Here is a 72,089-nt window from a genome sequence, read left to right as displayed (position 1 = left end):
GGTGAGGACTAAGGAGTATCGTTCGTAACCCGGAATAAAGCGAAATGCGTATGAGCGAAAATGCGGGGCGAAACGGACACATTGAACAATTCTACGAGAACGCGCAATTTTCCACGCACTTGTGCGCAATTCCATCCGGTAAATTGCCAGGATGCTTATCTCGCTGACAACGACGTTCATAAAAGTAAGATCGCCCGTGTCAAAGGTAAGGTACGCGCTTTCGTTCAATGCTTTTACCGTGAAAGAAATGCTTTCCCTTCTGCCTTATGCGCTCTAAGAGCATTTGCTCCGCTTTTATTCATACAAACCATCCGAAATGGGCGCGGTGCCGACTTAACCAAGCGCCACCGAGCACTTAATTCACCGTCGCATCAATTTTTTCGTAACGCTCGATGAGCGAGACGGGAGCGACGTTGCGCGCTCCTTTCACTTTGTCGCGAACGACTCCGTGCGCAAAGCTGACTGCGAGTTTCATTCGCGAGCACACGCGGCTGAATAGAAAACGTGAAAGGACAAAAAGCGAGACGAGCAGCGGGGGGAGGGGAGGAGGGGGCTCTTAGCTACCACGTAAAATTCGTGTGTATGCCGGCGGATCCGCTGATGCGGCCTGAAACAAGTAGCTTACATCTCCCGCGTCCTCACCACCTACGCCTCCGCGCTGCTGTTACTCCGCGAACCCACCCTTCACCTTCGATACGAAGAATCGACGATGGGAAATAACCTGAAATCGTTCCATGAGACAACGCCGGAAGCGGAATCGATTCCGCCGGCAAGATTCAATCTCGATCCCGCGTCGACTGCTACCTACTCGCTGCCGCTCAACGCTGGGATCTAAGATTGCAGGTATGTCGACGCGCATTCCCCGGTTGCATGCGTGCATCGAACTCACGGCATGCGCTCGAGACACCTGCGAGAAGAGGCCGAGGAACTCGCCCGGCGCGATAGGAGAGGCGCGCGTCGCGCGATTCACTGTGCAAAGTTTGACGTTGTCACATAAATGCTGATACCGCCGAGGGAAGAGTGATATTTCAGCACGACGATATCTTGTTTTATTACAAAGTTTAAGAATACGGAGAGAAAGAGAGAGACAGAGAGAGAGAGAGAGAGAGAGAGAGAGAGAGAGAGAGAGAGAGAGAGAGAGAGAGGCTCGCACACGAGATAGTTTCGGATAATATATAATTTTCCTCGTAGAATAAATTAATTTTTTGTCCAACACAAGATTCTTATTTTTAGGTACGTAACGCGGGAATATTTTGCGATCAGAGTTTTCGCCCGATAGAAAATCCCACAATCCTTCGCTTGGAACCGAATGATAATCTCAAAAAGCTGTTACTCAAAATTACCTCGCGTTCGAAAGCATCGCCTCTTCAATCCTACGCTCCCCTACGTAATAAGTTTGCAGAAGGTACACGTAGGTAGGCATAATTTCCGGGCGAACAGAATGAGATCGAGATATTTGCATGCAATTCCGAAGAAAGGAAGTTTCCGCGCTCCGAGAACTCCCTCATCGCTGACAGTTATAGGACGTCTCGTTTGTAACTGTCGACGCGACGGAATCGGGCTTAAAGCCGAGATGCATCCTCCGAAAATCGACGAGAAATAGGTACCGCGGCATACGCCGAGGAAATATTGGATTCGATGCGTCTCTGCGCAGGGAGGGTGGAGAAGAGGATGGGTGTCGGCGGGCATGGTCGAAAATATAAATAAAACGGGCAAATCGAGGCTCTTCGCGTACGCGCGGGCGCACGAAAGAGCTAACCTCGCCCGAAAACGGCCGATTCGCGCCGACGATATCTCTTCTTACGGCAGCACGTATGTGCTTGCGTCCGACGAAAGCTCGTCAATCCCGACCGGTGAAAAGATTGAAGTGCCTGGTGGACACGTATTACGCATCTCGGTGACCACGTAAAAACCACGTAATCTTACTTACGTAACACGAAGGAGAGAACATCGTTATATCGCCGGCGTAATAGCACGCGAGTCGCGCGATTCTGCTCGTTACAATCGCAAAACCCCGCTAATGAAAAGCCGATCGAAGAGCAAAAGTCGCAACGAGTTTCTCGCGATGAATCAATAATAAGCTGTCCTCCGCGGGCTCGCCGCGTTTTCTGGAATCTTTCCGAGATGCAGAATTACACCCGCATCGATCGCGCGAAAATTTGGCCGTGACGTACTACAAATATGTCAACGTCGAGTGCACAGTCGAGTGAACGGTCAAAGGTCGGAGGTCCGTGTAAACGAAGAAGATTGTAGAAAGAACCGATAACACGCGAGATGATTCACGCTGTATACGTTTTCGTCGCACCTCGCTCTCTGCACATGTCTACCCCACCGTTCGCGTATCTCGACGAAACTTTCACATCGCCATCATCAACCACTTAACAGTCGTGCCCAAACTCAGCTCGGACACAAGAAAGTTACCTGAAACGTTTAGCATCGAGTTTGGCACGAGCAGCTTAGCGTTGCGACAGCAACAATTTTTTCTCGATGCGGGTATTATCGTTAAAATAGAGACAAGCTCTTTGTACCGATCACCGATTAAATCTGAGAGACGAAAAGCGAGATGAAGAGAGAGAATTCGATATTTTCGGTGAAACAAAATATCAGGGAAAGATTCTGCTAAAAATATATGTAAGCGATCGCTGGCACGACATGCGATGATAGAAACCGATAGAAGGGAACGGCGCGTGATTGTAACGAGAGTTAAAATTTACACGAAATATTAAGTGAGAAGTATCGCGCACAAATCGCGACGCTGACATCGAAATGAAAATCTCTCGTTTCGCCCCCTCCCCCCTCCCCCGCATCCCCTCGCCTCATTATGATGCAAATGAAAATTCGATGTGTCGATTACGGCGACAGCGAGCGACAAGCTGGACATTAACTTCGTTGACGGAGAGTATACTCTGTACATCACTGACGGCTTAAACGCAAAGCCCACCAAACAAATATACGTCCCAATAATATTAACAACAAATACGATAAATCGAGTGGAGAAACGCGAAGCGGGCCGAGTGAATTATGTTTCGGCCAAACAACAGCGCAGTGTGAAAAATGCTCGAACGATAATCCGCTTTTTCCCGTTATTAACGTCCGCGCGATCGATTTATTTTTCGCGGAAAATCGCCCGAGCGCGGATCGAATGGTCCTAATAAGATCTCCTTTCTAGCGCGACGCACCAGCTCTTTCTCCCCTCCCTCCCCTCCCGCCAGCCCTGCTTTCCTTTGACTGGGAAAGTCGACAAATTTCCATTCCTTTATATGAAAGTTCGCGTCGGGCAACGGCCGAGCGCCGATGAAAATTTCATCGGGAAAATTAACCGGTCGCTCGCGATTAAACGAAAGGAATCACTTTTCGATTAGAGTTACGCGAGGAATTATCGTGCCGACGATGTCACAGCGTGAAATAAATTGCCGCAGGACGGAGCATGAAGTTTCTGAAAAGAGCGCCGGGGAAAAACGAAATCGGCGAGATTCTCCCTCGCGCTCGCCTCCCCATTTTTTGCGATCCCCATCGACCGGTATCACAAAGGAAGTGAGGGCAGCCAATGAATCGTGAAGTTACGGGATAAAAATTACGCGGCAATAAAGCATGACATTAACACAAGTTGCATGCGGCGCTCCTTGCGAGATTTCGCGGCGAGTCACGTAGAGTCGCGCAAAATGAAGACCTCGCCCCGCTGAGAGACGACCGCGCGCGCGCGCGCGATAATCTTGCACCCGGGAATAAAAGAATCTTTCTCAGACGTACGTGTTAAGTGCCGGAAACTTCGAGCGAACTTGAAATACACACTCTGCAAATGGATGCAAAGGTCGTAAAACGGTACTACAGTGATGCGAGAGCTTTAAGAAATATATTGATTACCGCCCTTTCTTTCTAGATCTCTCTTTCGTTCTTTTGCATTTGAATAGCCGCGTTTAAATCGCGATGTAAAATTGAGCGGACATTTTAAAGGGTCGTACTTTTCAATATAAACTCAAAGTACAATTTTCAAGAAGAAGAAAATTCTACAGTTTTCTCTCTCTCTCTCTCTCTCTCTCTCTCTCTCTCTCTCCTTTTCGCCCTCACACTCTTCCTCTCTCATCAATCTGCTAACAAAATCGCCACGTGAGGCACGCTCTTTAATTCCCACTTCAGTCACATCATGTAGGTCAACTATGTCAGCTATGTCGGCTGTATCAACGCGGTATTACCATCAGTCAAGCGATCGCAATGAAGCACTCGGGCCTCAATCTTTGCCACGCACGCCCCGTAACTCCGTAGGCCGTGAAATGCACGTAACCCTGCCTAAATGAATTTAATTCTTACGCCCTCTAATAAAAACGCTCCCATCATCTCACCTTCCCTCCTCGGGAAAGCCTATTTCATCGAGAAAGGAAGCGAGAGAGGGAGAGCAGGAGAGTGAGAAAATCCTCAGCCGCGTCCGTCGACGAGCTTTCTCTCCCTCCGTCTTTCACCCTCGCTCGCTCGCTCGCTCGCTCTCTCTCTCTCTCTCTCTCTCTCTCTCTCTCTCTCTCTTTCTCACCCTTGCCGCAATCGGCCGTGCGGGCACTTGGTCGCTCCGCTACGAAATTGGAAAAAATATCGCGGGCGTCGTACGTGTCGCGACGAGGAAATTAAGAAATGAGATTACCAGAATGGAGTGAACGCGCGAGCGCGGGCGCCAAGGCGAGGGCGAGGGTGAACGGAGCTCGGCGCCGGCAGAGATGCGGAGGACATGCGACAAAAGGGTGCATTACGTGGTTGTCGAGAGGGTGGGAAACGGAAGTGGAAGAGGATAGGGACGCGCGGTCAGAGTGCCGAAGGGGGCCGGGGGGATAAAGAAGAAAGTCGGGAAAACTGCGGGAAGGAAACTGCGGCGGATCGGTTCGTTAAACCACCTCGGAGAAAGAAAACTCGGCGTGCGCCCGATAATACGACCCCTCGCGTCCGCGCCTCGTCTCGTCTCGTCCTCGTCTTGCCTTTGCTAGGTGGGTAGGTAGGTAGGTAGGTAGGTAGGTAGGTATGTAGCTCAACAGAGCAGCAATAGCAGCAGAAGCAGCAGCAGCAGCAGCAGCAGCAGCAGCAGCAGCACGTGCTGAGGTCCATTCGCGTATCGCACGCGTGTGTATACGTACGTGAAGCTTACGTGTGAACGTCAGACGAGGATGCCGCAACGAGCGGACGGGCGCATGCGAACTCTAGTCTTTTCTTTGATCGCGAATAAATCCATTTTCTCTATTTTTAAAGACGCGCTCGTGTCCCTCGTATTTGCTATTTATCGACCACCTCGCTCGTGCCTGCTTGCCTACCTAGCCTGCCTAGTTCGCCCGACTCTGTTTGCACTTGGAAGAAGTGGAGCAACCTGCGTCCGCGCGCGAACGCTTTAATCTCTTCTTTATCCGTCCGTGCGCTCTACCCGGCGTCCTATGCGCCACGATATTGCAAACTGAGTTTTCTCACGAAACCAGCTACCGGCATCTTGAGATATTTACGGTTAACTGGAATCTAACGCACACGCCACGTTCGATCTCTTCGCGCTTGAGCTTCGCACCGACGTCGTAATTTAACGCCGCAAAGAAGACATTGCTTTGCGTGCGTTATTTCTGCTTCTCTTCTCGTATCAGATTAATTTCAGCTCGATTTCAGCCGATCATACACCGACTCTTTATTATCCTGCGTTTCAATAGGTTTACGTTCTCTAACCTTATCGTTCGCGATCAATGTAATTCACCGTCAAGTTTACAGAGATATGCGATTCACTTGAAATTGTTCATATTAATAGATTACTTTCGAATCCCGATTGACGTTTTGACTCGCACAATTTGACAGCACAAATGTCATCGCGATATTGAGCGAAGTACAACGTAAAACAGCGCGCGTGAGTGACACTCGACGCGTACCGCGAATGCCGTTAGTGATTGTTGGCTTTTGCAGATATATTTATCGTCGTGAGTGGCAGATGAAGATATATAAATAAAAAAAGAGAGAAAAAGAACGGTACGGAGGGATTCGGCGTGCTCCACGGCGTGTACATATTTCCCCCATTCTCGACGGTGCCTCATTAGTACAGTGAGGTTAGAGGAAACTCGGGTTATCGATCGCGACATCGATGATAATTAATATCGATTTCCATCCTATTCCGGCGACCTCTCAACAATGCAAATATGTCGCGACATTTGCTGGCGTTGCAAGTTCGGCGTTCGGCCGACTCCGCCGTAAGAATTATCGATCATCCCCCTCGTTAAAGCATACACGAGTGTGCAGAAATCACGGTGAAGGTATGGCGAAAAATCTAGGGCGTCTCGAGCAAAAGACCATGTCATAACTATGAATCTTACAGGCCGGCAGACATTTCTGTAAAGCTACCTCCGACAAGAAGTAAGTAAAATTGATTTTACCCAGACCTCGTGCGCGCTTAAAATCTCTGTACGGTCGTAACGCTCCTTACATTGTTGAATTAACTACAAGACATCGCGGCGTTTAATAGCTTCGGTAGCCGGCTTTGTTAAATTTTTTATTTATTTCCATTCCATTCTCTTTCTCCCCTCCCGGCTACTCTCCCGAAATATGGTAGCGCGCGACTCGCGCGCTTTCAACAGCGATAGATTTTTCATTGTGATATTTCCGCGCGTGCAAATGACACTCGACAAAAGGCGGCCTCTGCAACACGCAACGTCGCAACGTCGATAATTGTTACATGTCAAGCATGTTTTTGTTATTACGACACGCGCAGCTCACCGCTCACTCGCATTTTCAAACGGACTTAATTGCGTAGAATTGTGAGCGCCGTCGGGCCGATAAGCGGCGAGGAAATGCGCCGTAGGCGCAAAAAGGGTGCCACGTAGAATTCTACGTTTAAATCGCGGAACATTCGGTCGCCCTCTGCGAGACGGCGGGAGGGATAGAGATAAATACACAACTCGTCGTCTTTAATTCTGCCATTCTATAGTTTCCGAGTAGGTTCTAGCCTTCAATTTATATGCCCGCGGCTAAGAGAGAATACATTTGCGTTCGCCGCGCGAATTTCAAAGATTCACGATAGTCGGCAACTTATTCCCGCGATATTCCCAGCGTTTACGAAGTTCTGCAAACCCGGCGGATTTTATCGTTGATACCGACAAGCATCGCCGGAGATATCACTCGCCGCGCTCCGTCCGAGACCCCGGAGGTATCGAGAACTCTTTAGTCGGCAGCTTACCGGGCCCGCTCTTAATCTTTAACGCGCGCGCGCGCCAAAAGAAGACGATTTAATCTCGTCGTGAGACACGGAGCGCGGATTAATAAACGAGCTGAAAGCGTCCGTTTGCAGCACCGACACGGAAGCATGAAAACCTGAGAAGAGACCGCGATGTCTTTCCGAGCCTTAAACCCCTAAAGACCAAGGAGACTCCCTGAAAGTGTCGGCGCCACGCCGCCGAGCCCCCCGCCCCCCCCCTTCCATCTCGCTTCGCGTCTCGCCAAGCCTCGCCTCACCGTCCCGTATCCAGAAACGACGTAGCTCAAGTACTTGCGGGATCGCAGGACGTGTCCGAGAACTTCCCCGTCCTCGTCCCGGTTCGTCGCCCGACCCTTTAAGTTCCTAAACTTGCTGGCGGAGCCTGGGCTATTATATAGCGGCCAAGTTCCAGTCTGCGCGCGCGGACCTGTCCTCGCGCACACCAGCGCGATGCCCTTTAATATCGCGTGCAACGTGTCGCCGGTTCGGTTTTGTGTCCGTACGCGTGTACCAGCCCTGCCTGCTGTCCTTCGGACACGAGGTCTGCGCTCTTGTCATAAGACGAGGCGGCATTACAGGCCGACGCTGTCCGAAAGACGATACGGGAGTGGACACCAACCAACGGCACAACGGAACGGGAGAATTCCTTTGGTGACGCGGATCATTCGATACGGTTGCGCCAACGCTGCGTGCGAACACCGTCGATGCGGTGCATTGTTAAAGCTACTGTTAACGGCGCGCATTATCGTTCTCTCCATTCCTTCTAATGCTGCTCTCCCATTCTGGCACCTTTTTACATTGAATTATTCCAACAACAGCAAAGGAGATGCGAGAGGCGGCGAGATAAATTCATTAGACCACGGAAGATATCGGGTGTCGGCTATTTGTTCTCCTCTCAAAGCCCTGTGAGGACAATCTAAAGAGGTATCGTCATCGTGACAACACGCGTTTCCGACGCGAGGCAAGAGCGAGCGAGCGAACGAGCTAGAATTCAATCGAATCTCTTGCTGCTTCCACCGGAAATACGGATAAGCGACCGAGTCGTGTCGTCGATCTCTTGTGATCACCCGAACGGAATCCCTAGACTTCCCTGCCTGATTGACGGCGTAGAATATCTTTGCGCCTGAATCGCAGCGCCTTAATCGAATTCCTGGCGGTGCTCGGTGAACTTGTTTAGCATCGGGAACTACGTGGGAGACAATTGGCCAGAGTAAATGCCCGAGGTGCGAGACGCGTTAGCGTCTGCCGCTGAACAGAGAGAGCGCGCGTGCGTACATAGAAGGAACACGGCAAGAGAAGTAGCAGAGAGAGAGAGAGAGAGAGAGAGGGAAAGATATGAGAAGATTTCAATTGACGGGCCGTTATTAAAAAATTCCTTCGTCCCCTTACCACCTCTCCGTTCTGGCACTCCCACTCGCCTCTCTCTTCCGTCGTCGCAAGCACACAAAATATTATTTTTCCTTAAATTGGAAATTCATTCCCGCCCGGACCGATATTGCGATGATAACGCAAATTTATGAGCGTAATGGAGCAACAGCCAGCCAAACTGCGAAATTTAAGCGAGGACTTAGCCCACTTTCCGCGCAAGCGAGAGGGCTCCGTCTTGGTTAACGACATCGGCAGTCATCGTCGCTACGTATCGAAAGCGGACGCGGTAAAATCAATATCGTAAAAAATCAAAGGGAAATCTTTCGCGCGAAACCTGATTGCGAATTCGCGCGCTCCCAAGCCCTACCGCGCCAGAGCTGGCGCCAGGTATAAATGGTAATCGTGAAAAATGCAGTTGAAGCGCGTTGCGCTATGCAATGACTTTGAGATAGTTTGAACTAGTTTGTAGCGGCCGTCGTGACAACGTCGACAGAGTTTCCAGCGGTTAAACGAACGAATGTCATTGGACTACTTGAGAAGAGATGTATGATTAAATCAATAGACCCGGCCGAGAGGTGCGTCAAAGGGCACCCGAGGTTTGTTCTTTAAATAACGCGAGGTGTTATCGGAGAACTGTCAGCGTAAATCCACCTTCAACGTTGGGACTTTATCCCATTACCGAGTGTACTGCTCATGTAAGTCTATTTTTTACAATTACGACTGATTTTTTTGATCCTCGCGCGAGGGTGCGCGGTCGTGGCTCGCTTATACACGCCGTTAAAAAATTAAAACTAGCGCCTCATGAAATCCTAGTTTGATTACTGCCGAAGAGAGAGAGAAGGAATTCTCCACGTTCCCAACACACACACACACACACACACACACACAGACACACATACGTATATATATATATATATATCAAGTGAGCTTACACTCGGCATTTAACATTTCCTTTTCCTTTTTGCCGCGCCAAGGAGCGCCTGCAATTGTACCCATGTGTCCGAGAGCAGTTGGAGCACGAACGATATAATAAGGTCGCAGGTTTCCGCCGCGTTACTTATGTCGTCCGAACACAAACGTGGGCAACCGCCTAAAAGTTTTATAAAAATAACTGGACATTCGACGTAACGCGGGAAGACGTTCAAAGAAATGGCGCAACGAGTTTAACTGACGTAACTTCTGATACGTTTCCGCAATATTCTGTATCAATAAAGTGATAACTCCATAACACTGACCGAGCGGAGAGAGCCGCGGATGTCTCTCGATAATTTCTTATTCCGCCTGTGATCATCTATCGCGAATTTTCGGGAATATCGGTCACGAATGTGTTAATCGTGCGTGTGTGTTGGCCGCGATTTAAAAAATCATGAATTTTACCGCGGCGCCGCGCAACCAATTGTATAATTTCAACGTTACGTACAATGTTGTTTTATGATTTCGACTCGTTACACACTCAATTAATACTCCTGAGCGAAATAAAAGTTAAACTGGGACATTTAACCATGCTGTATCGCAAAACTATGAGAACGGAGCAAACGTTAATACGGAGGACTGTTTATAATCGCCAGCACTTTTATTGTTTATTGGATTTAAAATCGCGCGAAGTAATCATCTAATAATAGCTATACCCCAACTGTGCAATTCCATAGTAATGCCGATGCAGCTGCGTGTACATATAAATTAACCAATTTTTTTATACGGAACAGTAGGGAGATTGGATCCGATTCTCGCTAGACAGAGTTAACGATATCGTTCGCGAAAAAAAAACAAAAAAAAAAAGAGGAAAGAAAAACCGGATAGGCATCATCGATGCCGGCAAGCGATCGTCCGCTTGTTTTTCATTGATTGGTCCTGGGAAAAATATATTTCGCCTCTGGTTCTCTCTCGTTGCGACGTACTATCATGAGAGCCAGACGAAAATAAAATTGAAGTCTGTCGATGTACCGGTAGAAAGTTCGGATCTATCTGATATTCTATAGAATAGGGCGAATGTACAGTATAGGAAATAGGCAAAAGTAATTTCGGTTTATATGAACTTTATAGAAATACGCAAAAATAGCTTATGAAAATATCAAACGGATCGACGGTGTTCTCGCGCGCGTTGGAAACTGTAATTCGCGAAATGGTCGCTCTCTCGCAGATTTGTTTCTAAATATAATTTTATAGTTGTGGAAAGTATTGAAATTCGGCAGTCGGTGATGTTTGACTGATATTAGGAGGGCGCGAGTGAAACGGGTGTTGTTTTTGTGAAATCGCAGTCGAATAATTTGGCGCGCAGTGTCGAAGCACATTGACGGCGAGGGAGGGGGAGGGTCAAATGCGCATTGATCGACATCGACAAAATTGCTACAATTTGTTACGGCGATAATTTATATCTCACTTCCGTCGTATGCATACACGCGTATGCATACACATGCGCGCTGAAAATTCGCACGGAGTTATCGGGTCCATCACTCTGGATGGACTCGGGACGGACGAGCAAAAGGTCCAACGAAAGCACGGGAAATACAAGGGAGAATTCTAGCAACAACAACGAACGCGCGCAACCGTGATCCTGTCGTTCAAACATAGCAAACTGCATCTCAACGGAATGCAAGAGGGGGGCAAACACCAACCAACGTACCCGATTTCTCGTCGACGGTGGTACCGCTCCCAGCGACGTACGAGGCAGCCTTCGTTAGTCCGAGCAACAACACTACACTCCACATGTTCTCTCGTTATTCCACGCAAATCCTCGTCACGAAAAATTACGCACAACACGCGTGTCGCGGACACACCACTTTTCTACCTTCAGCGTTTCCTCGCCCTCCACACGACCGATCTACGGTCTCGTCCGCGAGACCCGTGGTTAAGTCATCGTGTCACCACCGAATACCACTGAGTCACTCGCGAGGTTACGCCACCACGAGCATCAGCTGAGCCGGCCCCGACTCCCTTGCGTCCAACTTTGAAGCATAAGAAGCTACCCGTACCCTGCTCGTTGTACCACCAGCGATTCTCACCACCACGTTGATTCTCCCGCGATAATCCAAACGACGTCGTCAACCAACGTCGCGCGTGTCTACTTCCCCTTTCGACGGGCGAGGAGCGCGCGCGCGGGATACGAAAAATGCATCCACCGACGCGACACGCGTTACTTTCCTTTTTCTTTTTTTTTTTCGAGACACCTCACAGCTTAATCACCAGCCATCGAGCCGTCGCTCCCGCGACCGCATCATCCTCCGTCGCGCGTCCGCTGAATCTCCGCCGGCTGCAACGTCCGCCAGTCTACTGGCAATAAACGTTTCAGTACCTACAGGCGAGCCCCTGTTTTTCGTCTCTAATTAAACACTAATTAAAGCACTCGCGGTACCGCGTATTCTCCCGCAGCGCGCGCGTACCGCACCCTGCCGTTGTTTCTTTTTCCCGTCCTTCCTTTCCTCCCTCTGTCCTTCCTCCCCCCGCCCGCCCGCTCGCTCGCCCCCCCCCGTCCTTTCACCACCGTTCGTCCGTTATTAAAGCGTGGTACGAGCACGGTAATCTCCGAGGCGGTAGAAAATCTCTCTCACTTCCGGTCTATCCAAGCGCCACCACCGCCGATAAGCCACAACGTTCACCATGGTAGTCGCAGTCCCTAGTGACCATGGTGCGATCGGTGGGACGGTTCTCCACTTCGTTGTTGAAAGAACGAGGAAATGGAGAAAGAGAGGACTGGAGAACGTTCTCCACAGCGCGCGCTTGAGACTCGCCCGAGGCGTTCGATTCTTTCAGTTGCGGCGAGCACCGAGGATTCTGCACGTCGCAGACTCGCAGCCGGTCAGATACGAGCGTGTATGTGTGAGTATATGTTTATGTACGCGCGCGCGCGTGTGTGTGTGTGTGTGTGTGTGTGTATGTGTGTGTGTGTGTGTGTGTAGTTTCGAGCATACGGGCGCCTCGAATTTTTATCGAGGTGAAATTGCGCCGCGGGGAGTTATCGGTTGTATAAATATTATCACATTTACAGAGCGGAGCTTTACTTGAGCGCGTCGCACGCGAGGCCGCTCGCACGATTGTCCGCTCGTGATGAACGATCGACTCGTAAACGGCTCGTTCACCCAGCTAATTGCGAGATCGACAGAATCTGCCGCTATACCGCGCACGATCACTGTTAAGAGTACGCGAGGTGCATCGGACAAGAGTTGATCTCCTTGGTGGTTTATGGACTTGATCAATGAGAACGTTAACGCTCGCGAGACTCGACGAGATTAAAGACATCGAGGTACACCTGGAAATTCCGGATCACCGTTCCGGACACGAGTTTGCCCCGATGGCGAGCTATCGCAATATGTGTAAAAAGCGAAGGGCCACGGAAATGTTCAATCACGCCGGGCCACCACAGATTTCGGGTTTTCCTGGAACCGGTCCAAGTAACGACCGAGGGGACGCGAAGGCCTGCAATCACGTTGGGACAGCAATGGTCGCGAACCACCTGGAATCGATTCGAGGGGGGAAGATTGAGAGAACCGATGAATTCGATCACGCAGTCATCGTAGGTTTTTCTTTTCTCTTCCCTGTTCTTCTTATCGACCGGAGATCATCAGAGACGGAGAGCGGCGAGTCAAGGGATTCTCCGCTGATTTTTATTCATGTCTTCGAGACTCGCCGCCGTTCCATCGCTCGCGTCCCGGTGCAAGCGTCAAAGGGTTACGCGCACATTATACACGCCGCATCCCCGCTGACGGTGAGACGAGATCTCGCGACGTGTGATTCCCGACGATGAAACTGACGAGAAAGTCGCACAACAACTCCCCCTGATTGTCGCCCTGTTCCACTCGATCGCGATCGCTTCTGTTTACGTTCGTGGTGACTCCGCGGGCCAAGTTTGACATGTGCGAGTCGCGCGCGTCAGATTCGACGGAGTCCCGCGGCTCTGTCACCTGCGACAATCTCGTGGATAATCTTCTCCGCGGCACGTCACGGCTCTACACGCCGTGTATGATTCTTACTTTTCTTTCCTCCCGCTCGATCGTTTGTCAAGCGACACGACGATGAGACGCACGAAAACCACCCCTCGCGACGCACCACGACGACACGCCACTACAATACGTGGTTCTCGACCGACGGCGGACGGCACACTGACGGAAAAGACGAGCAAACGGCGCCGCGACGGACGCGCAGCCTGCAAAGCCTCCCGAGGAGGTGGAGGTGGAGGTAGAGATGGGGGTGGCGGAGGGCACGAGAGAAAGGGACTCGACTCGTGCACCACCACCAGCACCAGCTACGCCGCTACCACCACCGCCGCTGCCGCCGCCGCCGCCGCCGCCGCCGCCGCCGCTGTGCCGCCACCACCATCACCACCACCAGCAGAGGGATACTACGGCAGAAAGGGATGTCTGTTTCTATATCTAAGGGGGGCGCATACTCGAATAATGCACGTCGCCAGAGTGGGCGGTGGAGGTGAAAGGGATGCCCGACTAGACACACACACGCGTGCTCTTTGGCACCCCGTCGTGTATCCAACCCTCGTGCCCTCCAACCCCGTAAAATAGAACGAGATGCGAGAGCGAAGTGGCCGACAGCGTCGATAAATGTTTACTGGGGCCAGCCGGAAGCCTTGCCAACAAATATTTTCTTGCCGAGTAATGAGATGAAGAACAGATGGGGTGGCGTCAGACACAGGATACGCGTGCGGGACGTGTCGCGTGGGGGTGTGTGTGTGTGGATGTGTGTATGTGTGTGCGTGTTTGCGCGCGGGTGCGTACGCACGTCCGATCAACTCGTTATTTACGACAGCATCGATTGGGTATCAGCGAAGCAAAACAAAAGCAAAAAAATGAGCGCAAAGCACGCGCGCAAAGCATGCTTGCTCGTTAAGTTCTGAGATAGGCGTTCCGGAAACGCGGAGAGGCGGATTTAATAGACAAATAATTACTATTAATGTGGATTTATGCTTACTGATAATTGGCTGTGCTTACGTAATGCGGCGAACGTGTACCTCCAGGGGATACCGCGATAGAGCAGCTATCCTGTTTCTATATCTAAGGGATACATACGACTATTGTGCGTATATCGGCGGACACGAAAGAGAGTCTAATAATGATTTACTAATTACGTGTACCCGACGCAATTAAAAGGATGCGGAGGATGATGAGCGGGAGGATGATGAATTAAAATAAAGAAAAAACGAGAATATATATAAACGCGCGAAAAAGGACGAGATCGCACTTGATTATTTATCGCGCCAAGTGCCACACATGAATACGATGCAAAAATAAATGGTTTAAATTACAGTTGTAAAATAACGACCAACGTAAATTAGGCGACCCGCTGAAACTGTTATGATACTCATGTAATTAGCCGCGCCGTAATATTTGCATATTACTCGAAACTTCTGCGCCGGAATACGATGTGCGTACGTTACTAATGCGCGATACAAAAGGTCAAATGCAACGGGAGTATCTGGCACCGATACAGGCGTAATATTTCGATAAAATGCCAAGGTGCATAAATGCGGCAACAAATCACTTATTTGCCGTATATTGAGCGCAGAATAATTATGTCGTAAATAGTGCGCGATAGTTAATCTCGCGGCCCGGCGATCTGTACGTTTTGTTTTCATACTAATAAAACAAAGGCTCTCTCTCTCTCTCTCTCTCTCTCTCTCTCTCTCTCTCTCTCTCTCTCTCTCTCTCTCTCTCTCTCTCTCTGTATAGACTTCCCTTTCTTCGTTTATTCAACAGATCGAGCTTACCTCGAACCAATTTAATTTCTATTTGTCGAAGGTATTGGCTAAATATTTATTCTAGCTCGCTCTTTTGTGACCGGAAAAATAAATCGTTCAAACAACAGTTAAATAAGGTAATTTCTCCTCGTGCTGAAGAATTGATCGAGGCATTTTTCTGTCACAGATTCGAGTTTCAAATTCACCGAACACAAGCAAGATCAATTTGCAACATTTTCCAGCTGCGATGCATGTCGCAAACGGCGCACTTGTATCGCGTAGCGTAGCAATAATTGACGATATAATAATCGACGCGAGCGCGTTACTCGCTGTTACTCGTCGCGCGTATTCGAAATATCACTGGGTGATCTCGAGAAATCGCTTAGGCCGAGAATGCATTCTCGAGCACGCCCGGACGTCGAATAATAATTTAAATCGATTCGTAAGATCGCGGCCAATTTTCGGGGCGGGTGTTAAATCCGACGCGCAGAGAGCCCGGCCATTCGCTCGGCTCCAAGGTGGCTCTTGATAGTCGGGTTAAGGTGCTTGCGCGTACTCGTCTGTCCGTGCACGAGTGCTTGCTTTCGGTTCAGTGTCGAAGACGGTTTATAGTGGTTTAAGAGGACTAGAAGTCAGCGGCGCGACGAGGTCGGGGGGTGGTATGGCCTGAACAGTGGGCGGCGGAGAGCGAGGGGGTGAGAGGACAAGCAAAGGAAGAGGAACAGATCGAAATAGGGTGAGAGACCTCAGGACGAAGAAGGCGGATGAGGAAGCAGATGCTACCCGACTGGTGTCACGGATCATGGTCATCTTGAAAGCTCCTGAAAGGCAGGAATGCCCGACGCGTCCTCTGAAAGCTATCTCTCCGAGGAGGGAATGACTCACTTTCTCGTTGGGGGTCGCGTGGACTCGTTCGCTCCCTCCCTCCCCCCCCTCTCTCTCTCTCTCTCTCTCGCACGCACGTGTGCACATGTATAGATAAGCGAATGTATGTGTGAACACACATATGTGAAAGTGTGAATGTGCGAATGTGTGCGCCGATGTTCGCGGATAGTGTGTAAATATGTAGAGGGGTCCCTCTCGAGAACGAAAAATGGCAGGCACTTTGCGGATGACGGTTTCATCCGGGGCTCGTTAACTCGTTTACTCGTGTCAAACCTTCGTTTCTATGTTTTTTTTTTTGTAGATCTCCTTTTATTGACACCTTTCGTTTGTTTCTTTTTTCGTTGGTTCTTTCCGTCTCCTTTTTTTATGGCCCGTCAATCAAACTATGTCATCGAGGGATTTGGAAATTATGGAGGAAACGATGGATTTGACGGAGCCATCGACATAGACACAGGGACGATGCGGGAGACAATCAATTTCATTGATCTTTAATTTATTTTTCGGGATTTCCTATGTTGTTCGTGAAGCGTAGACCGCGAGACATAGAGCAGATGTTTTTAACTGATAATCTCACGTTGAGAAGTAGGCAAATGGTTGCCTTGATCAGTGCAAATTGCACGAAAGAGGAAAGTTCTTCTAGAACCGTCTGCACACTTCTAAATATTTCGTCATTCCACAATGCTGTTCTAGATTCGACGTTTACATCGAAACTTTAGCAAAACATACCAGTAACCATCCTGCTTCGTTATATTCTCGCGTGCAATATACAAGGTATTTCATTATTAGTGAAAACTACTTTCAAGACCATAGTGTGCGCCACGTGTGTGTGTGCGCGAAGTGCTCAGAAAGCACATGAAACAAGGACGTCAGCAAATTTACGAGTACAAACACGTGGAATCCGTGAGAGGATAAAATATTTCACAACGAAGCATTTGCAAGCATATATTTAAACATACGATAGGCAGTTCAAGTGCCGTTCATAAAAATAAATACAAGTTTCCAGCCGAGAAAATGATTGCCATTCGCAAACTAAACGAGAAACTGATCGTAAGCTTGTATACGAACTTTTTCGCTAATTTTCAGATCCTGATTTCGCTAATGACGAAATACTCTATATATTTTCTTTATTTTTGCATAAATCACGTTTAATTACCGCTGGACATGAGATTTCGTGACATCGAGAAAGGCACGAACACTGCAGCGGTTATCGTCTCGTGCTAGCGTTGATCACCTCGTCGAGAGGCACGGCAGGCCAGTCGATACGTGACCGACACGGGAATAATATTTCGCGGAAAATAATATAATACGCCATTGTTACTATGTTACGTCGTTAAAGATCGCGCGAGCTCGTTAAACACCGCGGCGACCATTCTTGCAACCGAAAAGCAACATGCACGACGAACGGCTTCGTTCACGCGAACCGAGAGATTTTCACGAATCCCAAGACTAATTCTTCCGATCGTCATTGACGATACAATTCCGCGGCACGGATATAAGTGTTATTCTCGAAATTTCTTTCTCTGCGTTACAAAGTATGTCGCAAACGTATGGTTTCACGTTCAAGATTCGAATCAGAACCTTTCCAGCGTTTTAAATTTTTCGTGAAATCACGTTTTATAATATACTTTGTAATGTAGAGAAAAGAAAATAAAGATCAAAGAAAATGTTAACACGGTGCTAGTATTTTTAGTATAATTCCAAAATAGAAAATCTTATATTTCCAATTATTAAAAAAAATATAGCTAACGAACTGACTTCTCAAGTTCGTTATATTGCATAATTATCTTAAGGTGTATATCGCATTGTCAAAATTGTCAAAATATATTGCATATTACATGTTACATAATTATCAAGATCAGATAAGGATAGAATAATAATAATATATAGATCGATTGAAATATTCATTAAGAGTGTGCTTTCATTTCAGATAATTTCGTAAGGCACACAACATATATAAAACAATCAACAGATCAATCTTATAAGACAAACATATATAACAGATTTAATCAAAGTAAATACGACTGCAATTGAAGCAATTCGAATGAAGAGGATATTCTAATGTATTCAATAATTTCCTCTTCAAAATAATTTTTTATATTTTACGATTATATATAAGAAAATAATTCAAATATGATGAATCGTTAGTATGATATTGATTTGTTAACAAATTTCTTTATAAACCAATAAGGGATTATCGAATATCGAATGTTAAAAGTGTCGTATTAAAATCAATTTAAACACGTTATATATTATGTAACACTTTTGTTCTATACACATACACACACAATACCTACGTAAAGACTGCACACGTAATCCGAACATTTTGATATCGTAAAATTAATTCATGCAATGTAAATCAACTTTTGATGAGTTGCTAAATATCATTATATGCTAGCGTGTAAAATCAATCATTTATTTATATTTATTAATATTGCTGAAGAGATGTATGGTTATACTTCAATTATCGTTTATATTTGTTTTCTTTAACCATGTATGTGATGTAAATTGCGTTCGTATGTTTCAACGGTTATATATGTGTGTATATGTGTAAAACTATGTGTTACAGTTTTCTACAAGATGTATATGATTTGTAATTAATAATACCATTGAACGCGAGTACATTAATATTTGAAATGTATAACACGGCAATATAGAACACACTTCGGTCAATTTATTCTATTTTGTTCACTTCAACGACTGAATGCAAAATATGAAAATCTAACTGCAGTAGCATGATCTGGTCATGTACGTAAAATACATATGTTTATTTTGATTTTGCTACACAAAATATATCATAAATCGTGTGATTTCATTGAAAATTTTAAACGTGGGAAAGGTATTAGTTGATTCGAATTCTGGACATGAAATCACACGCTTTACAATATATTTCGTAATATAGTAGTAAATTTGCATTTCTCGTACCAATATCAACTATTGACTTTTAATTTGCCACAAAAAAGTATTTGCACAAATTCAATAAAAACAGAAAAAAAGATTCACGCGGAATTTCCGGTTTAGTGTGCGATATTGATAACCGAAAATTAAAAAAAAATACGATAAAAACAGCGGAATGTCCGATGGGATGCGCAATTAACGTAAAAGCAGATATATACATGTATAATAGATAATAAAGAATAGAATGAATACTTCGCGTTCAAGGTATGACAGATAAATGGAATAGCACTCACCGACCGTCTCACTTCTTAATTCTGTCTCTCTCCGCTGTTTCTGAAAAAAAAATTTACAATATATAAATATAATCATGTTTTACAGAAATTTTTGTATCAGAATATTACAAGTTTGAAAGGACAATCGATATATGTAACTTTTTAAATGTCAAAGCACATTCCCAATCAAGGAAATAATTAAATCGTTGCACCATCTTTCACTGGATCAAAGATATAATTATCATAAATACACCATTTGTCGTATACTTTACGATATAATTGTATTTTACATATTTCATAAAATAATGAGCAAATAAATTTTCAATCCTGTCACTTCTTAATTATAACAAATTATCAAAGAACAATTAGTCGTGGCGCAAACGATAAAATAATAATTACGGAGGAGAAATAAATAAATCTACCTACCAATCGTTGTATCGATGGTCGCCTGTTCCATCAGCTCCTCTGTAGACAGTTCCACCCCGATATCAGGATATTAACGTATTCCCGGTATTATGATTTTAATGTACTTTCGATATCACGTTCGGCGCATAATAAGCGGACAAACGAGAGCGCAAAACTCAACGATTTATTTGTGATCGCAAGAGCAAACAAACGAATAACGACACCGCGTATATGAGCGCTGTAATATGAAACTATAAAATCGCCGAAAATCGTCGGCATACCGAATATCGTAGACGGGACGACAAAACATTCAACAGATTACTTTACGTGCGCGATTAATAAGCGAATTCAAAAGTGCGACGGCCATTTTGCTGTGAAGCGCAGCGTTCACGACGCGTCGCGACACACCACACCGCGAAAATAAAAGTCACGATCGCTCGTGCGTTCGTTATGTACACAACAGGTACCGCATGACGCGTGCACTAAACCGTCAATCGAATATCGTAAACGAAATAGCCGAACGCTATCGTCTACCTTTCTAGCGCGTTTCAACGATCGCACGACAGTCCCGATGAATGGACGCTACCGATGCTTCCGTTTCACGACGCATACACGACACCGTTTGATAACGCGAATTATGATCGCGCAATCGGCGGTTAACTACGATCGTATCGTGATAATTGCAAATACGTCGTGATCACTATCACCCCGAGACTTCAATCGGCACTCCCGAATGCTCACTCGCACGTAAAATCCACCGTCAGACTGATCGGTGATACAAAGGACGCCGGGACTATACTACTGTATTCGGATGATAATATAGAGGTTGCCGAAAAGGTCACTCGTTAACTCTCAACATAACAATATACAAAACGAAGATAAATCACTCACGTGATGCTCCACATGTATACAACGTGATGTTACCGTCATCTTAGGCCAGTGTTTTTCAATCTTTTTTATGTCACAGTACACTTGAACCTATAGAAAGGAAGTTATAGGAGTTGTCCCGGCCGGTACGCTAGCCGGGCCTAGTAACGCGATGCGCCACTAGAGGCGCAGTGAGAATCGGCAGGGGGGCGCCACTGCGGGAAGATAGGAGACGCGAAGGAGAGTGAGACTGTGTGTCGCGCAGCATGTACCGTCTATGAACAATAAAGTTATTATACAGTTAAAAAAGGCTTGTAGCGATTCATTGCCCCACCCGAGAGAGAGTAAGCGAGTTAAAGGAGCGAGATATTTTCGGTATATTATAGTTCGGTATATATATACTTGTATCTTGGCATCTTTTATCGAAAATAAGGCCTATTTTTCGAAAATTTTTGCAGCTTTATAGTTGCGGTCGATTAAGTTGCAAGCAATATGTATACTGCGTTTATAATCTATTCATACTTTTGCAAAAGCGATTTTTTGTAAAAACATGGATGAAATACAATATATAAGACTTTTAGATATTTCTGCATCGCTCTTCCTAATCTCCAATATCTATCGAACTTTCCAACGTGAGAAAATAATTAAGAAATTATTAAGACATATTAATTAATTAAGAAATTATAATTAAACTAGGAAATATGTTGTATTATTTATCTCCTTAAGTATTACTCTTGTTTATTCTGCTTTATTCCGTAATATTTATTTCTCAGTTTCATTTTTTAAACATCTTTTTTAATTCAATGAAGCTCGACTCCTGTCGGTAAACTGTCATAATGATCACGGTGCAAGTCAGTTGCATTTGTCATAACTGGGAACATTGCAAATATCATTATCAACAAAGTTAACGAATGACTTTTTCGGCAACCTCTGTATTATAATCCGAATAGGGGCAAGCAACTCGTCATACTGACCTGTACAGGTTGCGTGAAAAGTTCGCGGAGCGAAACTGAAATAAAGAATACCTAATTCTAAAAATGATTTTATTCTTCGATATAGTCTCCATTAACTTCAGTACACTTGGCTCAATGGCTCTCCATTAATTTTATTCCATCGCGGAAGTGTGTTTCTGGAAGGTCTGCGAAATATGCCTCTACAACTGCTATAGCTTCTTCATTCGACAAAAAAATGCTTTCCACGGAGGAATTGTTTCAGATTTCGGAACAGATAGAAGTCGCTGGGTGCCAAATCTGGCGAATACGATGGATGATCAAGCAATTTGTACTTCAATTCATTGAATTTAGACATTGACAAAACACTTTTGTGAGCAGGTGCGTTGTCTTGGTGAAAAATGATTTGTTTGTGCTGCAAACCAGGTCTTTTCTCACGAATTTTTTGCGTCCAATTGATCCAAAAGGTTACAATAATATTCAGAGTTTATTGTTTCACCTTTTTCCAGATAATCAATTAACAAAATCCCTTTAGCATCCCAAAAAACTGATGCCAAAACCTTTTTTGCCGATCTTTCATGCTTTGCTTGCTTTGGACTGAACATCCAGCTTCAGTCCACTGTAAACGTTCCTGTTTCAATTTAGGATCATGGTGATAGATCCAAGTCTCATCCATAGTTATAAAACGACGCACAAAATCGGTTTTATTCTTCTTAAAACGATCCAAATGACGCTGAGAAATTTGCTTTCGAGCGAGTTTTTGTTGAATAGTTAACGTATGCGGCACCACTTTTCCAAACATCTTTTTCATTTGTAATTCTTTATGCAAAATATGCCTGTTCATCTGAAATGCCTATATGATATGAGCAATTTCACGCGTAGTCACACTTGAATCTTCAGAAACAATAACATATATTTGCTCAATGATCTCTGGTGTTGATGCGCTTTTTGGACGTCCACTGCATGGATCATCTTCAATGCTTGTACGACCACGTTGAAACTCAAGTGCCCATTTACAAACCATTGGCTGCGTTCAGCAGAACAAAGTGATTAGTGAGCGCTTAGTGATTCTTGCTCCTGATTGGTAAATACTTCTGGGTCTATGAAGAATCTAAAAGAATGCTCCAATCACAGACAATAATCACTAAGCGCTCACTGATCATTTTGTTCTACTGAACGCAGCCATTGTTTTTGAAGGAGCAGATAACCTAACACATTTACCATCTCGGAATGAATTTCCATTGCCTTTAAACCTTTTTTAACAAAGAACTCAATCACTGCACGCTGTTTCAAATTTTCCATTGCAAACAAATATATTGATACGTCAACTTCAATTGGCTTGTAAGCACAAAAAGAATTGATAGATGGAAATGAAACTTAACCTAGATTAATGTGAAGAGTGATTCTGTATAACCGACTACAATTTATAATTCTACCGTTTACTTATAGATGCCGCTCCGCGAACTTTTCACGCAACCTATATGTTGCTGTTACACTCTGTATGTACACGCTTCGTGTTTCTTGACGTGATTTTCGACGCGACTCGACATATAATACAATACGTAGTATTTGTCAACTTAATAACACGTATGCATGCATACATTAAGCTGCGCATTCAGTTGATTCGTTAGATTAAGCATTTCAAAATCCAAGACGGCATCATTATTCGTTTATCCGCACTCGAGGATAAATCCTCATCTCATACTCTTAGCCAGTTTACTCACTCATTGAATATCCGCTTAAGGGCGGAATATCGCGAGTGTCGTAATACCGTAACATTGAGAGTGCCGTAATATTGTAGAATCGGGAGTATGTAACGTCGTAAGATCGGGAGTGCGTTAATATCGCGTCGTTCACTTCCGCTCAAGTCGGAACAAAGCGAAGCGAAAACGGAGAAAGAGCGATGTAATCTCTAAAGAGGTTGGTTCCCCCAGGAGAAGCTAAGAAAGATGTAGAGCAGACGCGATGACCGGTAAGTCAGTTTATTTATTGTATCTCCGTTAATTATCTTATTAATAGATTAATTATCTTTATAAATGATCTTATTAATTATTTGCGATTACATTTTATCAGAGTCGACTTTTTATTCTATCGCATCACTTAGAGTTTATTAAAAGTCGTATTCCAAATAGATTTTTTTATTTCCATCGCATTTATAATTTAAAAACTGGATTAAACTGGACGATATCTCAGATGTTGAAAGAGTAGAATATTTGCGACAAATAATATTCTTCCCAAATACGCTTGCTAGGGGAAAATCGACTCAAATTCTCGCCAAAGAATCTGTAGGACAAAGATAATTTATCCAAATTTCAGACGTCTATAAGTATATCGACGCGTAGCGTATAATGGGCGAAAATAGTTGTTCTTCTACATAACGCTGTTGACCAGAACGATATATTTATTGACATAGCATTAATTATTTATTAATACAATATTAATTAACGTAATGTCGTTTAATTACCACTAATTAGTTTCACATTTTATTTAACATTTATGTAATCCCCTCGTTTCTCTCATTCACGCTAACTGTATTTACATATACGATGCTCTTTCCGATTTATATCTTCATTCCGCTTTACCGATTACGTCATATGATACGAGCATAATGTATCGAAGCACACGCGGTTATTGCTATTCTCCGCTTTCAAATATTATTGTCTGAACAACCGTTTGCTATCATGCTTTCAAACATTTTTTTTTTAGTTGATATGCGTTTTCATATCTACGTGATATTCGATCGAAAGCATCTTAATCTGAAAATAAAAAAAATACAAAGCGACTTCGTTGTCACCAAGAGAATCAAATGAATAATTTTGAACCAACAAAGCTAAGTGTGTTTCGATCAATATTTGTGAAAAAAAAATATCTCGTATCTGTACATAGTTTAGAAGAATGTAATCTAATTTTCTTTTGTGTAAGTTTTAGATAGTTTTTTTCACCTTGATCTATCCCTGCCTCTTAAATTATTTTACATGTATCAAGCAGAATAATTTAATTAACAAAGCCGTATTGCGCTTTGTAATTAATGTGTAAAACCCATTTTAGATAATTTATAATTCATGACAGAATTCGTGACATAATTCAACTTGTAATTTTGTACAATATATAATATAGAAATCGCGTGTTTGAATATTTATAAACATAATTTCTATTCCTCAATTATATATTTACGAGTAGAATTTTGTTTGCAATATGTTTGCAAATAGTAACTCATATAAAATGCGGATTTAGGCGCAAATTAAAATTAAATCTAGTCCTCAATGGCGTTCTTAATCACACAATTTAATTAATTACATAAATCGGTAAATACATTTATATCTGACACGACTTGTGGTAATATTGCAAAATGGAAAATCAGTGTTGATAAACACTTTCAATAACATCCAATGTGGTATATAACAATTGTACTAAACCCTAAATGGAATATCAATAATAGTGACATCTTAAAGTACGACCGGATTTGCTTGTTAGAAGCTTTTTGGTTCTTCTATTATCATGATTTCGTGATTTCATCAGCAGCACTTTTGTATTGCGTTGTCACACGACCACATGTGCAAACTCGTTCGAATCGATTCACACGCGTGCAACATCTTACAAACGTTTCAACGTGCATCGCATACTGAATTTTACAGGGCACGGTGAAATACGTTGATGTTCCTCGAATGATAGAGGAGATTAATGAACCGCTGTAAGCACGAAAATCTAAGACCAGATCTACACGAACCGATAAAACATCATATCGTGTGTTTACAAAAAGATCGTACCGTCTGCTTCGATCTAAGCGCTCACACATACGGCAGAAGAAATTTCTCTCGACGAACATTAATTATTCTATTATATACTCTTTATTTAATAATAATTTTCATAAGGTACAATACATTTACTTTATGAAATTGGAAAATATGGCTTCCTAAATTACTCAAATCAAAATAAGTGGTGCGCATTAGCGTTATTATTACCATTTATTAATACGTCTGCATTATTTCAAATGACTGTATAATAGTTTGCTAACAATGTGCTATTCGCAGTGCGCAATAAACAGTGCATTAATCTCGCGAATCTTGCGAACAGTCCAATATCGTAATTAAAGAGTTACAGCGGTATCTCTCTGTACTTGTAATTATTAGTCGCATTCCCGCCAATTGAAATGCAACGATAGTATCGGCGCGGTGCTACTGTGGGGCTAACCAAACGTTTAAACGTGCACGGCAAATTCGCCGGAGCGATTATACACCCGTGAAAGGCGCCGTGACACGCGCGCGATAATATAAGAGAAACGTGGCGTCTGATAGGTAGACTTATTGTGTTCGTGCGCGTAATTGCATTTTAATATTTCTGTTTCATCTTATTATATTATCATCGTGAAAATTTACGAGGAGCGTTATCTTTTGTCGGTCCAGTCCGACTTTCAATAGTTCAAACTTATTATCGGAAATGTATTGATCAATAAAATGATCACATATATTGATTTACGCGATCACGGACGGAAAAACGAACAATTTTACAAGATCTCTGTTTAAACAAAGGAAATGCACAGTATCTTTTTCTTATTCCTTTCATCGATATTTTTACAAAGAACTGCATCTACATGTTTACAAAGTGCATGTTGCATTCGCGAGTTGTTGCTGTATTTTCGGAAACTTTGGCACCCATCAGATTTTTCGAGATACGTTTTAAACATTCCTTCTTATAAACTTGCCCGTCTTACAAGAGAAGTGAGTGAAATTTTCTCCTTTGCTCCGTCAAGATTTTTGCAATTTTTACATGTATTTTTATTAGAATCACGCTCTTTGTCGAGTTACGCGTTTCATGTGCAAGTTTCTTTTTTCTATTTTTCAACATTTTTAATATTCATATATGTAAATTTCCCGAGACTCCTATCCATGGAGTGTGATTATATGCCGGTGAGAAGTTTCGATCAACCGTCGCTGAAGGCACCAGATGTCGGAACCGCCGCGAATACTGTCGTTTTACCGACAGATGAACGCAACAGATCTTACTCACTATAACAATTAAGCCCTAAACACAATGTCAGGCAACAGGCAGTAAGAATAAAAATAGACCAATCACAATAGATTATTCTTGTAATAGTCGATTGCGATTGGTCTATTTTTATTCTTATTGCCTGTTGCCTGGCATTGTGTTTAGGGCTTTATTCACAATAACAATTATTTACCATCAAATACGATACAAATATAAAATAAAGAATAAAAACACGACAAAATGAATGAGAAAGCCAAACGGAACGAAAGAAATTGGAAAAATTTCGATTAGAAGAAATTTAGAAAGATGTGTTCCGTAAAAATAAACTTTTTCGAAAAATTCCATGAGTAAAATCTCGCGATTGTATCAAACAATTTCTAACTATTCTGTATGTAATTACATGTTTGCACATTGCAGTTAATCTCGACGAAATTTTTTACATTTTGAAAAATATTTATACAAATTGAGAAATTTTAAACTCACGTATTGATTTTAGACTAGAAATACAATTATCTATTCGTAATAGTACATAATATATCATACAGGGTATGTCAAAAAGTAAGATAACCAACTAAGAGTTAAAATGCCAAAAATACATATTTTAATGCAAAATATTAAAAGAGTTCGGCATTTTCTATATACCCATACAGAACGCAGTATTTACTAAACCATAGCGAATGCAAAAAAGTTTATATACATTATGTATTCTATTCAGGCTCCTCTTTTACTTTCAAATTGGTTAATTTTGACCTTTTGACAAACACTGCATATTAAAACTAGTATTTTATTATCGACCAATGATAAAAGAAACTCTACTACTTGATGAAAGTACAATTTTATAAGAGTAGCTTCATAATAATAACTGTACAATTTGCAATTTATACATAACTGCCACAATATTGAGTTGTTTGTAACAATCATGTAACATCATTATTTTTTAGAGAATCTTGTTGAAAACTAACATAAAGATAAATAAAAAATGAAGAAAAAGATATCTTGACATAAATCAAAAATTATTTTATGACAAATATTTTACGTACATATACATACAAAAAATGTGAAATATATTTTTCATTCAATATTGAGACAATTATTTTCGCATACAATGCGTAATCAGGATAAATTAAATTACACAAAGTCGAGACCAATATTGTTTCGGCTAAACACATTGTAATTATTAATTATAGCATATAGCAGTCCATAACAAAACCAGTTTATTACATAATTTTTGATGGTATTTCAAAGTGCATATCGGATTGTTGTTTTCTTGCAATGAATAACGTACAACCAGTGGAAACTGCAAACAGCGTCACAATAAACATTTACAATAAACATTCGGGCACAGGAAAATCCGTCAAAAAAATGGATATAGAAAAATAAATCATACATTATTAAACTGGGGACTTGTTCATTCAAACATTGTCGAAAGCATCCGTGAAATAGAGTGTCACGTTAATTAATTGATATTTATTATTATCAAAACAAATGCACAAGTGTGATTGCGGTCGGACGAAAGATTTCTCGTTTGAAGAAAAAGAAATGTTGGCTACTAACCCTAGGATAAGTAGCCAACACAGGGAAATTATTTTTATAGATATATTCGACGCCTCCCTGCAACAGCCATTCAGCTTTGCTACCATCAGCGTTATAATAGTCGTGGGCATCTGTTCCATCGACCCCTACAAACAGTAGGGGCACGTTGAAAAGTATTGCGCTCACATCGTTGATCAAATTCTTGATCATTTTCTCAGGCTTGAATCTGACTTCTACGGTAACGGTGATACCGTGCTTCAATAGACAGTCAGGTTTTTCACAGTCGTCACTGTGACCTGAATACTATCCTCTAATTGTATTCCTGAAATCATAAATTATTGGTAAATTAACAAGAATTTTTAATTTGAAACAGTAATATTAACGTTCCCAAGTTTATTACAAAAAAGCGTTCGTTTATTTCATAATAAAACTAAAAGATAATCAGATAATCGCGAATTGTTAATAACCTGCATGTGTTTCTGCATGTTATATGCACAGAGAGAGAACACGTGTTTTGAATATTTCCATTATTTATTGTTTATTTTATTACATTATATATATATATCTCTCTCTCTCTCTCTCTCTCTCTCTCTCTCTCTCTCTCTCTCTCTCTCTCTTGCACATGCGCGCAAGAGTCAATGCGTTATAAGAATGTATATTAGCAAAAATCTTGATCATACAGATGCTAAACAAACATTTCGAAGTGTAAGAGGGATACAAAATGAAAAGATATGTCTAATGTCGCACTCGACAGCACAATGTTTTTACAATAACATTTTTACGAAATTGCAGCTATAATTCCGTTGTGTCTTTTACCGCGTGTCGGCAATAGTTGCTGAGTCGATTGAGCTGCACTAGAGCTCAAGCGGCTTTAATATTTCTACTATCTCGCGCGCTCGTTCATTATATTTCTATAATAATTCGATAATTATTGCGAATATCGCCAAATGGTATGAAACTTTTGTGTTTGTCCTAATTTACTCTATGTCCCCACAAGTTTCTCGGAGGAAGTTCTGAGATACTGTATACAAAAATTTTCCGAAACTCCCACTTGCGGAGTATGGTATATATGATTATACGCCGGTGAGAAGTTTCGATCAATTATCGTTGAAGGCACCAAGTGTCGAAATTGCTGCGGACACTGCCGTTTTACCGACAGATGAATACAACAAATCTTGTTTCCAATGAAATTACAATTACTTACCACTATCAGATACGATATAAATAATTTAGATAAATAATAAAGATAGATAGATAATAAAGATAAAAATAATTTAGATAAAAATAAAATAATTTAGATAAACAAAAACGACAAAATAGATGAGGAAGTCAAATGAGAATTACGATAGGAAAACGATAGAGAGTGAAATAGAGAGTCAAAAGAGTTAGAAAAATTGTGAATAGAGATATACAGAAAAGTAAAAATTAACTTATTCGAAAAATTTCATAAGTAAAATCTCGCAATTATATCAAACAATTTCTAACTATTCTGTAAATAAATACATGTTTGCAGATTGTAATTAATTCTGATGAAATTTTTTACATTTTGAAAAGTAACATATGCAAATTGAGAAACCTTAAACTCACATATGGATTTTAGGCCAGAAATTAAATTATCTATTCTCTTCGTAATAATATATAATATATCATACAGGGTGTCAAAAAATAAGGAAACCAATTAGAAGGTAGAGTCCGAAAATACGTATTTTAATGCAAAATATTAAAAGAGTTCAACGTTTCCTGTACATCCGTATATAATATTGTATTTACTAAAATATAGCGAATACAAAAAAATTTATATGCATTATGTATTCTATTACGAAATACTTAGGCTCCTGTTTTACTTTCAAATTAATTAGCCTTAGCCAATTTAACGCCCCTTGCATATTGACGTACCCTGCATATTATACAACTAATACATTATTATCGACTAATGATAAAAAGCTACTGCCTAATTAAAGTGCTATCTTAGAAGAGTAGCTTCAATAACAGCTATAAAGCAGCAGTACAATCTGCAATTTATCCATAATTGCTACAACCTTGAGTTGTTTGTATCGACTGTATAATTATTAAAAAATCTTGTTAAAAACTAACACAAAGCTAAATGAAAGAATGAAGAATAGAATAAAATGTCCCAACATAAATTGAAAATTATTTTATTAAAAATATCTTACATATTCACATACACACACATAAAATCTCGAAATGGAGACAATTATTTTCGCATACAATACAGCATAATCGTGATAAATTAAATGATATAAACATTAAATGATCGAATCCAGATCGTTTTGGCTACTCATACTGTGACCTTTAATTATAGCATGTGCAGGTCCGTAACAAAAAACAGATCATTTCGTAATTTTTAATGGTATTTCGAAGCATAATACTTGATCGTTACCTTCTTTCAATGCGTAAAGTACAGTCAGTGAAACCTGTAAACAGCGTCAATAAACATTTACGATCGAACACGGGAAAATGAGCCGAATTACAAAAGAATATACCGTACAGTATTAAACTGGATAGGTATTGTTCAAACACTATCGAAAGTAACCATGAAATTAGTGCGTCGCGTTAATTAATTGGTGTTTATTATTATAAAAAAAAAATGGACAAGCGTGATTGCAGTCAGACGAAAGATTTCTCGTTTGAAAAAGAAGAAATACACCAACCTTAGGATAAAAAGCCAACACATCGAAACTATTTTTATAGGTATATTCCACGCCTTCCTGCAATGGGCACCCAGCTTTGCTACCATCAGCGTTATAAATGTTGTCGCAGGCATTTGTTCCATCGACCCCTACAAACGATAGGGGCACATTGAAAATAAATGCGCTCACAGCGTTGTCCATACGCTGGATCTGTTTCTTAGGCTTGAATTTGATTTGTATGGTAACGGTGGTATTCTGCTTCAATATACAGATAGGTTTTCTACAGCCGGATACTGTGACCTGAATACTATCCTCCAATTGTATTCCTGAAATCATAGATTATTGGTAAATTAACAACAATTTTCAATTTGAAACGTAAACAGTAATATTAACGTTCCCAAGTTTATTACAAAAAAGTGTTCGTTTATTTCATAATAAAACTAATAGATAATCAGATCATCGCGAATTGTTAATAACTTGCATATGTTTTTGCATGTTATATGCACAGAGAGAGAACACATGTTTTGAATATTTCCATTATTTATTGTTTATTTTATTACATTATATATCTCTCTCTCTCTCTCTCTCTCTCTCTCTCTCTCTCTCTTGCACATGCGCGCAAGAGTCAATGCGTTATAAGAATGTATATTAGCAAAAATCTTGATCATACAGATGCTAAACAAACATTTCGAAGTGTAAGAGGGATACAAAGTGGAGTGATATGCGTAACGTCGCACTCGATAGCACAATGTTTTTACAATAATATTTTTACGAAATTGCAGCTATAATTCTAATAGTAATCTCAAATAGTCCAACCACCAATTATATGTGCTCTACATATACACGCTAGAAGGTCGCGACTATCAAATATTTTCAATCGTACATTTCAGATGCGTTGAAAAGGAGTATTGTTTGAAAATTTTCACGAAAGCAAATGTTTATACATCGCAGTCGACTTCAACATTGAGATCTTAAACATGTTGATCGTAAAAATTAACGCTCACGTTAATATTCCACTCATCATTTCGACCGTACGTCAATTTCGTTTCCCCACAACTAATTACATGCGAATATTAATAACAATACTCGTCGAGTACAAGTAACTCGTCGAGAGTCTTGCTCGCATTGTGCTTTCCGATAAGTAGTAGTCATTACCTTTATCGTTATCGTTACGATAAAGTTACAAGAGCACTAGTTACATCGCTATACCGTATATCAATGGGACGACCGTCGACATCGTGCTTAGTGCTCAATTCGTACAATTCGCATAATAATTTTTAATGATCTCGTCATTTTTTGAGGATAAATTCCAATTTGTCGTGCAATTGCGCAAATGTGCTTGCCACGACATTACACGCTTTCGCAGGATTGCTCAAGAAAAATTAATACCCTTATAATGCTCGCAAACGTTCACAAGCGCTGCTTCTCGAATCCGGAATTACGAATCCGGAAACTGTATCGCACCGATATTAATCTCTTGCTCGCAATAAAATTTCGATGCGATGCCGCGTAAAAGTTTCACAAGAACATTCCACTATGATATATGAGTAGTTTTCCACTGCGAGTAACGAAGTAATTTTAAAACAAACACAACTCAAGACTTGTGTCCTTTCGATGACACGAGGAAGGAGACGATAGCTTCTCAAGAAAATAAAACTATAAAGTCTAATTTACAAATTTTCGCATGAAATATTTTCCCGTGCAGATATTTTTGCAAAAGAGTTAACAAAATCCTTTTTATTTAAAACAATAATTTCTACCGCAAACTACTCGATTATTTTAATGAATTTTCGTTGATCGTCCCTTTACATACAATTAACTACATTTCAACAAGTTATTATGCGACATAAAATATTGAAAAGAGATAAAGATTTAATTTTTGATATTTGTGAAAAAAATCATTTATGGACGAAATAGAATCGCGAGAATCCACTTCTAATAAGTTACTAAAAAAAACTATTTGAATTGAATAATGCGATAATTGTGATTCACGTACCATTGTCGCAGTCATTGACTATGGTTGCACCAGCAAGCACGATAAATGCCGCGAAAACGAAAAGAGTTTCCCTCAGCATCCCGGTGAAGGTGTTTGGTACCACAGTCTCTTGCTCGGAAAATTTGATCAGCATTGTGCTTGTAGATCTGATCAGATTTAGCTCCAATTCTCGACTAACGACTGCAACCTGTACACTTTACCTATCGCCTCACTGGCTATACATGAAATTTTTAGTTCAAATAAACTTCATGATTCTTAAGGAGGGGATCTCAAAACAAAAACGTTCAAGTCTTCGTGGGAGTTTGTGAGGGGACGTATACTTGGAGGCACAAAAATTAACTCTATTTTCACGAATTCTTTTCTCGGACAGTATCAGAAGTATCGTGCACGAAGCAGAATTTTGCCTATATGTTATTTATATTTGTATTCCAAAAATGTCCAAAGCACATGTTAAAATGTTATATAATATAGCAGATACATCCATCAACATCAAACATGGCTACTGTTCGTATGTTTTGCAGTATCCACTATACAATAATGTGCATTAATTCACGTCGCGATAGGAGAAACGTTGTTCCTCGATTCATTCTTCGTCATTCTTCACCAACTGTTGGAGAACGGTTTAGCGCGAAATGTAACCAAACACCTCAGTATGATGACTTATGCTAGTTAGTAAAAACTTCTTTACAATATTCTGGAAACACACATCGGACAGCTGCTGGAGAATGAATGGAGGAAACAACGCTTCTCTTCTCGCGGCGCGAATTAATACACGTGGCTGTTAATCATATAGTTCATTTAAAGCAAATACGAACCAAAAATTCTTAAAATATATATTAAAATCTAATCTTTGTTATAGCCGATTTTCAAAATTCACATTTGACGCAAAGTTATCTGAATTGCTTATCTGAACTTCAAAGTACGATTTTTCGCCAAAAAAATCGATCTTTGATTAGCTGTCAAAATGGAACGAAAGTTTATAAAAAAGACTGCACTACAAAGACTCCATAATTTTATGTTAAATGAATAAAAATGAGAATAAACACGATCCACCAAGTCTAAGAAATATAAAGCGTCTCAATCGTACCTCAGTTCGTGAAAATGTAGAACAGATTAAGGCGAATAAATAAGTCCCATGCTGTTTTGCAATATGCGTTTTGCAATAATTATCAAGTTATTAATTATAAAAGAAATTATATCAGATGAATAAGCGCGCCGAAATTGTAAGGAAGAGCGTTTGTATCGTTCTTGAACTGCAGCGCAGCCCAGTCGTTCTAGTAACTGTTGCCGTTACGTAGCGAAGGAAAAGATAACAAACCATTACATGTGTTTATCTCTCACCCGCTCCCCGTTCTTACGTTTCCCGTCGCATTGCTACTAGATATGGCCGCCAAATATTCGCTATTACAATTACGAAGTTATTTTATGAAACAGCAAAAGTAGCTTATATTGAAACTGTTAAAAATTCTGTGATAAAAGAAAATCGAAAGATCTTCCAATTTTATTTATCACAAAATTTTTTACTTTTCAATATGAGCTACTTTTGTTGTCTGTTTTATTACAGCTGCCTTATTTTTGTAGTCTCATAAAATGACTTCGTAATTGTAATAGCGAATATTTAGCGGCCATAGCGATACGAGCTTATGTAAGCATATGTGCAGCAGCGCGTTGTCCTTCGTTGCTCTTACATCTCGCAGCACCACACTTAAGCTCGCATATGGCCGCTAGAAATTCGCAATTACAATTACGAGATCATTTTATGAGACTACAAAAATAATTTATATTATGAACTGTAAATAGTTCTGTGACAAAAAAAAATCGAAAAATATTTCAATCTTTTTTTATCAAAATCTTTCAACTTCTTTTTATCACATATCTTTTCACAGTTTCAATATGAACTCTGCAGTCTCATAAAATGACATCGTAATTGTAATCGCGAATATTTAGCTGTCACGTACATATCGACGCGACCACAGGTGCGGTAAGAACACGTGCAGCAGTACGTTGTACCTTTTACTGCGTGTTGGCAATAGTTGCTGAGTCGATTGGGCTGCACTAGAGCTCAAGCGGCTCTAATATTCTTACTATCTCGCGAGCTCGTTCATTATATTTCTGTAATAACCCGATAATTATTGCGAATATCGCTAAATGGTATGAAACTTTTGTGTTTGTCCTAATTTACTCTATGTCCCCACAAGTTTCTCGCAGGAAGTTCTGAGATACTCTATACAAAAATTTTCCGAAACTCCCACTTGCGGAGTATGGTATGTATGATTATACGCCGGTAAGAAGTTTCGATCAATTGTCGCTGAAGGCATCAAGTGTCGAAATTGCTGCGGGCACTGCCGTTTTACCGACAGATGAATACAACAAATCTTGTTTCCAATGAAATTACAATTACTTACCACTATCAGATACGATATAAATATAATTTAGATAAACGAAAACGACAAAATAGATGAAAAAGTCAAATGAGAATTACGATAGAAAAACGATAGAGAGTGAAATGGAGAGTCAAAAGAGTTAGAAAAATTGTGAATAGAGATATATAAAAAAGTAAAAATTAACTTATTCGAAAAATTTCATAAATAAAATCTCGCAATTATATCAAACAATTTCTAACTATTCTGTAAGTAAATACATGTTTACAGATTGTAATTAATCCTGATGAAATTTTTTACATTTTGAAAAGTAACATATGCAAATTGAGAAACTTTAAACTCACATATGGATTTTAGGCAAGAAATTAAATTATCTATTTGCAATAATATATAATATATCATACAGGGTGTCAAAAAATAAGGCAACCAATTAGAAGGTAGAGTCCCAAAATACGTATTTTAATGCAAAATATTAAAAGAGTCCAACATTTTCTGTATATCCGTATATAATATTGTATCTACTAAATTATAGCGAATACAAAAAATTTATATGCATTATGTATTCTATTACGAAATACTTAGGCTCCTGTTTTACTTTCAAATTAACTAGCCTTAGCCAATTTAACGTACTTTGCATATTGACGTACCCTGCATATTACACAACTAATACATTATTATCGACTAATGATAAAAAGTTACTGCCTAATTAAAGTGCTATTTTAGAAGAGTAGCTTCAATAACAGCTATAAAGCAGCTGTACAATCTGCAATTCATCCATAATTGCTACAAACTTGAGTTGTTTGTATCGACTGTATAACATTATTAAAAAATCTTGTTAAAAACTAACACAAAGCTAAATGAAAGAATGAAGAATAAAATAAAATGTCCCAACATAAATTGAAAATTATTTTATTAAAAATATCTTACGTATTCACATACACACACATAAAATCTCGAGATGGAGACAATTATTTTCGCATACAATACAGCATAATCGTGATAAATTAAATGATATAAACATTAAATGATCGAATCCAGATCGTTTTGGCTACTCATACTGTGACCTTTAATTATAGCATGTGCAAGTCCGTAACAAAAAACAGATCATTTCGTAATTTTTGATGGTATTTCGAAGCATAATACTTGATCGTCACCTTCTTTCAATGCGTACTGTACAGTCAGTGAAACCTGTAAACAGCGTCAATAAACATTTATCGAACACGGGAAAATCAGCCGAATTACAAAAGAATATATCGTACAGTATTAAACTGGATAGGTATTGTTCAAACACTATCGAAAGTAACCATGAAATTAGTGCGTCGCGTTAATTAATTGGTGTTTATTATTATAAAAAAAAATGGACAAGCGTGATTGCAGTCAGACGAAAGATTTCTCGTTTGAAAAAGAAGAAATACACCAACCTTAGGATAAAAAGCCAACACATCGAAACTATTTTTATAGGTATATTCCACGCCTTCCTGCAATGGGCACCCAGCTTTGCTACCATCAGCGTTATAAATATTGTCGCAGGCATTTGTTCCATCGACCCCTACAAACGGTAGGGGCACATTGAAAATAATTGCGCTCACAGCGTTGGTCAAACTCTGGATCTGTTTCTTAGGCTTGAATTTGATTTGTATGGTAACGGTGGTACCCTGCTTCAATTGACACACAGGTTTGTCACAGTCGGACACTGCGACCTGAACACCATCCTTTAATTGCAATTCTGAAATCATAAATTTAATAAATCTACAAGAAATGTCAACTTGAACGATAAAATGTAAACAATAATATTAACGTTCCCAAGTTTGTTACAAAAAAGCATTCGTTTATTTCATAATAAAACTAAAAGATAATCAGATAATCGCGAATTGTTAATAACCTGCATGTGTTTCTGTATGTTATATGCGCAGAGAGAGAACACGTGTTTTGAATATTTCCATTATTTATTGTTTATTTTATTACATTACCTCTCTCTCTTTCTCTCTCTCTCTCTCTCTCTCTCTCTCTCTCTCTCTCTCTCTCTCTCTTCTCCCATTCTTGCGCGTCTCCGCTCAACCAATGCATTAAAGGGTGTCCCAAAATTCACGCAAGAAGTAATTTTGATAGAAAACACAGTTTTATAATTAAAAATTGTAAATTTTTTATTGATTCATAAAGTATACAGTATAGGGTTACGTATGGAATAGCATATCGGGTAAATGGCCTCCACGGCTTTGCTGGCACATATGCACTCTTTTATTGAAATTTTCCATGACCGTTTTGCATAAATGTGGCTGAATTTCGTTGATACAGCGCTCAATTTCCTCCTTCAAGGCGTGGGTGGTCGTGGGATTGTTGGCATAAACCTTAGACTTCAAAAAACCCCAAAGAAGAAAGTCCAACGGCGTTAAATCGCATAATCTGGGCGGGCAAATCTGATCACCAAAACAGGAAATTACACGACCAGGAAATGACTCATGCAGTAATTGAATTGTTTCTCGGGCTGTATGGCATGTGGCACCGTCTTGTTGAAACCACATGTCGTCCACATCCATATCTTGCAATTTAAACACAAAAAACTGGATTATCATGTCGCGATAGCGAGCACCATTAACTGTTATTGCCTGACCATCCGCATTTTCGAAGAAGAATGGTCCGATGACTCCTCCAGCCCAAAATCCGCACCAAACAGTGACACGTTGTGGATGCATTTGTGTCTCAACAATCACTCGTGGATTTTCTGAACCCCAAATGCGACAATTTTGTCGATTAACCAAGCCATCAAGATGAAAATGAGCCTCATCGCTGAAGATGATTTTGTTCGAAAAATCAGCATCCACTTGTTGTTCCATAATTCATTTAACGAACTCTCTTCGCTGTGGCCGTTTACCCGATATGCTATTCCATACATAACCCTATACTGTATACTGTATACTATATACTTTATGAATCAATAAATAATTTACAATTTTTAATTATAAACCTGTGTTTTCTATAAAATTACTTCTTGCGTGAATTTTGAGACACCCTTTATAAGAATATGTATATTAGCAAAAAATCAGGCTTGTTAAGTTCAATTTTATCATATATTTCAAAGTAGTTTGCCTTGAGATACTGAATCTCCTTCACCGAGCTTCAAAGTCATTTTCCAATATCGATAAAAATGCGAAACGCGAGGAAGCAATGGATTGAATATTTTTAATCTGTGCGTCGGCACTACTCTTACAGATGCTGAGTACGTGTTTGTTAATATTTAGTTAACGATTAAATGACTTGACGCAAATAGCAGTACGCACCTTTTGACCAACGCTGCAAACATTACAAACAAGAATATATTTCTTATACGTTGACGTTATAATTACGTTTGCGGTTGAAGGTTGACGTTAGAATTACGTTTGCGGTTGAAAGTCGATATCCGAATAGCTATAGGCGGATATAATCAGTCGATGAAATGAATTTTGAACGATGACGCAAATACAAATTTCTTAAGAGTCATTAATTTGATATTTAAAATACATGAAAGAGAATTAAATGATCGCGACACGTGCGTATCTTTGGAAACTTGTTTCCAATTTTGTAAGACCTTTTGCAAATGTATATAATGCTCGCACATACATAACGCTTTTTTCGCATATCGTCTTTGCAGAAACTTTGGCAAGTGTCTATCTATATCTATAATCTATATAAATATAATCGCCATAATATGCCACAACTAAATAGCTATCATGACCTTCGATACTTTCCGCGTGAGCATCAAAATTCTTTTAGCTGATACGAATTATACGTTAAAAATACAATATTTTAGGTAAAGATAAAGCACGTTTAGCACAGGGCCATTTCCAGCCAATTGTTCCAGTGAACATAAATAAACTGTTCGGATCGTGCAAATGCTGAAGAAACAAACATTTCGAAGCGTGAAAGTGACAGAAAGCGAAAGGTCACACGCGTAACGTCGCACTCGGCGGCACAATGTTTTTACAATTATATTTCTGTGAAATCATAATTCTAACGGTATTCTCAAATAATCCAATTAAACCACCAATTACGTATACATGTTAAGACGCCGTCACTATTTACTACTTTCATCTATACGCTTCAGGTGCGCCGAAGAGGATTACTGTTTGAAAATTTACATGAAATCAAATGTTTATACGTCGTTATTCTGTTTCAAGTTTCTAATGCAGTATTGAAATCCTAAACATGTCCTAAACTGTAAATTGATTCTCACATTAATATTCCGCTCGTCACTTTCACCGCGCGTCGATTTCATTTCTCCACAAGTAATTATACGCGAAAATTAATAACAAGGCAGCAGCTCGTCGAGTGTCTCGCTCGCATTGTGCTTTCCAATAATTTGCAATCATTAAGCCTATCGTGTTATAACAAAGTTACATGATACGAGGACACTAATTACACCACTGTATCGTACACCAACGGAACAACCTTCGACATCGTGCTCGGTGCTCAATTCGTACAACTCGCGTGACAATTCTCAATGATCTCGTTATTTTCTGGGGAAAAATTCCACTTGAACAATTTGTCGTGCGGTCGCGCAAACGTACTCGCAACGACATTACGCGCTTCCGCAGGATTGCTCAAGAAAAATTAATATTCTTATAATGCTGCCAAACGTTCACAAGCCCTGCTACTCGAATCCGGAAATTATATCGCACCGATATCTCAATCTCTTGTTCGTAATAAAATTCCGACGCAATACCGCGTAAAAAGTTTCATAAGAACATCCCACGATATATCGGCAAGTTTCCAATGCGAGTAAATCGTGGTATCAGAGGTACTAGCGAGAATCTTATAGCAAACACAACTCAAGGTTCGTGTTCTTTCGCTAACACAAGAGAGGAGACAATAGCTTCTCAAGAAAATAAGACTGCAAAGTCTAATCTACAAATTTCCATATGAAATATTTTCCCGTGTAAATATTTTTGCGAAAAAGACAACAAACTTCTATCCGTATAAAAGAATTATTTCTACCGTAAATCATTTCGACCGTAAAATTGATTAGTTTAACCAATTTTTGTTGGTTGTCACTTTACATACAATTAACTACATTTCAGTGAGCTATCATGCGATAAAAAAGAAGATAAAAATTCAGTTTTCGATATTACTAAAAGAATCATTTACAGGCGAAATCATTTATCGCGAGAATCGTCTAAGATTATAAGTATAAGTTACTGAAAAAGCTGTTTGAATTGAATAACACGATATTTGCGATTGTTGTACCTTCACTGTCGCACTGTTTGACTATAGTTGCACCAGCAAACACGGCAAATGCCGCGAAAACGAAAAGAGTTTCCCTCAGCATCCCGGTGAAAGTGTTTGGCACCACGGTCGTTTGCTCGGAGAACTTGGTCAGCGTTCTACCTGTAGATCTGTTCAGATTTAGCTCCGACTCTTGACTGACGACTGCAACCTGTACACTTCGCCAATCGCCTCACTGGTCGTCCATGAGACTCCTGGTTTAAATAGACTTCATAATTTTCAGGGAGGGGATCGCAAAACAAAGCGTTCAGGTCTTCGTGGAAGGAGTTTAGCGCATTAATTAAAAAAATTGTGTGTATCGGAATAATTTCTGCGAGGAAAAAGGTTGAAGTTGTTAAAAAAAAGTTCAGTATTGAATGCTTTAATAATTATTAGGTAAAAGTAGGTAAGTTAACAAATCGGATACGGTGACATTTAAATCGGATCTATAAACATTTAATCTAAGTTACATTTTAGTTGCTTAGAGAATTTATTTAAAATTTTTCTGCGCTATAACTATTAAATCATAAATGCGATAAATTAGACTAGAATATAAAATAAAAGATGTATATAGACAAAATACGAAATAATATTTGCTCTCGAGTTGTTCGAATTTGACTTTGACAGTCTCACTATCAAATCTATTATTAATTAAGACTGTAATCTTTTTTATTCTAATTTACGTAAAACTAAAATATTTTTTATCAACTTACGTTAAGCTTCTGAAAGGTTTAAATCACAGGTCTGACAAGGAAACAGACTCGCAATAATTCATAATTAAAACGTAAATAAGCGGAAACATTTTTTATCACTTTACGTCAAGCTTCTAAAAAATTCAATTTACATATTTCAATAGATTCGCAATTATTGATCATTAAAATGGACTACTCTAATAAAAAATAATTATCTTTGTATTTCTTTGTTACTGATTGTATAGAACTTATACATACAAAAATTCATACGCATAACGCGCAACTTTAAATAGATTGAATACTTGCTAATTATTTTTCGATGTTCTACCAAAATTTCGAGAAAATTTTAACACTTTCAAAATTAAATGACTGTTAAAATAAAGCTGTAATATACAAAGATACTCTAAAAAAACTTCTTCTATTAAAATTTTACAGCACTTTTTACAATATACGCATTATTGAGTAACCAAATCGTTAATATTAATATATAATTATATCTATTAATTTATATTAATTATTATATGTAGTTAATTAATATATATTAATATCTATTAATATATATATATATATATATATGTATATATATAATCCATAATTATATTATATAATATAAATTATAGCCAGTATTTTAAACTTAACAGTGTTGTTTTAAATTTTAAATAACGGGCTTTGTGAGAGATTAGCTAAATATAAGAGATAAAAAAGAGAGCTCAGCGAGTACGATAAATAACTCGACAATTTTGAACAACGGGCCAGAATTTTATGTTTACATCGGGACGCGGAATCGCGGCTCTTCATAATATTTGATTCTTTTTTTTATCTGCCTTCGTTTCGTTTACCTCGGCACAACGGCGAAACGGAAATGAAACGGACCACCATGGTCACAAGAACAAAGCACCGGAAATTAAGAATCTCTGTCCACCATCTCGTCCTTTTCCTTCTCCGTTTCTCTCGTTTTCATCTTCTCCCTCTCTCTGTCTATCTCCATCTCTTACTCTCTATCTAGTTTCGATTTCTTCTCGCAGATCAGGTCTCTTTATTTTTAACGACGAGAAATCACGATTAATGCTTGTAAAACGTACACTCTCAAAATTATTACAGCCACGTCGACATCATATCAGTCGATGTATCTCGTTGAAACTCGACGCACATACAAGATAAGAGGACTCAACGTACGTAAATCTATGTATAATGAAAATAATTATAATTATAATTAAAATTTTCAGTTGCGGCTAGAGGTACATTCATTTATTTTAATTATGCTTCATCGATCATGATATTATCATGGCAAATTATTCATAAATTATCATGTACATTGACTTTATAATATGCCCATTCTTGAAAAATTACGTTGCATGATATGCGATAATATCAAATATGTAAATTGTATTAGATTCTGCACTGCTTGACTAATAAAAAGCATTTTCAACTACGATGAAATAACGTTCTTGTATATTCTGTAGTACATGAAAATTGTTATGATTTATAATGTGTAGCGCATAATACGCACATTTCATGAAACTGATGTTATATTATATATTATATATTATATATATATATATATATGGAAGAAGAAAATCTCAGTTCGTGTAACTAAATAGAAGAATTAAATGAGATTTCGGCGACAAAATATGGTATCTCTGCTTGCTGTGACCGTTTGTCTGAATATCCAGCTGTGTTAAAATTCGGTTGAAATAATTAAAAATAATTGACTAAGCAGAATCTTCTTACAAGCATCTCTTTCTGCTTTTCCAACAGAATTTCCTATCTGATCCCTATACTTTGCAGACAACAAAAAATTTAAAAATTTAAGAATCAAAAAATGTAATTATACTGACAAGATTAGCTCCGTCTAAATCATGTATACTTGGATACAGCAAATATTATCATATAGGACCAACAGAACAATCAGAATGATGAGTCAGGATAGTTATGAAACTTTGCTCGACTCATTGTTGCATGACAATAAGCGCTCCCGTCTGTCTGTTGAGCAAAGTCAAATGTAGCAAATACGTGTTATTTTACATTGCGTAATTAATTCATTGACACGCAATTACTCATCTATCTGACTCAAGTTGTGATTCAAGGCATCTGTTCTCGACACGTATTAATTATTCAGATAAAAAGCTACTCTCGTATTTTTTATATTTTTTTATTATATTTTTTTCATAACTATGTTGAAGATAAATCGAGGAAAATCACGATAAAGTGAATATTTTATTGTGCTATATCTCTCTTCCACAATATGTTTTACTGTGTATACACAGTGGAGTTAATTTAAAGTTGTCGCAATTTTCATCAAATAAAAATATTGGGAATATAATAAAATACCAAATAAATTTTTAAAGAATGAATATTTTGAAGAAAACTTACTTAAAAGTCAGCCTACTTTATTTATTTCTCTTCCACAAATTTGCTCGATTGTAACGAGAAAATTGCGGATTATAAAACCGGTGCTTTATATTATATAAAATATTATAAAATATAAAGAACATTATATATTATTAACAAATAACAAATAACATAAATTCATATTGCGTCCATTATATTATTTCATAGTTATATTATAAATTCATTTATGAATAATAAATGAAATAAATGACTCCAGTCGGACTAAATCCTTTTTCGCTAATAAACACGGAAGGAGACGCGTATCGGCTTTAATACGCGGATGTTCTTAACGAAGGTCAAGTATATACTAACGGGAAAAGATATACACTCTATATTCACGATGTATAGTGAGTGCAATGGTTGCGGTAGAGATCCAAGAAGAATGTCAATTAGTATGACAGTGCAAGACCTTGAGGTGTAGAAGAGGAATCTTTCGAGCGATTCTCTTTATCGATCTGTATCGCTTTATCTCGTAAGTCTCGTTTGTTATTAATAGAATTTCATATTGTACATTAGTTAGTCTTCCTGTAATGTTGTAACTGTATTTTACCTAGAACATTTCGTTTCGTTTAGGACGATTATGACTTATATGTAGACTGCCAAGTTTCCGACGCATTTATTCGTATGCACGTGTCACAACACGTACATTATTACAAATGTGCAACTTCGCCAGATGATATGTGATTACGATTTGATCATTCGAAAATTGATATTGACTCGTGAACTAGAATTGCCTTCTAATTACCTCGATCTCATTTGTTATGTAACCTACTCGAGTTATTGCATATGAATTCGAATTAATGGATAAATTAGAATTTCAATCGCATTTTAATGGATCATCGAAGCGCACGAAGCGTAGTAACAAAAGCGAGAATAATGATTATAATAAAAACGTGAATAATATTGACATTTTTATTTCTACTTTATATTCCTACTTTTTATGATCAACTTAAAAATATAATTTGATTGGTCAAAGTTATTTTCATATTTATACATCAACCTATACATTCTTATATTTCTACGTATCCTAACATTATTGTAATTATATCTCTAAGAATTTAAAATATACACCAACATGCGAAAATTCCGTTTAAAAACTTTCAGGATAGATGATATAATGAGAAAGATGCTCTCAAGTATTGCTTGCTTGCTCACTCAAGGCTACATTCACACACTCAAGAATTATAATATACATATGCACGATTACCAATTGGCAATTGCCAAGCGACTATAACGGTCCTTGACGCGAAAGTGAAATATGTGTGAGACTCCTATAATTTTTTCGAATTGACCAAAGTATTCGTAAGCGTATTATACTATTATTGTATTAACATTGTCTTGACTATCATTGATATTATTCAGTTTATGTTGTTTTGTTCGGTTATTTTGTCACGAACAAAGTCCAAGAATTTTTGGAAAAAATTAACCTAAAGACTATTGACTCATATTTCAGCGTAAATACATACCATTTATCATATCGCGTTGCACATCACATTAAATACCATTTAGAGTACTTAAAATTACAATTTATGTTGTTCCTACTTTTTCAGCAGAAAATCAAAAAAAGTTTAACTAGAAATTTTTCCAGACAGTTTCATAATAATTTTCTCTTCTTTCTCTATAAAGGAATGTATAATCAGTTAAAGTAAAGTGCAGTAAAAATAAATAATAATCCTCTAAAAAAAAGGGTTAAATAATCTGTATACGTATAAGGGGAAATTTATATTAAAATTAATAAGATTTGCATACATGTAATAATAAGATTTATATACATGTAACATATAATTCCTCTAACTTTAAAAATGATGTGTTTATAATATTTTCCTCTTAATTGTAGACCTCCTCTTGAGGCCATATATGAGTAAAATACTCTAAAATTTAGATGATTCCGCTTATTCTGAAATTACTTTTTTTTGGGTGCAATTAAATGAAGCGCGAAAAGGCTAACACATTTAAATATCAATATTTATTCTAACGTAATATTGTAATTAGTTTTATTTTTTATAACAAGAAAGTATATCACATATAACAATAATGCACGGTATTGTCTCGCACGATTATGCACAATACTTGTTTCGTTATACGGACAGTTTAGTGTCCTACGTACGCTTCGTATGTCTTACGTTATCCAGCACAGGATCCTATTTTACTCGCTGCTGGTACGTATGATTTTATTCTGTTTCGCTCTAAGAAAGCTCTAAGATATTGCTCGCGTAAAGAATTCAGAAATGGTAAGTGTTAATTTATACTTGGCCGCACGTATAATTTGTTCTCGTGCATTTTAATTTAAAAAATGAAACATTGCGAAGTATGTACAAATGCGATGATCCGTGAGCGATAATAATCGAATGCACGCGAGCACGTACGACCGTAATCGTGTTAAGTATTTACAGCCAAATGAGAAACACAGACGTAAATTGTTACACTGTCCTTACGCGTCCATCGATACCATTGTACGCGCGTATCGTGGTTCAACGATAATTTAAATAGATAAATAGCTTTTTCTCGCGTTTCCGCAAATCGACGCAATGTACGTTACAGCATTCGGATGCGAACAATTCGTTTTGCACGTATGTATATAACTTATATACATACGAGCACGTATGTATATAAGTTTCACCTCGAAATATAATTGAAAGTTAAACTCGATATTTACATGTCACAAAAATTGTCTAATGTCGAATATTCCCCACGTGGACGACCTTGCAACTTTGAGAAGCACCTTTTTGTTTGTTACTCTCATAAACGTATAATATCTAAAGTGCGCCGAAAGGATGTGAAAAACTGAACAAGGACATACTTTTTATCAGCATTCTGTTTGTCTCTTGCCATAGGTATGTACTTTCCTCCACGTTTTGCAATTCCCTCATTCCTTCCTACCCACTCTACTGTTCTGTTTCCTCAGCCAACAAACGTTTTTCATCCCACTATGCGTCATTAGAAAAATACAGATTGGTGATCATATAATAGCCTTCTTTTAATGATCTGACGCATTTTGATTACGGAAGTTGTAAGGACCGCGCGCGCAGTCTCATACATCTATTGTTACTCTGCACTCTTTCTTCCTATTTCATGAAACGGGACGTATGGTAATAGAGATTCCATGCCGTGGAGAGTGAACGTGGGTGTAAAAAGGCTCAAAATTACTGGCAACAGTTTTCCGTCGCAGAGAGTTGCGGTAATACAAAGGAATCATCAGCGTTACAAAGTCGTTCGCGTAGAACGTCAAGAACGTAATTTCTAGAATCCCGCCGTTCTCCCTTGCCGGCGATAATCCGAGTTTGCAGTTATATATCCTTTTTCTCTGGATATAGCCGTGATCGCACTGCCAATTCCACTGAAAGTAGTAACGTTGTGCCCGACTTTCTTCAAGTAATCCAACGTAGCATCACAAAAATCGTGTTCGTTTTGCACCGTCATTGGCAATAGCTGCAATTTTTTTTTTTTGTTAATTACTCATAGGTCATAATCACTAAGGTCATGCAATATTTTTTTCCATGATACGTAGTAGATAAAATTGTTTTTAATTAGTTTAGCGCTATAATATTTTTTAATGCAAAATGCCCGATGGTAACATTGTCTTTGTCAGAAATTGAAACGTTTCTTCATTAATAGAGTTGTCCAGGTGTTGAATAACTTTCATGTTACGTCTAATTAAATAAGAAGAGGTTTTAGAAAATCTCGTTTTGAAAGAATGCAAAAAAAGTACAATTCTACGATATATTAATATTAACCTCAACAAATATGCTACCGAAATTTATTAGACACAATTTTTATTTTTGGATTTTCTTTTTAAAACAATTCCTAGCTATATACTTATAAGAATTGATATTTCATAATTTCTACTACTCCTCAAAGCTGTTTTAAAAGATGAATAAAGAATTTATTTATCTTTTTAATAGAATAAATCAATCCGCGTTCATTAATACCACGATGATATACTGGAAGAGTTAATGAGTTTTGAATATCATTTTCTTTATTACCTTATTACCTATGAATACTTCGTAGAATTATTTAAAGAGCAATGCAAAGGTCAATTTTTATTATGTATTAGTAATGCCGTAATATTACCGTCGATTTCTTGCTCGTTCTAACAGTTATATCGCTTGTGTACTTACTTGATGATGAAGTCGGTGAGCGTCAATCGCCTCCTTTATGTTGTAACTGTTGAAAAGGTTCAGAATCATACCAATCGCGACACCACTTGTGATTTTCGTGCCACCAGCCGCACCTATCACTAATCGCACATTGTTGTTTCCGTCGAGCTGAAAGAGATCGCATAATTGATTTCAATCGTTCTAAATCAGCACCTTGAGATTTTTCCGCATTTTCCCTCGAAATTGTTCGCGTATCCGCACGAGTATCTCTGTTTAACTCTGGCGTGTCTATCGAGATTTCCGAGTTTTATCACGAACTCGAATTTATTCCTATATAGCGTGCAACTGCATTGTCCGGTGTAACTTCCTATACCTCTCATTCCACCTAATTCAAATTACCTTAATAAATGTAGTCACACGATTTGTCTACAATCTCGTATCATAATGTATCATTTCCAGTTATATGCGCGTCTAAAAATAGCAAGGTTTCTTTTGTGTGGAGAACTTTGGCACGACGCGGAAAGTTGCCACGATGATCGCGTGCATTACGAATTGCAATTACAGTATAATTGAGCCGAGCGATTCTCGGAATCGATGGGCACGCATTGTCACCATTACGCGGTTCGTTAATCACAAAGTCTCGTAACGATTTAATTTTATGAGCCTCTTCGTGACACATCCGGCGTATTATTTATTTCTTTATGTTCTCGCGTTGTTCTTCGAGTTCCTTCCACGAGATATCTTCCCGGTAGATCTATTAACGTTTATGTTACCGCAGTAGATATAGATGGCCTTACCACAACAGTCGGGCACATCGAGCTCAATGGCCGTTTGCCGGGTCGGATGAAATTCGCCGGCGACGGCGGGAGTCCGAAGCCGTTGGTTATATTGGGCGAGCTGAAGTCGTCCATCTCATCGTTGAATATTATACCAGTGGTATTCGAGCGTATCATCGCGCCGAACCTGATAAATAAAGATGCCACGTGGAGAAGCGAGACGTAACGCGTTATTCCGCGGGATTCGCCCGCGTAAGATTTCTCCGAGAGCCACCCGAATCGTTCCATTTTTCGAGTGGATACGAACGATACTTTCGACGGTGGAGCAATATCGAGTATCTTGGAAGCTCGGCGATGCGATTGTATCTCTTTTTCCGAATTTCCAATGCGCGCGAATCGAATAAACCGCGGCGTGGACGTAAAGTGCGGTTAGCGCGAAATATCGAGGAAGAAAGCGGCTCGGCTAATTCTCTGCGTTAAAATTAAAACAAAGTCGTACATTTATTACCACGGCGACGTCTCCGCTCGAGGACGAAGTTATTTTTATGCGAAATTGCGCAGAATTACGCACGTAATAGCGAGTATACCGTTTTGCTTGTTTGTGCAACGTAATCTTCTTATCAGCGTATAAGCTCACAATTATCCTTTAATTTGCTTTGTAATTAAATACAATTAAATGTGTTCAAGTACCTCAATTGTCTCAATTATAATTAAATACAATTAAATACGTTCAATTTGTTCAATTGTCTCACGTTGTGCTTGCAAGTCATTTATCGCGTATGTCTTTGATTTAATTCTTATTACTCATGAATTAATTACTTACACTTGATTAATGGTCGATGTAACGGAAACGGCAGAACCATCGGGAGCAAGGACGGAAATATGAGCGGTGCCTGAATCCTCTATTCCTTCAGTAACAGCACCGTAATCTTTCGGATCTTGGCTCGTGGAGTAATCACTTATTCTTTCCCGTATCATATCCGCGTAATCGTTTGACGTTAAATTTGCGACCACCTCATCTGCAACGGAATGGTACTATTGTATTTAAGTATCCATGATTGACTTGTGCATTCTCTTTGAATAAAATGCCATTTTCTTGAAACGAGTGGAAATTTATTCAAACTAATCACTTAAAAACATCACTTAGAATTAGGAGAAAGAGAGAGAGAGAGAGAGAGAGAGAGAGAGAGAGTAAATGTTTTATTCAAACTTAGAGTAGATTTTTTATTCATACGAATGAATATGAATATTTCATTCTATTAAAATGAAATTGACCCAAAAACAGTGGAGTCACACATCAGATTTGCTCTTCAATTCCAAATAAAAATATTCACTCAACGATTAAAAATAAAAATATTCACTCTACATGAATGAAAAGATCATCAAGATTTCGAATGAGTTCGGTGGTTATCTCGCTTTCGAGTGAAATTTTACTCGAAGAGCTTAGAAAATATAATAATCGCGAAGAAACTCGCATGATCGTTTCGTATAACACGTTTCGTTGCTTAAACAAAACACGTTGCGTTACGTTACGTCAAGACACATATTACGGTGCATCACATCACGTCACTTATATGACCGGTTATCAGTTGCGACGTTTAACGCTGCGATTCGCAGAAAGGAGAAAACGCAAATCGAACCGTTATGAAGAGAAAAAAATATGGCGAATGTAGATGGAACTATTTGCTATCGTCTTTCTCTTTGTCTGCTCGTTAGTCATCGTTAACGACCGATGTAGCGACCGATATTTGAGTAGCGTCACGGCACGAAGAAGGTCACCATGTGTAAAAAAGCGCGAGATCAGAGCGATATGTTTTTCATCTAAGTAAATATATCATCTTGCTATCTTCAATATTATATAGTATACAGTCGTGTCATTTCGAATGAGACTCGACGATGACTATCGAATAAATCGTTATCGCTAATATTGGCGATGATTATCTCCAGTCTTCCGGTATTTATCTCACGAAATTGTTTAGTCATAGCCGTACCGTTATAGGCTCGAAATTTATCTCGTATTTCGAATTTCAAGATAGATCGTATCGAATCACGCACGCTGTAAAACATCCGGCGTCATTAATTACACGCACATGTAAATAATCTCACCTATGTCATCGACGAATTCAGGATCTCCCAGTTCAGTTCTTCTTGCGTAAGCCCACTTAAAAGTTTCCACTATACGTTGCCACAGTACGTGTTCATTACTTACCGGTATCAACCGGTGAAGGACATTCACTATGAACGTTAAAATTGCGCCTGAACCTGGCGGCGGGGCGCTATAAATCGTCAGATTGCCTATTTTCAGCGCGACCGGCTGCCTCCACCTGGCTCTGCGAATAATTCGCGACGTTATCAAGCTATATCTAGCATCTCGCTGATCCTATTTCCCGCGTTATCTCTTCGAAATTTCGCGATTGATATCGGAACAACCTTATCACTTCGGAAGTTTGCGTTTTAGAATAGAAAAGTTATCGATAAAGGAACCCGCGACGCTGTTAAAAGTTCACTTCACCACAAGCCGGATAGTCTTTAAGTTTGATAATAATGCGATGATATCAGTGGTGCGTATCAAAAGCATCTATTGTTGTCGTTTTTATCAGACAGTGGCGGCTGATAATGATGAACCCCGCTTTATGATTTCGATCGATAAAATGATATTTGTACAATGAATTAATCCTTTGCGTTTGACATGCGTTCTTCACTTCGGTGTTGGAAATACAACGAACCGCGACGACAATGTATAAAAGCGATCACTTTTGATAATGGCGCTCCGCGATTGTACGGTTGATTGTTTCGGGATCACTCGGAGATTATCACGTAATACCTTTTTCATTAATATTATCTGCAACATGTCATCTTATCTGCGACTGCCTTTTTTCTCTTTCTGTGTACTTCAGCGAACTTTCAACTGCGCACAATAAGTCGTAAATGTATCGCAATTTATCTTCCCAAGAATAAGAAAAGAACCTCGCGATTTTTACGCACTGGTGAATTAGAGATATCGAAACTCGCGCGAAGAAATGCTCACTTGTAGATCTGAAAATCCTTCTTCGTAATTATCCCTTTGAACCTCGTTATTTCCTCGACCAACTCGTCAGCAATAGTGCCGTTGTAAAATATATTAGGACCTTCTAGGGCTAACAGTTTTAGTGTTTTCGCCAGTTTCGGTCGTTTTATCCTGTCTCCTGCCTGTGAACATTATTTTCCCCCTTTTGCTCTTTCTTCCGTGAGGAATTTGTTAAACGAAACCGAGCTTTGTTGTATTATACACGGTTTCAAACATGAAACTAGATTGTACTCACAACCCACGGTTCGTTGGTGGCAGGATCGATGAGTATTTCCCTTAAAGTACTCTCCTCCTTTATCATGGGTCCCTTTTCACGTAGATAGGCGGCGAGATAATCGTTTACGCGAGATCCCTTTTTACACAATTCGATCGCGGGCTCGAATAACTCAGACCATTTCAATCTGCCGTACTTTTGATGCGCCTCCCAATAACCCATGACCTCACCTGGAACCGCGACCGCCAAGCCACCTGTCGAACACCGCGTGAATCAGCAAGCAAGCGATATACTTAGGTGTCTCCAAATTATTTATATATCATCGTGACCTAATTTCAAGAGCGACAAAAGCCGATTTATGTGCAGTGAATGAGATAATTTGTACGTTATTAAAATGTTTCTTATCGATATCGTGATACACGAAGTATGTTGGAGAGCGGGTAAAAATGCTCGCAATTAAATATCTCGCGAGCACTCAAAAATATCAGAGTTACACGTCACTCTGACAGTCCAGAGAATATCGATGAAATTTATCGGGAGAAGAAATCTTACCATACATAGCTAGCTCGGCATTGCCGTCAAACATGTTCTCTTTCGCGGCCGATGGCGCGGCCTCCCTCGCGTCCAAAAAGTCCGCCTTCTCGTTCTTCGCGTCCCAAATCGTCATGAGAAATCCACCGCCCAAGCCCATACTGCAGGAACAGATGCGTGTAATTTAGTTTGCAAACCACACACACCACTCTCAAATCTTACCGAAGCTTCTCGCGCTAAAAGGAGTAAAGTGTATACCTGTGCAGGGACGCGATGCCTTCGCAGAGGAGCGCTGCTATTGCCGCGTCCACTGCTGAACCGCTCTTAGCTAACATATTGGCGCCGATCGCCGCACATTCCTGACCATTTGTCGTCACCGCACCCTGCTCAACATTTTCATGGACGTGAGAAACTCTCGAGCATCAAATACACCGCCATTTCTCTTTGTAATTAATAAAATAGCGCGAACTCATCGTGGAAAAACGCGACGAATATACTCGAGTAGAGTAAGTTACGGCTATTAACCGGACAGTTATCTGACAATGAAATATCTCGAATCAGTGTAACGTCATTCCCATTCTCCAGAAACCAGAAAATTATCAGCTAAAAATTGAAATTAATTAAATTAAACCATCTTGACGCACAAAGAATCAGACCTTCAAATCTTTGATTATTCGTAAACGTCATACAAGAAATATCAATCTAAAAATTTAAATTGCCGTGTGAAAATGATACACGAATATGAATCTGTAATTAATTATGCTCTCAGTCAAAAAGCACAAATGATTTACGACTGTGAATATTGGCTTGAATCAATCATTATTCTTCTTCTTTCTCATATAAAGTGATCGATTGATGGAGACGTTACCTTCTTGTAATAACTGAGTTCCGAGGAACTCTCGAACCTCGGACCGCACTCGAATCCCGAAGTGTGCGTAACGAGGACCACCATGATCGCTATGAGAATGCCCAGAAGCGTGACCGCACTCACTCCCAGCATGACGAATTTTTTCCTCACACTATATGAAACACACGTAAAAATGCGAAAGATTAACAGTCGAACAGCCCAAACCATATTCACGAGGAATCAACGAATTCACTCGATCCGGGCTTGCCGCGATAGACTCGATTTCGCGGAAAGAATTCGTTTGTCGAGTTTCGAACTCGCTCTCAACGACCCTGATTACCGGTAATCATGACGTAACGTCACGCATACTGACGCGTCACACTGACATACTTGCGAAATGAAATCAAATGTCCTAGAAAGCTACACGTAGCGCAAAAACGGAGCTGGTTATCACTTAATAGATAACGAACGCATCTATTTAAATAATAATTCATCCCATTTGCCGAAACAACTTTTTCTGTACCTTGCCCGGTCACTCGGACTCTGCGTGATATTCAGCGTGCCAAGATTTTCATACACATACATTTTCTTCTCCGGTTAACTGCGGATCGGTTTAAAATCCGGTTATGCGAGAGCGTAAACCAAACGACGTGCGCGATTAAATCGATTTGCGAATATTAAAGCGAGATGAGGGACATTTTCTTCTGTTTTGACTGGAAAGAAAATACAGCGTATGCGAGACCAAGAGAAACTTCATTAACGTAGGATGTTCCTCGTCGATGAGAGGGGTCAACACTCCGCTACGGAGTATCCGCGCGAGTTAAGAATCGGTAAATTTGGCGCATGTTTGTCGGCACATCGGTTACGCGGCCGTGACTACGCTCCAATGACTCGCCATGACCGCATTTATATACCTTTAGCGTCGCAGCAGCGGAGATTCGTCAACGTCCCGGCGAAGAACGCGAGTAATAAGTCAGCGCGCGCGCGAAAGAATATAATTCCGCGTAATCCATTAACGTTCATTTCCCGACGCGAATTAATTTCACGCGTTGGCGTGCGAGCCTCGAGCGCGAGAAATTATCAATCAAACGGCGAAACCGCTATCGTGCGAAATGAACATATCGCGCTAAAGGTTAATATTGCGGCAGATAACACGACATCAATTAGCGCATGGGCTAAAGCCGGTGAATGGCGGTGCGAAGTTCAAGCAGGTAAACGTTAAATATTCGGAAGCCGATTCGCAGCCGATAAGGTATTCGCCGTTATCCAAGGCGATTATCTATTTCTCCGAAAAGAAATATCATTGCTCGCGACGCAATCGTCGTCGCCTTTAGCGCGCGCCTCCAGCAGCATCGTTGATTCGAGAGAACGTGTGGTCCAATTATCATCGTGCGATCACAGATTCACACGCACACGGCCCGTTTGCCGTGTAATTCGCTGAGATTGCGCGACACGTTGGGACTTCATTCAACAACGCGTTCAGCATGAACCAGCACGATCACCGTTGTATCGCACTTTCGTTTCAAGGCAAGGCCTAATATACGTCAGCATATTTCAGTATACTTCAATGTGTGCCGCCCCGACACGTGGCGAAGTAAGCGGGAAGTGTAAAGCAAAAGATTACACAGCAAGGAAAAGATGTACTTCTGCGCAAACAATCGGTTTCGGCAAGACGCTCGGGCTAATTTACGGGCTACGTCGCACGAAATGATTGATTTTCTCTCGCTGGGTGCGCGTTTTTCTCATATGTGTGTATGTGTGTGTGTGAGTGCATAATTGGGCGCAACAATCGATATAACGACGCGAGCGTATTTTTAAAGACACTTTATTTCCCCGTCAGTCACCGTGTTAATGTACAGTAAAGATAGAGGACCGACGGGGAGGAAGCGGCAGGACCCGCATGTATCATGCAGATAAACGTGGAAGTGAATATATCGATCTTATCAGCTACGAAATTTTGTCGCTTGTCGAATGTCTCCCTCTTTATCGCTTTTAGCTCTCAGATGATTATCGAACGACCGATAATTATCGGTATAAGTGAAGTTTGGATTAAGCATGAATTATACGAGAATTATTATTTTGGGCGACTAGTTGAGGATGAATCGCGCGGTGCCTCTCTCTTGTGCACGACATTAACGAAGTTTCCGCGAAGATAAGTCTGAAAGGAACGTGCTAATGTCTCCTCACAGGTCGAAACAATACGCGTAGAATCGCTTTTTTGCGAATTATCGAGCGTACACAAATGACTTTTACGTCGGAGAGCTCACGTACACGTTTGTGAGTGCATTTACTAGTCGCAACATTGTAATTTCGTACATTCATGCCTCATTTTCTTAGTCACCGGTTTCAATGCAGATAAAAAATAATTGAAATTGTACATCGCGCAAGTCGACTCGTTGCGCTCTCAAACAGTATTCAACCGATGATATAAAATGTAAACTGCGACAAAATAACGGAAAAACATTGGAAATTCTCTTCCATTAAAAGCAAAATCTAGGCCTTTTCGGGCCTTCGACTTTCTTGCGGTCCCGCATTTTTTACGGATAAAGTAAACCTTATCCGTACGTGAACTAAAACGTTCACAAAGGGATGAAAACGAATCTGCAGAGAAGAATCTGCAAAGCATTGCTAGGATCTGAAAACCATAGTAGCTAGCGATCTCTTCGTGAGAAAAAGTAATTGTTAAGGAAAATTCACAAACCTCTTAACAAGTTTCAGCAGAACCATTTTTGCACGGCACGAAAATGCACCGAATAATTTTACATGCACAAATAAATTATATATGTATGTTTATCTGTAACGACGGTGGTCAGTTCAGCGATTTTGCAATTGTAATGCAAAACGTCACTCGCGCGCGGGGACGAGCGCTTAAGTGCCGCCGCACGAAATACGTAGTTTCGCGCGCAATACCGGCCGAAGCGCAGTTCGAAGTCAAAATAAATGCCGCTTTCGAGAACGCCCCGGAACACATTTCTTCATCTCGACTATTTTGTTTCAAACGTTAACACGATAACTGCGTTCACCGCCTCTGTCGCCGCTGCTGGGTGCGCGCACTGCGATGATTATTGCGTTCCACGCGCAATTGCGGCACACGGCAAATTAATTGCACGTGATTGCGCTATTGCTAATTGCACCACAAGTCGATCTCATCCCCCTTGTTCCGCCGCGGAGAAACTGCCGCGTCCCTTCGTCCATTCGCTCGAGAAGAAAAAAAAACGAAAGGCGGTCGCGACGTGACGTGGGAGTTTTAAATGTTGAAGAGAAGGAAACCAAAAATCATATCATTCATCCTCACTCGCGATCTCTCGTAATTCGTTTGATTTACGAGCACTCTGGCGTCACTTGTGAATCCCTTGGTACAGATATAATTATAAACGAGAACATTATTCGGCATCTTATCTATGAGCTAATCGACAAATAACAGAAGAGAGAGAGAGAGAGAGAGAGAGAGAGAGAGAGAAATTGGAGCACATTTTTTACGGCGACGACGAGACTAATGCTCGTTAAATATTGACAGCTCCTTAATCACAATGTTTGGAGGCAGAAACAGAGAGAGATGTGTCTTTATTGCTTTTAAGTTCATTACGGTGGCAAATACCTGAATATTTATCACGCGTATTCGTCGCGCCTAGGCCACGTGTAGCCGCAATTAACACCGACTGCCGTGATTCTTGTTTATCGCGCCATTACGATCGTTTACTCTCGTCTGAATCCCTCTCGCGCGCAGTGTTTGTTTGCGAATGCATTATTCGACAGCATATTGACGACGTACAATCGACAAGCGAAACTCGTTAAACACATCTCACGAGATCGCATAAGTGGATATGTAGCATTTGCATTGATTCGGACGTTTGGACGAATTGCCGGAGGGCGAGGGTCGCAGAAGAAGAGAAAGGAGGAAAGAAATGACAGCGTTCGTCTTCGACGATCACGTGCGGAAAGACGATTTTGCAACCGACCGTGTCTCTTTACGTGTACACGCCTCTCTCTGAGCATGACCGCTCACGAGAATTACTCTTGCGAATAAAACAGCTCGCGAGATGAATCGGAAGAAAACGACAGAAATAGAGGGAAATTACGCAAATTCGTGACACCAGCCAGGTGCTTTTACCCGTTACCTGAGAATATGTTAAACAATAAAAAAGAAAGTATACGGACCCGATCATGTTGCAGAGGAAAACGTGACACGTAGAGCCGTGACAGAGCGAACAGCTTGACTAAACCTCTAAGCCGATCGTTTCTCTTATAAGAGCGGCAATATCGTTTCTATCTATTCGTCCCCTCCCACGTTCGCGCTCGAGTATAACCGGAAGCCAAAACGGACGTGCTTTTGTTTAAGTGCGTCGCGTCTCTCGTCATTAACGCTCGAGGTATCTTATCGCCGGTAGAAGTGCCGAAATTGATATCGTTCAATTTATCTTATCGATAACAAAAAACTGATAACTTTATTAAAAGTGAATGTTCGACGACGAAACGCGATACACGCAATAGCGCATCGCAGTTACAACACGTGTTATGAATGTCCCACGGTACACTGTTGCGTCTTTTTTCCGCTGTTCTTGCGTCAAGCGTTTCCTCTCCCGCTGAATAAATAAACTATCATTTTTAGCGAGCGACGTTATCAAGGAACGAGACTCCATTTGGCGGCCGGTATGCGGCGAGTTGCGCGCCGAATGAACTTAAATAAACCTACGAGAGAGAGAGAAAGCGCGAAGTTCTTTTCCTCCGTTATATAATTCGATGATCAGTGGAACTACTTCCGGGCGTGAAGAAACGCTTGTTGGGAATTGCTACCTATTTGAATTTCGTAGGAATCAGAATAATGGAGTTCCTCCGCGATGGATTTCCCCACGAATGCCGCATGAGATTATGTCAAATGTCATGCAGCGGAGAAAACCGCAGGGAAGTACAGAAACGCGAGTAATCTTTTGTATGAATTCCTACAGCAATACGGTATATCCGCAGTGCATAATTTATCATAAATCATATTTATGGCTGAATATCATGTGTGATGTTCGATGACGTATAATGTTTACCCAAAAGAGACAAAACGGCTGACATAATTCACACATTATACAATATCAGACTCGTTCCTTTTAGTCATTACACGTGCTACATTTTGCATATTAAAAATAAGATAATTATGTAATTGAATATCAGGAGAGAAAAAAAATCGAAAAAGGAAAGATTGTAGAATGAAACGGAGGCGATTGTCAAGCGATCGAAAAGAAAGGAACTCTAATGAAATTGGAGAATGTGTAATATCGCTTCATGGAAATCCGTCCAGGTGACATTCGGAATCTAGGGAAATGCGTTGTCATGTTCATGTCCGCGCGCCGGAACGAAGCGGTGCAGTTGCAAACTGCTTGGGAAACGGCGGAGTCATTCGGAGTTTTCAGCGAAATCGTGCAAATTTTTGACAACCGACGCGATGACGGCGAGATACGACAGGGCGATCACGGTATTTTCACCGGACGGCCATCTGCTCCAAGTGGAATATGCTCAAGAGGCTGTGAAAAAGGGTTCGACAGCGGTACTTTCAGAAGTTTGATATAACCTCCTAACTCTTCCTTGGTAGTCGCTCTGTCTGCCTTTTAAAGATTCTCGTTCATGTGTTAATCCAAAATCACTTGAATACTGTACTGTAATAGATTTTGTTTTCTTCCGAGCCGTTTTATTCATTTGATCTGAGTATGATATTGCGATTTTTTTTAGCTAGGTTAGGGTTGCCAGTTTATATCAACATACTCTAATATCATTCATAAAAAAATTCAGAGGAATTCGATTTTGGAAGAAGGGCATTGAAAAGTTTCAATTAAGTTATTTCACGGAAGCTGCATTAATGACAGAAATTATCATGTTTATCTTATATTGTTTATTTGCAAACATAATATATATCCCTTTTCTTCGTATCACTCTTAAACCAAAAAAGAATTACATCAAAGTTATATATATATATAATTACAGCTGCATAGACTTTTTGGTAAAATTGTATTTATCCTGTCGATGAGTTGTATCTGGTCTGATACAGGTTGGTGTACGTGGGGCTGATGTAGTAGTTTTAGGTGTGGAGAAAAAGTCAGTGGCTAAATTGCAAGAAGAGCGCACAGTACGCAAAATATGTCTCCTGGATGATCATGTAGTTATGGCCTTTGCAGGTGCGGTATATAAAATTAATACTGAAATAAATGTTGATCTTGTATATAATTATAAGACAAAATAATTATTGACTATTTTGGAGTAGGTTTGACTGCTGATGCAAGAGTGTTAATCAATCGTGCGCAAATTGAATGTCAGAGTCACAAATTAACTGTAGAAGATCCTGTTACCTTGGAATATATAACAAGGTATATTGCAGGTATGTGTAATCACAAATCAAATTTAAATTTAAAATATTTTAAAATAACTGTACCAATTTCACATATATACTATTTACAGGCTTAAAACAGAAATATACACAAAGTAACGGCCGTAGACCTTTTGGAATCTCCTGCCTCCTAGCTGGATTTGATTACGATGGTGTGCCACATCTATATCAAACAGAACCATCAGGAATATATTACGAGTGGAAGGTAACATTGATAAAATTGATTTCTAGGTCTATTTAATCCTTCATATATCATTAAGATTTATTTGATCAGGATCCAATTTAATTTATTCTTTCTTAAAATATTTTAAAAAACCAAAGATTTCTTTTTTTAATAGATAATTCCTTTCATCTTGAAATTACTATATATTATAGTATACTAAGAGCTAATTATAACTGATTACAACTATTTAATAATCGAATTTATTGATTTATTTCCTTTAAAGGCAAATGCGACGGGTCGCAGTGCCAAAACTGTACACGAATTCTTGGAAAAGTATTACACTATGGAAGAGGTGTCGACAGAAAAGGGCTCTATAAAATTAGCAATTAGAGCATTACTTGAAGTAGTTCAATCTGGACAGAAGAATTTGGAAATAGCAGTGATGCGACGCGGAGAGCCGTTACAGGTATATATTTGTAGTTTACAATTATAAATTGCAAAGTTTTCTTGATAAAAAATACCGATTTATTTTAATGTATAATTTTTTATTATATAGATGTTAGATACAGACACTATAGGCGAATACGTGACGGAGATCGAAAAGGAGAAAGAAGCAGAAGCTGAAAAGAAAAAACAGAAAAAGTGATGTGTCATGATACATGTCTATTAATATTAATTTTTTCGTAAAATAAAAATGCTACAGTTAGATAAAGGACAGAGAAATGAAACTCGACGAAATTGCGAAACTTTTTTATTCGTACTATTTACTGTCACAATTGTGTGAAATGTGTATGCAAAACCACTCGTCGTGTTTGAGATCTCGTAATTTGAATTAATTACAGAGGAAGATCAATTTGGTGTCACTTGTTTTTAGCAATAAATCATTAATTGAATTTCATGCCTGTATATATACACACATAGCTGTTTCAGTTTTAACATTTTCAATTACTCTTTTTATATTTTTACATCCCTCTGAAAGTGTGTTGCTCTAGACACAACACATTTCATTCTACTCACAATGAATATTTAATGAATTAACTGAACACAATAGGAATTTGGTTGCAGATTTGTACACAAATATACTTATATGTATTTAAAATCATTATATATTTTATATTACTGTTGTCCTGATTATCTACTAAGTTGAAGGACATAATTTAAATGAATATAAATAAATTTATATATCTAATATTTTCTCAATAATTTGGTACAAAGAAGTGCCATTTTATTCACAGTCCTGAGACTATATATTCCGGTGAGAGAGATCTTCCACGATGATTGAATACTTGAAAAGATGGCAGATTTCGTAGTGTCTCCCAAGATTTATTTTCCAAGTCAACAACTGCCCGAATTTCTTTGAAATCACCAGCTATGTACATGACACCGTACATGACAATAAACAAACTGGCTATACCTTGAATTAAGATCTGTAACAATATAAAATTATATAGTCTCAGCAATATTCTATATGAAAAGTATTCCGAGAACATCTTGTTTCCTCAAGTTCTGAAATAACATGCATTAACTATATTAATTTTAAACTTTTTACATAAATAGTAGTATGAAAAACTGTAACTTACATCAATTGGCAAAGTAGTAAACTCTTGTTCAGTGATTCGCAAATACGAACGATCTGCAAGCACAAAATTTTTTCATAAGGTGGTCTATTTACTTTTATCATTCTGTCCGCTTTATATTTTCATCCCTTTTTCCTCAACAAACTAATCATACATATTTTACTTAAAATTTATATATATATATCGTTTTAAATAACATATTTCATTTTATAACTACAGGGAATGCAATGTGCGCTGAAATGAACGCATTGGTAACTTCATCGCAAAACCAATAATCAACATTATTTTCTAACCTAAACAAAACATAGTATCAAGTGCGGACGATAACAATGAGATACAAAAGTGAATACTCACGTTGCGCCGCAGAATAAGCCGCGTGTAATATAGACGTAAATCCTATAAACGTTATTAATTTATGCATAGCCGTAGCGGGCATGTTGATGACTAATATCACAGATCACTACACATCGAAATTTCGTAGTGTCGATTAATGAATAATCATTGATCACTGTTCGTGACCAACGTGTGCACGTAATTTCCTTAGACAAAACAATTTAGACAACGTCTAGATTAAGTTTTTACTTTTCCAGTATAGATAGAAACAAAATTCTATCAAGCTCGCTTTTGTGTCATACTATCGAAGAATACAAAATTTACCCGTCATCGAGTCGCACTATTTAAAAAGCAAGAATGAATCTGACTTGTCGTTGAATTATATCACTACGTCCTCAACTCTTTATCGGAAACAGTGAAGGTTCATAGCGGAGACTTTGGAACGATTTTCCGTTAGTTCCTAAATCTCCACTACGAGTCGCCACAGTCTTCAACAAAGATGCGTAGTACGACTCAACGATAACTCATCCGAATTTAGCCGAACTAGCCGAGACATAGAGCGGATTAAGATAAATATAAAATTCCCGTCATCATAAAAATTGCTCGCCTAGCACCGGCAATAGTTGCTAGCTGTATTATCATGAGCGTAGCTGAAGCAATTGGTATTATCAGAGATGAACGTGAGAGTGGCCAACACGGTGTTTTCGACGACACCGACTTTCCGCACTGGGAAAGGGCGCCATCTACATCCATTTTGAGAGGCGAACTACGATGCTACATCCACTTTCAGGTTTCGGCGGTAAAACCTATATGTGGTGGCAGTCCGTGCTATAACCATAATAGCGTACTTGATAAGTATGGTCTCGCACATTGTTACGCGTTTATAACATGAATTAACATGTTAACATGTGCAAAAAAAAGAATTGACATTGTGTATGATTAATATCATGAAGATCATACGAAGTGTCTGGTGATTAGCTGCCAACCCGAAGTGTGAAGATAGATTGGGTTCAGACAAACATAAAAGTCCCATACCATTTTGCGAGATTCGCAATAATTATCGAGTTATTAATGACAGAAATCTGAGGAGTAAAAGCGCGCCGACATAGATGATTCGAAAAGCGTTGTAGCTGCTTGGGGCAGCGATCATGAATCTTTTCCCTAGCGTGAACTAATAAAAAGTGAAAGACTTTTGTGAATCAGTGAAAAATGAAAAATTTTATATGAATTTGTGAAAATCGAAACATTTCACACGACAATTGAGTCGTTCAACATGGCAGTTGCGCGTTCTGGATAATTCAATGAATACCAAAGAAATGATCAAAATAATAACGTCCGTGTAGTCCGAAGGATATTATGTGACATGCAAAATCCGTTTGATATAATATCCAAAGAAAATGTTTCAAAATATGTATGTACAGGTAATATAAACCTTATGCACCGACGAGATATACTACAAAAACTGATGGCCTTACGGGATTTAGCGTACCAGGGAAATTTCCCTAGTGAGGCACCCGGGCGAAAGAGACCGTCTCGCATTTAGCGCAGTAAAATTTAATGGAAACTAATACTTTTCAATCCTTTTCTTCGAATCAAAAAGATTCAGAATTCAGACATATTCAAAATGTCAATACTTTTTAATACGTTTCAATTCGACATTTTATACAGGGAAACAGGACGAAGGGAATGGGATGCGGGCAACGATGCATCATGCGTCTCCAGACGTGTCAAATCGTTTATTATAGAGGAGACTTTAACACGGCAACATGTATTCGAATATTTAATTGTCCCATGGACCACTTACATATAATAAAAAAAAAATTAACGCGGAAATGAACGATTCGTATCAATTTTTCCTTTTCTTATAGAGCAATGAAAGAGTAAATCAGTATCGAAAATCGAATACCGATTAATACCATAAATCAGTGTCAGCAAATTGTCCAATGACAATTTGTTCTCATTTTTCAAGTAGTTACCGCTGTAATTTACACAACAAACTAACTCGGTTAAACGAACGATTCGTACCAATTTTTCTTCTCTTATAAAGAAATGAGAGAATAAATCAGTACCGAAAATCGAAGGCCGATCAATAACTAATTTATTCATCAAATTAACGCGGATTAATGGACGATTCGTATTAATTTTCTGTTTTCTTATAGAGAAATGAAAGAGTAAATCAGTACCGAAAATCGAATATCGATTAATACCATAAATCAGTGTCAAAAAATTGCACACGTGCAATGACAATTTCTTATTTTTCAGGTACATACCCCTCTAATCTTATTCAACAAATTAACTCAGACAAACGAACGATTCGTATCAATTTTTCTTGTCTTATAAAAAAATGAGAAAATAAATCAGTACCGAAAATCGAAGACCGTTCAATACCTAATTTTTTCATAAAATTAACGCGGATAAACAAACGATTTGTATCAATCTTTCTTTCTTTTATAGAGAAATCAAAGACTAAATCAGTACCGAAAACCGGATATTGATTACTACTATAGATCAGCGTTAGAAACTTGTCTAAGTGCAATGACAAGTTGTTTTCATCTTGCAGGTACTTACCCCACTAATTTACTCAACAAATTAAGTCGGATAAAAGAATGGTTCGTATCAATTTTTATTCTCTTATAAAGAAATTAGAGAATCAGTTAGTACCGAAAATTGAAGACCGATTAATATTTAATTTATTCATCAAATTAACGCAGATAAATGAACGATTCGTATGAATATTTTTTTGTTATAGAGAAATGAAAGAATAAATCAGTACCGAAAATCGAATGTCGATCAATACCGTAAATCAGTGTCAGAAAATTGTCCAAGTACAATGACAATGTGTTCTCATTTTTCAGGTATTTATCCCTCTAATTTACTCAACAAATTAACTCGAATAAACGGGTGATTCGTATCAATTTTTCTTGTCTTATAAAGAAATAAGAGAATAAATCAGTACTGAAAATTTAAGACCGACCAATATTTAATTTATTCATCAAAATAACGCGAATAAATGAACGATTCGTATGAATTTTTTTTTCTTATAGAAAAATGAAAGAGTAAATCAGTACCGAAAATCGAATATCGATTAATACCATAAATCAGTGTCAGAAAATTGTCTAAGTGCAATGATAATTCGTTCTCATTTTTCAGGTACTTACCCCTCTAATCTTATTCAACAAATTAACTTGGATAAACGAACGATTTGTATCAATTTTTTTGTCTTTTAAAAAAATGAAAAAATAAATCAGTACCGAAAACCGAATATCGATTAATACCATAAATCAGTGTCAGAAAATTGTCCAAGTGCAATGACAATTTGTACTCATTTTTCAAGTACTTACCCCTCTAATTTCCTCAACATTCAATCAATTAACCCGGTTAAACAAACGATCCGTATCAATTTTTCTTTTCTTATAAGGAAATGACAAAATAAATCAGTACCGAAAACCGAAGACCGATTAATACCTAATTTTTTCATCAAATTAACGCGAATAAATGAACGATTCGTATTAATTTTCTGTTTTCTTATAGAGAAATGAAAGAATAAATCAGTACCGAAAATCGAATATCGATTAATACCATAAATCAGTGTCAAAAACTTGCCCACGTGCAATGACAATTTGTTCTTATTTTTCAGGTACTTAGCCTTCTAATCTTATTCAACAAATTAACTCGGTAAACGAATGATTCGTATCAATCTTTTTGTCTTATAAAAAAATGAGAAAATAAATCAGTACCGAAAACCGAAGACTGATCAATACCATAAGTCAATGTCAAGAAAATTGTCCAAGTGCAATGACAAGTTGTTTTCATCTTGCAAGTACTTACCCCACTAATTTACTCAACAAATTAAGCCGGATAAAGGAACGATTCGTATTCAATTTTTATTCTGTTATAAAGAAATTAAAGAATCAGTCAGTACCGAAAATTGAAGACCGATCAATATTTAATTTATTCATCAAATTAACGCGGATAAATGAACGATTCGTATGAATTTTTTTTTCTTATTGAGAAATGAAAGAGTAAATCAGTACCGAAAATCGAATATCGATCAATACCGTAAATCAATACCGTGTCAGAAAATTGTCTAAGTACAATTACAATGTGTTCTCATTTTTCAGGTATTTATCCCTCTAATTTACTCAACAAATTAACTCGAATAAACGGATGATTCGTATCAATTTTTTTGTCTTATAAAGAAATGAGACAATAAATCAGTACCGAAAATTGAAGACCGATCAATATTTAATTTATTCATCAAAATAACGCGGATGCATGAACGATTCGTATGTATTTTCTTTTCTTGTAGAAAAATAAAAGAGTAAATCAGTACCGAAAATCGAATATCGATCAATATCAGAAATCAGTGTCAGAAGATTGTCCAAGTGCAATGACTATTTGTTCTCATTTTTCAGGTACTTACCCCTCTAATCTTATTCAACAAATTAACTTGGATAAACGAACGATTCGTATCAATTTTTCTTTTCTTATAAAGAAATGACAGAATAAATCAGTATCGAAAACCGGAGACCGATCAATACCTAATTTTTTCATCAAATTAACGCGGATAAATGAACGATTTGTATCAATCGTTTTTTCTTTTATAGAGAAATCAAAGACTAAATCAGTATCGAAAACCGAATATTGATTAATACTATAAATCAGCGTTAGAAAATTGTCTAAGTGCAATGACAAGTTGTTTTCATCTTGCAAGTACTTACCCCACCAATTTACTCTACAAATTAAGTTGGATAAAAGAAAGATTCGTATCAATTTTTATTCTCTTATAAAGAAATTAGAGAATTAGTCAGTACCGAAAATTGAAGACCGATCAATATTTAATTTATTCATCAAATTAACGCGTATAAATGAACGATTCGTATGAATTTCTTTTTCTTAAAGAAAAATGGAAGAGTAAATCAGTACCGAAAAACGAATATCGATCAATACCGTAAACCAGTGTCAGAAAATTGTCCAAGTGCAATGACAATTTGTTCTCATTTCTCAGGTACTTACCGCTCTAATCTTAATCAACAATTAACTCGGATAAACGAACCACTCGTATCAACTTTTTTGTCTTATAAAAAAATGAGAAAATAAATTAGTACCGAAAACCGAAGATTGATCAATACCATAAACCAATGTCAAGAAAATTGTCCAAGTGCAATGACAAGTTGTTTTCATCTTGCAGGTACTTACCCTACTAATTTACTCAACAAATTAAGTCGGATAAAAGAACGATTCGTATCAATTTTTATTCTCGTATAAAGAAATTAGAGAATCAGTCAGTATCGAAAATTGAAGACCGATCAATATTTAATTTATTCATTAAATTAACGCGGATAAATCAACGATTCGTATGAATTTTATTTTTGTTATAGAGAAATGAAAGAGTAAATCAGTACCGAAAATCGAATATCGATTAATACCGTAAATCAATGTCAGAAAATTGTCCATGTGCAATGATAATTTGTTCTCATGTTTCGGGTGTTTATCTTTCTAATTTACTCAACAAATTAACTCGAATAAACGATTGATTCGTATCAATTTTTCTTGTCTTATAGAGAAATGAGAGAATAAATCAGTACCGAAAATTGAAGACCGATCAATATTTAATTTATTCATCAAATTAACGCGGATAAATGAACGAGTCGTATCAATTTTGTTTTCTTGTAGAGGAATGAAAGAGTAAATCAGTACTGAAAATCGAATATCGATCAATACCATAAATCAGTGTCAGAAGATTGTCCAAGTGCAATGACAATTTGTTCTCATTCCCGAGTCTTTCCCGAGTCGAAATATTAATTCTACATTGATCCTGCAAATTGCATCCAATTTGAAAAATCATTGCAGAATATCTAGATGCGCAATAGTGAACAAGCTTTGTCTTACCTGAACGTTACATCTGGCTACTCTCGCAGTCTCGCCCATGATGAGTCTTCAACAGCGACGTATTCCGCAGTTATTTAATACTCGTTTATCTCGATAATGTATATGTACTTAATCCTTATATTCTTAATTTAAATGAGTAATTTTTGTTGATATTGATTATATATTCGCTTGACAGCGCAAGAAAGAGACCAGAGATAAAAACGTAAATAGAACTGCCTTTGTTAGAACTGCGCGTGAGATAAATATATAAGGATTAAATAATCATATAAGAATTAGAGGAAATTGGGAATGAAAAACACTTTTTATTCTCATCATTCTTAAAGTTCTTTTTTCCTTTTTTCTTCTCTTTTTTTTTCTTTTCTTTTTTCTAATGAGAATGATGAGAATTGTAGCTCTTAAAAGAGCTGATGCTGCAAAAAGACAACGGTTATGTCTAATAATGCTGTTTCACTAATAGAGATTTTAATTCTGATTCGGTACAATAAGAAAGATAAACAAGAATGAGAAACGGACATTCTAGCAGATTCTAAACGAAAACAGCAATCTGAGCATTATTAGACGAATAAAAATCAACACTTGTAAAATTTATATCAGATTCTAAGATCATTATTCATAGTTTTTTAAATTATGTGCAATTTTTCATTAAGAACATAATTACAAATTTGTATTTATAAACCTTAGCTTGCCTTAGCAACCTTGCTTGAATAGACATTCATATTTTATGAGAAAAGAAAAGTAGAACTCATGTTACGTGAAATTAGTTTAACTAATAATCAAATTTCAAGCTATTTTTCAGATGATAAACTATGAATGCTGATCTAATTTCGACTCGGGTATGTCCTTACTTCGAGTAAGGTCCGTTAAAATCAGAAAAATCTTGCGTAATAATAATGACTCGAGGTACCTCGAATACCATATATGATGTATCGCTGTCCACGTCTCTCGGCGCGCTCCAAGTGTTCTCTGCATCCTGACTTCTCGATCTGACGTCCTCCTTCTGGTTACTCCGTCGCAGCACCCCCGGATACTCCATCAGTGTCGTAGCACTGGCGACGACACTGACTCTAGCTCTAACACTCGCGCAAGTAAGATTCGGGGACAAAGAAACGCGTATTAACCGATTACTGCGAACTCTGCGTCGCGGTATGCGCGTCGTTCGTCGGCCCGAGGCGCAATGTCCTTTCCGCAATCACGGAGTCATATATAAGCGTACGAAAACAAACAATCGGAAAGGCACGGTTACCCTCCACCTTGCCGATCAATGTTAATGCCTGCGTCGTCCGTTAGCTGAAAATGAAAACAACTCGTGTTTTCAAAGCATGCCTGAGAGAGAGAGAGTCGCTTCAAACTTCACAATAATTATTTACGTCTGTTCCAAGAATCATATTACGCTAATTCAAACTGTCTCTATTTTGACATGACATACACGAGATCTGCGATCACATCATTGATCTTTCTTTGGACAAGAAAATCCTGAGAGGAACGCTGTTCGAGAATATCACATTTTATGTTTCAGGTGCCTTGCAGATTATCGAATCCGATGTAACAGATCAGGGAAAGTATGAATGCGTCACTATGAATAACGTGGGCACGGAGTACTCCAAGTCAATCACGTTATACGTGAAACGTACGTATATTTAATATTATATAAAACTTACCTTTTTAAACAAAAAGGTAAAAAAAGGCACCAAATACAAGCGCAACACGTATTGTGTTATTTTTAGAAGTATCAAACTCAAATTATTTTTTTTATTGTATATATGTGTACATAAGTTTTTACAAGTAAAACTTATAACTATAATAAAACTCTGCAACATTTTTCTACTGTACAAAAGAAGTGATATATTAGAACAGTAACGCCAACTGAGAAATTCCGACTTCTTATTCCTGGAAAATTCGTCAAACGTCAAACGAAGGGCAAAAAGTGTCGTCGCTCGCAAGCCGATCAACACAATCGGCGCGATGTAAACATTGCGGGCTTCGACGGCGGTTGAAGCAAGAGAGACTTGCCCTTGGGCATCTTTTCTTTTCTCGAAGGTTCCGGGACAACGAGGGAAATGCGAGGAGACCTTTCAACTGTACGCGACATTGATTTACTACTTATTGATTACTGAAAATAAAGAAAATTATTCTGTCGAAGCATCGGATATTTGTTAGCTTTATGTTAATTAAAGAGAAATGTGTACGATTAGAAAATATGTTAGCAACTAATTGTACAGAATGTCAAAGTTGTTGTAACGCCGTTTTCGGAGAATAATTAAGGGTCATGGTAGCATTAAAAAGTGGAATTTCATCTCATGCGAATTTTGTCTCGTTTTTATTAAATGTTAGATTATCCGCTGCGGACAATAACTCTTCTACTTTTCATCTAATATTCAATGATAATAAATAACATTTAATTGCATTCGTTTGGCTTTTTTTTATTTCGAAAATAAAAAAATATATACCAGGGTGAGATTTCACCTATGACGACATCAACGTGATTTTCTTTGATGCTTTTTTTAAAAGTTCAAATATTTCGTCGACTCGCGGGATATTTATAATCGAAGTCTCGTCGCGTTAATTAACATGTGCTCCTCCGAGCGGATCAAATGCTCACCGACGGCCGTTGTCAGTGCCACGAGCGAATGTCCGGAACGGACGGGATGCTGAATTGAGAAGCAGGACGAAGGAAACGGGACGCGAGCAACGATACATCATGCGTCTCCAGACGTATCAAATCGTTTATTATACAGGAGACTTTGATACGGCAACATGTATGTAGAGGATTTAATATTTAATATGTACTTTTATTTTCCCCGCCCCCCCCCCCCCCCGCTCTTTTTAGGCCTTCGGGCATAGTCTGGCATAGAGAGAGTAACTATGGTTGCAGCAAGGACATAAACCGCCTGATAGTGGATTTAGCACGGACTTCCACCACATGCAGATTTTACCACCAAGACCTAAAAGTGGATGTAGCATCGTAGTTCTCCTCTCAAAATGGATGCAGATGGCGCCCATTTCCAGTGCGAAAAATCGGTGTCGCCGAAAACGCCGTGTTGGCCGCTCTCAGCTTCCTCTCTGGTAATATAAAGACTGTCAACCCTGGGTAAATTTTCGTATTGACCAAGGGGGCTCCAAGGGACCCGGAAGTAATTGAAGAGCGATGATAATAGCAGAGAGTAACCTGAAAGCGGCCAATACGCCATTTTCTGCGACACCGACTTTCCGCACTGGAAAAGGACGCCATCTGCATCCATTTTGAGAGGGGAACTACGATAGTACATCCACTTTCAGGTCTCGGTGGTAAAATCTGCATATGGTGGAAGTTCATGCTACATCCACTTTCAGGCAGTTTATGTCCGTGCTGCAACCATAGTTACTATCTCTATGCCAGACAATAGGCCTGTTCGTTTTGTCTGCGCTGCTGAACTGGTGCAACAAGTTGAAGTGAGAAAATCCACACGTAAGGGCCATCAAGGCCATCACACGTAGAAAAATTTTAACCGTAACCGTAAGGTTGTAAGAAAACTGACCAATCACAGTCGATTATTATAATGTCGCAAGAGAATGGATCGACTGTGATTGGTCAGTTTTCTTACAACCTTACGGTTACGGTTAAGTTTTTTCTACGTGATGGCCTTAAGTTGCAAATACGTTTTGTATCGCACGCTGTGCGTGCCCAATTATGCGTAAGTTTTAATAACCGTGCGTGCTTACGCACTTTTAACTTACGCGTAGGTTTCAACAATTGTGCGCGCAGCGCGCGATGCAAAACACACTTGCAACTTACGCGTAGGTTTAATTGTTCATAAAATTTTGGCGCGGCTGCATCAAAAACTATATCGAACTAAAACTTGTTTAATACATATATGACAACATTTTTATTATAATATATTCTATAATGAAGGTTTATAATTTATTTATTATAATACTATATAAACTTAAATAAAACATTATGCCGTATATATATAAAGAGAATTTACAAGAACATTTTATTATAATAAAAATGCTATCATATATGTATTAAATGAGTTTTAGTTATGTTATGTTAGGTTTCTCAGTTGGCGCTACTGTCCTAATATATCATTTCTTTTGTACAGTAGAAAGCGTTGCAGAGTTTTATTATAGTATAAGTTTTACTTGTAAAAAAACTTATGTACACATATATACAATAAAAAAATAATTTGAGTTTGATACTTCTAAAAATAACACAATACGTGTTACGCTTGTACTTGGCGCCTTTTTTTTACCTTTTTGTTTAAAAAGGTAAGTTTTATATAATATTAAATATACGTACGTTTCACGTATAACGTGATTGACTTGGAGTACTCCGTGTCCACGCGTGTTATTCATAGCGACGCATTCCCTGTGGTGCGATTCTTTAACTCGTTATTGGAGTTAACGACAGTTTCGTTATCGTTGCGCAGCTTTTCTACGGTATAGAAAAGCTGCGCAACGATAACGAAAGTGTCATTAACTCCAATAACGAGTTAAAGAATCGCGCCGCTGATCTGTTACATCGGATTCGATAATCTGCAAGGCACCTGAAACATAAAATGTGATATTCTCGAACAGCGTTCTTCTCAGGATTTTCTTGTCCAAAGAAAGATCAATAATGCGATCGCAGATCTCATCTATGTCATGTCAATAGAGACAGTTTGAAAATATGATTCTCTTTGGAACAGACGTAAAATATTGTGAAGTTGAAGCGATCTCTCACAGGCATGCTTTGAAAACACGAGTGTTTTCATTTTCAGCTAACGGACGACGCAGGCAAACATTGATCGGCAAGGTCAGCGACGGTGAACCGTGCCTTTCCGATTGTTTGTTTTCGTACGCTTTATATATGACTC

General features: G+C 38.9%; 5 protein-coding genes across 7 annotated transcripts; 1 reads left to right on the top strand and 4 right to left on the bottom strand.

The window, feature by feature from the left end:
• Nucleotides 1-30,221: 30,221 nt before the first annotated feature.
• LOC105186090 (NPC intracellular cholesterol transporter 2 homolog a) lies at nt 30,222-33,956 on the bottom strand. Its single transcript, XM_019842776.2, has 4 exons — nt 33,776-33,956; nt 32,689-32,903; nt 30,714-31,018; nt 30,222-30,476 (listed from the first exon to the last, which is right to left on the bottom strand). Exons 2-4 carry the CDS (start codon nt 32,819-32,821, stop codon nt 30,393-30,395), a joined length of 522 nt encoding a protein of 173 aa, XP_019698335.1. The 5' UTR covers nt 32,822-32,903; nt 33,776-33,956; the 3' UTR covers nt 30,222-30,392.
• Nucleotides 33,957-35,973: 2,017 nt separating this feature from the next.
• Nucleotides 35,974-40,523, bottom strand: LOC105186089 (NPC intracellular cholesterol transporter 2 homolog a). The gene is made up of 3 exons (XM_011146061.3): nt 40,290-40,523; nt 36,491-36,795; nt 35,974-36,257 (listed from the first exon to the last, which is right to left on the bottom strand). The coding sequence occupies exons 1-3, from the start codon at nt 40,369-40,371 to the stop codon at nt 36,174-36,176; spliced, it is 471 nt and encodes a 156-aa protein (XP_011144363.2). The 5' UTR covers nt 40,372-40,523; the 3' UTR covers nt 35,974-36,173.
• A 5,182-nt stretch (nt 40,524-45,705) lies between these two features.
• LOC105186087 (glutathione hydrolase 1 proenzyme) lies at nt 45,706-57,146 on the bottom strand. 3 transcript variants are annotated; one of them, XM_011146060.3, is made up of 11 exons: nt 57,081-57,146; nt 52,944-53,094; nt 52,334-52,458; nt 52,097-52,236; nt 51,566-51,798; nt 51,292-51,452; nt 50,370-50,593; nt 49,087-49,282; nt 48,285-48,450; nt 47,509-47,655; nt 45,706-46,819 (listed from the first exon to the last, which is right to left on the bottom strand). In XM_011146060.3, the coding sequence occupies exons 1-11, from the start codon at nt 57,086-57,088 to the stop codon at nt 46,631-46,633; spliced, it is 1,740 nt and encodes a 579-aa protein (XP_011144362.1). In that variant the 5' UTR covers nt 57,089-57,146; the 3' UTR covers nt 45,706-46,630. The 3 variants fall into 3 exon arrangements, with proteins under 3 accessions (XP_011144362.1, XP_025156589.1, XP_011144361.2); XM_025300804.1 differs by lacking the exon at nt 57,081-57,146 and adding an exon at nt 55,624-55,642; XM_011146059.3 differs by lacking the exon at nt 57,081-57,146 and adding an exon at nt 53,446-53,470.
• Nucleotides 57,147-58,246: 1,100 nt separating this feature from the next.
• On the top strand, nt 58,247-60,345 carry Prosalpha4 (proteasome alpha4 subunit). Its single transcript, XM_011146057.3, has 6 exons — nt 58,247-58,455; nt 58,954-59,080; nt 59,167-59,280; nt 59,361-59,494; nt 59,736-59,918; nt 60,009-60,345. The coding sequence occupies exons 1-6, from the start codon at nt 58,354-58,356 to the stop codon at nt 60,096-60,098; spliced, it is 750 nt and encodes a 249-aa protein (XP_011144359.1). The 5' UTR covers nt 58,247-58,353; the 3' UTR covers nt 60,099-60,345.
• EMC5 (ER membrane protein complex subunit 5) lies at nt 60,190-61,804 on the bottom strand. Its single transcript, XM_011146063.3, has 3 exons — nt 61,384-61,804; nt 61,033-61,085; nt 60,190-60,879 (listed from the first exon to the last, which is right to left on the bottom strand). The coding sequence occupies exons 1-3, from the start codon at nt 61,463-61,465 to the stop codon at nt 60,682-60,684; spliced, it is 333 nt and encodes a 110-aa protein (XP_011144365.1). The 5' UTR covers nt 61,466-61,804; the 3' UTR covers nt 60,190-60,681.
• Nucleotides 61,805-72,089: the final 10,285 nt, after the last annotated feature.

The sequence above is a fragment of the Harpegnathos saltator genome, unplaced genomic scaffold, assembly GCF_003227715.2.
Source record: "Harpegnathos saltator strain DR-91 unplaced genomic scaffold, Hsal_v8.6 scaffold384, whole genome shotgun sequence".
Lineage (NCBI taxonomy): Eukaryota > Metazoa > Arthropoda > Insecta > Hymenoptera > Formicidae > Harpegnathos > Harpegnathos saltator.
This window is presented reverse-complemented; position numbering and strand designations above follow the sequence as displayed.

Excerpts from the sequence above, each read along its gene's own strand:
- Prosalpha4 (XM_011146057.3), top strand. The coding sequence starts at position 58,354 with ATGACGGCGAGATACGACAGGGCGATCACGGTATTTTCACCGGACGGC. Across the intron at positions 59,281-59,360 it reads TATAACAAGGTATATTGCAG|GCTTAAAACAGAAATATACA; the intron begins GTATGTGTAATC and ends TACTATTTACAG. Across the intron at positions 59,495-59,735 it reads GAATATATTACGAGTGGAAG|GCAAATGCGACGGGTCGCAG; the intron begins GTAACATTGATA and ends TTTCCTTTAAAG.
- LOC105186090 (XM_019842776.2), bottom strand. The coding sequence starts at position 32,821 with ATGCTGATCAAATTTTCCGAGCAAGAGACTGTGGTACCAAACACCTTC. Across the intron at positions 31,019-32,688 it reads AGTCAATGACTGCGACAATG|GAATACAATTGGAGGATAGT; the intron begins GTACGTGAATCA and ends CTATGATTTCAG. Across the intron at positions 30,477-30,713 it reads TGTTGGCTTTTTATCCTAAG|GTTTCACTGACTGTACTTTA; the intron begins GTTGGTGTATTT and ends CGCTGTTTACAG.
- LOC105186087 (XM_011146060.3), bottom strand. Across the intron at positions 48,451-49,086 it reads ACATCGACCATTAATCAAGT|GTTCGGCGCGATGATACGCT; the intron begins GTAAGTAATTAA and ends TTTATTTATCAG. Across the intron at positions 46,820-47,508 it reads CTCACCGACTTCATCATCAA|CTATTGCCAATGACGGTGCA; the intron begins GTAAGTACACAA and ends AAAAAATTGCAG.
- LOC105186089 (XM_011146061.3), bottom strand. The coding sequence starts at position 40,371 with ATGCTGAGGGAAACTCTTTTCGTTTTCGCGGCATTTGCCGTGTTTGCT. Across the intron at positions 36,796-40,289 it reads CAAACAGTGCGACAGTGAAG|AATTGCAATTAAAGGATGGT; the intron begins GTACAACAATCG and ends TTATGATTTCAG. Across the intron at positions 36,258-36,490 it reads TGTTGGCTTTTTATCCTAAG|GTTTCACTGACTGTACAGTA; the intron begins GTTGGTGTATTT and ends CGCTGTTTACAG.
- EMC5 (XM_011146063.3), bottom strand. The coding sequence starts at position 61,465 with ATGCCCGCTACGGCTATGCATAAATTAATAACGTTTATAGGATTTACG. Across the intron at positions 61,086-61,383 it reads GGCTTATTCTGCGGCGCAAC|ATCGTTCGTATTTGCGAATC; the intron begins GTGAGTATTCAC and ends TTGTGCTTGCAG. Across the intron at positions 60,880-61,032 it reads TTACTACTTTGCCAATTGAT|ATCTTAATTCAAGGTATAGC; the intron begins GTAAGTTACAGT and ends ATATTGTTACAG.